The sequence below is a fragment of the Zingiber officinale genome, chromosome 2B (assembly GCF_018446385.1).
Source record: "Zingiber officinale cultivar Zhangliang chromosome 2B, Zo_v1.1, whole genome shotgun sequence".
In the NCBI taxonomy this organism is placed as follows: domain Eukaryota; kingdom Viridiplantae; phylum Streptophyta; class Magnoliopsida; order Zingiberales; family Zingiberaceae; genus Zingiber; species Zingiber officinale.
In genome coordinates this window covers 105,586,727-105,656,695 of record NC_055989.1, presented here as the reverse complement: position 1 = coordinate 105,656,695, position 69,969 = coordinate 105,586,727, and the positions used below count along the sequence as shown (strand labels likewise).

General features: G+C 42.7%; 6 protein-coding genes, 1 long non-coding RNA gene and 1 pseudogene across 10 annotated transcripts; 5 read left to right on the top strand and 3 right to left on the bottom strand.

Annotated features, from left to right (window-relative positions):
• Positions 1–9,529: 9,529 nt before the first annotated feature.
• On the top strand, positions 9,530–11,433 carry LOC122049384 (probable inactive poly [ADP-ribose] polymerase SRO3). Its single transcript, XM_042610770.1, has 3 exons — positions 9,530–10,473; positions 10,566–10,920; positions 11,001–11,433. Exons 1-3 carry the CDS (start codon positions 9,545–9,547, stop codon positions 11,100–11,102), a joined length of 1,386 nt encoding a protein of 461 aa, XP_042466704.1. The 5' UTR covers positions 9,530–9,544; the 3' UTR covers positions 11,103–11,433.
• A 2,510-nt stretch (positions 11,434–13,943) lies between these two features.
• Positions 13,944–17,112, bottom strand: LOC122048529 (putative FBD-associated F-box protein At5g56820). The gene is made up of 3 exons (XM_042610085.1): positions 16,207–17,112; positions 14,218–14,382; positions 13,944–14,132 (listed from the first exon to the last, which is right to left on the bottom strand). The coding sequence occupies exons 1-3, from the start codon at positions 17,110–17,112 to the stop codon at positions 13,944–13,946; spliced, it is 1,260 nt and encodes a 419-aa protein (XP_042466019.1).
• A 13,591-nt stretch (positions 17,113–30,703) lies between these two features.
• On the top strand, positions 30,704–34,048 carry LOC122046659. Its single transcript, XR_006130339.1, has 2 exons — positions 30,704–32,236; positions 32,570–34,048. It is a non-coding gene; the product is annotated as an uncharacterized LOC122046659 (long non-coding RNA).
• Positions 34,049–43,717: 9,669 nt separating this feature from the next.
• On the top strand, positions 43,718–46,658 carry LOC122046657 (growth-regulating factor 6-like). 4 transcript variants are annotated; one of them, XM_042607440.1, is made up of 4 exons: positions 43,718–44,333; positions 44,708–44,932; positions 45,017–45,368; positions 45,539–46,658. In XM_042607440.1, the coding sequence occupies exons 1-4, from the start codon at positions 43,934–43,936 to the stop codon at positions 46,308–46,310; spliced, it is 1,749 nt and encodes a 582-aa protein (XP_042463374.1). In that variant the 5' UTR covers positions 43,718–43,933; the 3' UTR covers positions 46,311–46,658. The 4 variants fall into 4 exon arrangements, with proteins under 4 accessions (XP_042463374.1, XP_042463375.1, XP_042463377.1 ...); XM_042607441.1 differs by having other exon boundaries at positions 43,719–44,333; positions 45,038–45,368; XM_042607443.1 differs by having other exon boundaries at positions 43,971–44,333; positions 44,475–44,932; positions 45,038–45,368.
• Positions 46,659–47,529: 871 nt separating this feature from the next.
• LOC122046656 (kinesin-like protein KIN-7L) lies at positions 47,530–52,119 on the bottom strand. The gene is made up of 15 exons (XM_042607439.1): positions 51,888–52,119; positions 51,706–51,795; positions 51,527–51,645; positions 51,327–51,440; positions 51,168–51,249; positions 51,021–51,088; positions 50,851–50,928; positions 50,632–50,774; positions 50,034–50,136; positions 49,880–49,960; positions 49,517–49,585; positions 49,388–49,447; positions 49,121–49,270; positions 48,747–49,025; positions 47,530–48,092 (listed from the first exon to the last, which is right to left on the bottom strand). The coding sequence occupies exons 1-15, from the start codon at positions 52,036–52,038 to the stop codon at positions 47,709–47,711; spliced, it is 1,971 nt and encodes a 656-aa protein (XP_042463373.1). The 5' UTR covers positions 52,039–52,119; the 3' UTR covers positions 47,530–47,708.
• A 1,330-nt stretch (positions 52,120–53,449) lies between these two features.
• LOC122049383 (protein PHLOEM PROTEIN 2-LIKE A10-like) lies at positions 53,450–54,682 on the bottom strand. Its single transcript, XM_042610769.1, has one exon. The coding sequence runs from the start codon at positions 54,679–54,681 to the stop codon at positions 53,584–53,586; it is 1,098 nt and encodes a 365-aa protein (XP_042466703.1). The 5' UTR covers position 54,682; the 3' UTR covers positions 53,450–53,583.
• Positions 54,683–55,129: 447 nt separating this feature from the next.
• Positions 55,130–57,331, top strand: LOC122046655. Its single transcript, XM_042607438.1, has 3 exons — positions 55,130–55,415; positions 56,918–56,978; positions 57,055–57,331. The coding sequence occupies exons 1-3, from the start codon at positions 55,242–55,244 to the stop codon at positions 57,237–57,239; spliced, it is 420 nt and encodes a 139-aa protein (XP_042463372.1). The 5' UTR covers positions 55,130–55,241; the 3' UTR covers positions 57,240–57,331.
• Positions 57,332–58,117: 786 nt separating this feature from the next.
• LOC122046654 lies at positions 58,118–62,962 on the top strand (annotated as a pseudogene).
• Positions 62,963–69,969: the final 7,007 nt, after the last annotated feature.

Here is a 69,969-nt window from a genome sequence, read left to right as displayed (position 1 = left end):
AATTACACCATTCACCGCATATTTGTTGACACAGGGAGCTCGGTCAACATCATATTCAAGAAGGCGTTCGATCAGCTGCAAATTGATCGAGCCGAGCTGCTGCCCATGACGACCCCGCTTTACGGGTTTACGGGCAACGAGGTTCAGCCGGTCGGACAAATCCGGCTGGCCACCTCGCTGGGAGAAGAACCGCTCAAGAGGACCAGGACAATAAACTTCGTGGTGGTCGACTCTCCCTCATCCTACAACGTCATTTTGGGACGACCGGCGAATTCCAGGCGGTTGTCTCAACCTTCCACCAGAAGATAAAGTTCCCGTGGAGGACAAAGTAGGAGAAGTGCGGGAAGATCGCTCGTCGGTGCTATATAGAGATGATCCGAGCGGAAGCTTGTTCCGGCGCCCCGAATTGAGGTACACGCCATAACCGCGAAACCTCCTGCTTAATTTATGATGAAAAGGAGGAAGTCCGGATCCATCCGACCCGATCGGAGGCCACGACTTTTATCGCCTCGATCCGGAGAAAGAAGAAGCTGATCCAATGCCTCCAACGAAATCATGATGTCTTCGTGGTCGACACATGAGTTACCCGGAATCACCCTAGCATGAATTGCATGTCCGACCGGACGCCGGCCGGAAGCGAAGAAATTTCAGTGTCGAGCAGAATGCCATTATCCGCGGAGGTGGAAAAACTTCTGAAGGCCGGCCACATACGCGAGGTGCAGTTCCCGAGCTGGCTGGCCAACGTAGTCTTGGTCTCCAAGCCGGGCGGCAAGTGGAGGGTCTGCATCGACTTTCGAGATTTAAACAAGGCATGCCCCAAGGATTTTTATCCTCTGCCCCGGATAGATCAGCTGGTGGACTCTACGGCCGGCTGCGAATTAATTTGCATGCTTGACGCCTACCAAGGATATCATCAAGTGCCGCTCGCCCGGGAAGATCAAGAAAAAGTAAGCTTCGTAACGGCCGACGGCACATATTGCTACAATGTGATGCCGTTCGGATTGAAGAATGCCGGGGCCACCTATCAACGCTTGATGAACAAGGTGTTCAAGGAGCAGATCGGGCGGAATCTGGAAGTTTATGTGGATGACATTCTTATCAAATCCGTCCGAGCGGCCGATCTTTTCAAGGATATGGAAGAAACCTTCCGAACGCTGCGCAAATATGGAGTCAAGCTAAATCCCCAAAAGTGCATGTTCGGAGCCAAAGGAGGGCATTTCTTGGGGTACATAGTGACCGAGCGGGGAATCGAAGCAAATCCCAGCAAGGTTAAAGCACTGCAAGACATGCCGCCCCCAAGAAATACAAGAGAAGTGCAACGGTTAACCGGTCGGATAACTGCTTTGTCCAGATTCATCTCCAAAACCGCCGACCGGAGCCTTCCATTCTTCAAGATCCTGCGCAAGGCTACTAAGTTCCAGTGGGATGAAGAATGTGACCGAGCGTTCGGAGAATTGAAGACATATCTTAATTCTCTGCCAGTGTTAGCCAAGCCGATCGGGGGTGAGTCACTTTATATTTATCTGTCGTCAACTGAGCATGCGGCGAGCGGCGAAGAGCAGCCGGTGTATTTTCTAAGCCACATTTTGAAATATGCTGAATCTCGTTACACCGGGCTCGAGAAGTTGGCCTTCGCTTTGGTTCTCGTCGCTCGACGCCTTCGACCATATTTCTTGGCTCACACCATCATCGTCCGGACGAATAGCTCACTAGGAAGAGTGCTGTTGAATCCAGAAGCGGCCGGACGGCTCATCAAGTGGACGACAGAACTAAGTGAATTTGACATCCAATATCAGCCCCGCTCGGTGATCAAAGCGCAATCCTTGGCTGATTTTGTGACCGAAGTACAGAGGCCAGAGCCGGAAGCTCTGTGGAGAATATATGTGGATGGGTTTTCCACTCGGCTCGGAAGTGGGATCGGAATATTGCTACTCTCACCTCAAGAAGAAAAGATGCACCTATCCGTCCGACTAGATTACAAGGCCACCAACAATGAAGCAGAGTATGAGGCCCTCATAGCCGGATTGCAGGCAGCCCAGCATGTGGGTGCCAGTCGGGTGACTCTCTATTCGGATTCACAGTTGGCCGCTCAGCAACTTTCTGGTACCTTTGAAATCAACAGCTTTCGGCTTAAGCTCTACGCTGAAGCCTTTGAAAAACTCAAAGCCACTTTCCGAGAGGTCCTTATTCAAAAAATTCCCCGAACGGAGAACCAGGCAGCAGATGACTTGGCCAAGCTAGCAAGTTCTATAGTGCCGGTCACCATTCAGCAACCTATTGAAAAAGTACTGCTGGTAGCGCACGTCGACCGGATGGAAAGCCTCACGTTTCCAAGCGACTGGAGGACACCCATCATAGAGTTCCTCCGCTCGGAAGCCACACCGGCCGATCGGGATGAAGCCCAGCTGCTCAGGAGGAGGGCCGGTCGGTTCACACTTATCGGCGATCAGCTCTACAAGAAGGCTTTCTCTCGCCCGTTGTTGAAGTGTGTGAGCTCGGAAGATTCGGCTTACATCCTCCAGGAGGTACATCAAGGATCATGCGGAGGACATCCGGGCGGACGATCACTAGCCAAGAAGATTCTGCTAGCGGGATACTTTTGGCCGACCTTACAAATGGACGCCGCCCGGACCGTCTCTACGTGCCTTTCATGCCAGAAGTATCACAACTTCTCTCACCGACCGGCAGAGGTGATGAAAGCATCAACCGTTTCATGTCCGTTCGATCAATGGGGAATGGATATTGTGGGTCCCTTTCCAATGGCGACCGGGCAGAGGAAATTTTTGCTGGTGGCGGTCGATTATTTCTCCAAATGGGTAGAAGCCGAGCCACTAGCCAGGATCACCGAACAGATGGTCAAAAAATTCATTTGGCAACACATCATCTGTAGATTCGGTATCCCTCGCCGATTGGTTTCCGACAATGGGCGGCAATTCACAGGGAATGTGCTGGAAGGTTGGTGCAAAAGCTACGGCATCGAGCAACACTTCACGTCCGTGGCTTACCCCCAAAGCAATGGTCAAGCCGAAGTAGCCAACCGGGAAATTCTCCGTATTCTGCGAGCTCGGCTCGACCACGTGGGAGGAAGTTGGCCGGATGAAGTGTCGGGCGTTTTATGGGCCATCCGGACGACTCCTAAGGAAGGAACGGGCGTTACACCTTTTCATCTGGTGTACGGCGGCGAAGCGGTCATTCCGGTTGAAGTCGGCATCGAGTCCGTCCGGGTCCAATGTTATGATGAAGGCAACGCCGAGCGGAGGCATATGGAGCTGGATTTGGTTGACGAAGAGCGTGCCAAAGCATCCGTTCGGCTAATGGCGTACCGTCAACGAATGAAGCAAAACTATAACCGGCGCGTCATTCCCCGATCATTCCAGGTCGGCGACCCTGTCTGGAAGAAAGTCAAGCCGGTCGGCGACGTCGGCAAGCTTGAAGCTCCCTGGGCAGGTCCCTTCAAAGTCATCGAAAAGCTCCGCTCGGGCGCGTATTATCTGGAGGATGAGGACGGTCGGCAGCTAGATAGGCCGTGGAGCTCGAACCACCTCCAGCCTTACCGGGCAGGGTGAAAGGTGTGCCTATGTAAATCATCCTGTGTACATTTTTCGACTGAATACTTGAAATGCAGAAATGAAAAGTCAAAGGAACAAATATAAGGCATCGTCATCAAGTATCGAGGGCCCCGTACCGTCCGGACGGGGGGAATTATCCGAGCCAAAGTACTCGACGAAGCAGATCCTTAACCGGTCGGCTAAGCGAAGTAGAAAGGTGGAAGCACATTGAGTATTCTCTGCGGAAAGGAAAGCCAAGGTCGCTCGACCTGGTAAGGAGTTAGCCTTCAAGCCCGACGAGCTCCGTCGTTAAATATCGAGAGCCGCGCCGTCCGGCGATAAATATCCGCGCCGACGAGCTCCGTCGTTAAAGATCGAGAGCCGCGCCATCCGGCGATAAATATCCGCGCCGACGAGCTCCGTCGTTAAATATCGAGAGCCGCGCCGTCCGGCTATAAATATCCGCGCCGACGAGCTCCGTCGTTAAAGATCGAGAGCCGCGCCGTCCGGCTATAAATATCCGCGCCGACGAGCTCCGTCGTTAAAGATCGAGAGCCGCGTCGTCCGGCTATAAATATCCGCGCCGACGAGCTCCGTCGTTAAAGATCGAGAGCCGCACCGTCCGGCTATAAATATCCGCGCCGACGAGCTCCGTCGTTAAAGATCGAGAGCCGTGCATTCCGGCTATAAATATCCGCGCCGACGAGCTCCGTCGTTAAAGATCGAGAGCCGCGCCGTCCGGCTATAAATATCCGCGCCGACGAGCTCCGTCATTAAAGATCGAGAGACGAGCCGGCGTCTATAAATAATCCGAGCGGACGAACCGACGAGCTCCGTCGTTAAAGATCGAGAGTCGTGCCGTCCGGCTATAAATATCCGCGCCGACGAGCTCCGTCGTTAAAAATCGAGAGACGAGCCGGCGTCTATAAATAATCCGAGCGAAATATCGTCGACACTGCAATTATCCGTATTCTCCGCCGATTGTCAGACCGAAGCTATTTTCCGCTCGGACTCGAGGCATAAAAGGTTCGGATCGGCTTATAACGAGCGATTCTGGCTAGCAGCCCAGATTGATATTCGGCCGGACGGAAGAGCTGGGGAAAACACTTGGAAGAATGCACCTCGAATGCCCAAGGTATGATGTGATAGAAGACGAGCGGACCGTACAAGTGTTAGCCAGGGAACAGTGTAAAAAGATAGAGTACCCGAAAGGAAAGCATTTCATTAAAATTAGAACCTTAGGCCGAGTGGCCTAAGTACAAAAAGGTTCATGTTCAGCCGAGCGGCGAAATTACAAGAATTACTCGATGTAGTCGTAGAGGTCCCTCGGAATGTTGCTCAGGAGCTCCACTTGATCGCCGGCCGGGATATTGGTGGACTCCGGAAGAAGGCCCTTCGACTTCAGATAGGTCATAGTGGCCGTAATGGCCAAGTCGAAAGCCGAGTACATCCGCTCGCAAATTTTCTCTGAGAACTCGGGCGATCGGATGTGACTTTGTCGGAGAGCGGCGACTCGGCTCGGCTCGGCATCCTGGTATTCTTTAAAGGTTGCCTGGGAGCTTGTCAGGGCCTCATTCAGACGTTCAATCTCCTCCGCATCAGCCGAGCGGCCTGCCTTCTCCCGGTCAAGCTTCTCCGTCAGCTCCTTTATCCTCAACTCCAAGCCCCGGGCCTCCACGTTTTTCTTCTCCAGATCGGAGATGGCTGTGTTCTTCCGAGTGGTGGCCAGAGTTATCTTTGTGTCAAGCGACTTGACTTGTCGCTCGGACTCGGCTAGGGCGTGGGCCTGGTCAGCTGTTTTCTTCTGCTCAGCAGCCAGCAGAGTTTGAGCTTTCTTTAGTTCTTTTTGCAGCTCGGAGTAGGAAGGGCCTTGGGAGCCGCTCAGACCGCCCGCCGCCCGCAGTTGCCTTATCTCCTCGTCCGCCATAGCCAGGCGACTGGCAACTGCTATCTCTTCCACCCATCTCTGAAACAAGGCGCAGTTGTTAAAAGCCGAGCGGAAATATTCAGGCAAAACTTCAAAAAAAAAAGAAAAAACAACAACAACAAACTTACCCCCGTAGCCGCTTGCATGTGGCTGTTGGCTAGGTTCTGTAGAGGGATCAGTGCTACTCGCGCCCGAGCGTCGGCCAACATCTCGGCGAGGGGCCCTTTCAAAGTAATGGTGTGCTCGGGCGCGGTGGGCCGGTCGGCTTCTGGTAGCAACTCTTCAGTTGGAAGATGAAGAGTAACTCGTACCGTGCGGCCGTGACCAGGGATAGCCCGATCGGGATCAGAAGCTGGCGCAGAAAATCGCGAATGGATGGTCGAGCGTTGGACTGAATGGCGAGCAGGGGGGAGAGTGTCGACCGGAGTGGCCTCAACCGGAGTAGTCAGCTCGTCCCAGTCAGAAGGTGTCCGATCGGACGAGATGGTCTCGGGCACTGGCGCCTTGCCTTTAGCAGTCGTAGCGGCCCGGTCGGAGGGTTGGACCGCGGAGGTAGCCGAGCGCAGCGGAGTCTCCACCCGGCGCCTCTTTTGCAGTGGTTGTTCCTCCTCCCGAACGGATCCTTCCTCGGGGGCCGTTAGTTCCCTGGAGGGGGCAGCTCCGCTGGCCGCCTACTGTTGAGAGGTCGGAGCGGCCGATTCAGCCTGGGTGCCGCTCTCTCCTTCGTGAGAACCGACCGGCTGAATGCCCAGCGCCTCCATTTCCTTGGCCGCCGCGGCCTCCAGCGCCGCTGCCCTTCTCTTTAGAACGCCGGCCATCACCGAGTCCATGACGATTTCAGCTGCATGAAAAGAAGAAGAAATCAGTTAGCAATTAAAGCAAGTGCCCAAGCAAAATTCTTACCGAAGCCGGGGTAGACTGACCTGCCACTGGGACGGGAAGTTTGGCTGACTGGGCATGCGGATGTAGAAATAATAGTCCTTAGATAATCCGGTCGGGTCTTGAATTTCTTCAACTCGGGAGTGGGAGGTAGACTGACCTGCCACTGGGTCGGAAAGTTTGGCTGACTGGGCATGCGGATGTAGAAATAATAGTCCTTCCAATGTTTATTGGAAGTGGGTAGTTTATTGAAGAAGACCAGACCGGGCCGAGCTTGGAACATAAAGGTGCCCGGCTCGGCTTGCTTAGGATAATAGAAATAAAAAAAGACCTCCGGGCGGAGGGGAATGTTGTGAATCTTAAACAACACGACAACGCCGCAGAGGAGACGGAAGGTATTTGGTACTAAACTTCCGAGCGGCACGCCAAAATAATTACAGACGTCTGCTATAAAGGGATGCACGGGGAACCGCAGACCGACGGTAAATTGGTCGTGAAAGACACAGAAACCACCACGCGGCGGTCTGTGTGGCCGAGCGGCGGGACCAGCTAGACGAACTTCGATATCCTCGGGGATTTCGAAATTGTCAGCCAGAATATCAAAATCCCGTTGTTCGAAACGGGATCGCATGGTAGTATACCATGGGCCTAAGGATTGTTCTTCGGGATGAGAGGAACTGGCCATGATCCGGATAGGGGAAATCAAAAAAGGAAGTTCCAAAGACGAAGAAAGGGAATTTCAAAGACTGAAGCTAGGGGAAGAAAGGCGAATTAGATACCGGAAAGGAAGGAGGAAAGACCTAAAACCTTACTGAGGGGAGATGGATCGGGGAAAGGCGCCGGAGAGCGTCAGGGGGCAGCAACCAGATCGCCGGAGCTCCAAAGCGCAGAGAGCAGCAGTAGAGGTAATGGGGGCGTGTGAAGGTGAGAAGGAAACGAAGAGTTTTTAGGGTGAGGGCCGGGCGGCCTCCACCGTCGGATCCAGGTCACGGGAATCAAAGCATACATCTAGCCGTTTATTTCGAATTGCTTCGATCACATCAAAATATCATGCAACCGCCTCCGTACTCTGGTGGCATTGCTCCACGTGGCAGTCAATCATTCGGAGCATTTAATGAAGGTATGATCGACCTTGATGTCGAAGATTGGCGCAACGAGGAGATCCGAGGAATGCTGACGTTCATTCAGGTCGTATTTACCCCCACACAAGTCGAGCGGAGAATATTAGCATAGAAGCGCCGCTCGGCACTACGGCTCCAGTCAGTCGGACTATTCGCCTCCTTCGACTAGACTTGAAAGGGAGGCAAGTGATCCGGTGGTAAGAACGGGCCCTCCCCCTCTCTCTTGCAATGTCAACGCCGAGTGGAAGTCACCGGAGTAGCCGCCCATCCGGGAGGAGTGTGGTCCGACCGGACGGATGGCCATAGACGGCCGGGCCGATGGAATCGAATACCCGGACGGGTCTGGCCGGCTCGCACTTATGGTTGGAAGGCACCCTGTCAAATCGGGGTTCCGACGCTCAGTTAAAAAGGCCATGGACCGAGCTGACCTTTTGACCGATCACAGTCATAAAGCACCCCTGTTCGTTAGTCTCCACAAAGCACAAGTGAACCACCAAGGATGTCCGATCGGATGTTTAGGCATCTGTCCACTCGGACTACAAGTTTGGAGCAAAGGAAAGGGCCAGAGGATTTCTTTCTCTGACAACCTGTAGGTTTCACGTGTGCGTCACGCTCCAAATCTTGCGACAGGGGATTCTGCTGTCCCATCGAGGGCATGCTGTGACTGTAGCGATATGAGTCAGGTAAACTTTCTGACAGCCGCGTACCTAGGAAAAGACAGGTAAGCTTTCTGACAGCCGCATACCTAGGATAAGACAGAGGACACTTAGGCACCTTGGTACGCGTGCCCAAACCTTTCACAGCTCTATATAAAGAACTTCATGTTTCACCGAGAAAGAGGGAGGTACGTACTCTGAGACTTCGGAAGCCACCTTATTCCTCGTGATTTACTTGACTGGAGCGTCGGAGGGTCGTCGCCGGGAACCCCCTTTCCGGCTCGACTTCTGTGCAGGTTAGTCGGAGCATCGCGCCACCAGTTGGAGGTCTACATCAGCGAGTCAGGGGGCGCCACGTGCCCAGCGTCTGTTGACTTCTGGTTCGGACAGGATCATGTTATATGTCAATGGTTGGAGGGAGGGATGATTTAAAGGGAGAGAAGATTATGATATGTGTTAATAGTTGGATGCAGGTAATTTAAGTGTCAAATTAGGAATGTAATTTAAAGGAAGAGAGTAATTTAAAAATTATATAAAATAAAAAAAATTAAAAAAATTGATAAAAAAATAATAAACAAAATTGATTAAAGAAATAAAATTAAATAAATATTTAAAAATTTAAAAAATAATAAATAAAATTAATTAAAAATAAAACTAAATAAAAATTAAAAAAAAATAAAAAAATTAAAGTATTAATGAAAAAATAATAAACAAAATTAATTAAAAAATAAAACTAAATAAAATTAAAAATATATATAAATATTAATGAAAAATAATAAATAAAATTGATTAAAAATTTAAACTAAATAAAAATTTTAAAATATATAAACTAAATAAAAATTTTAAAATATATAAGTATGAATGAAAAAAATTAAAAATAAAATTAATTTTAAAAATGAAATTAAAAAAAAATTTTAAAATATATAAGTATGAATAAAAAAAATTTAAAATAAAATTAATTAAAAATTAAAAATTAAAATTAATTAAAAATTTAAAATTAAAAATATATAAGTATGAATATATAAGTATGAGTTAAAAACAATTAAAAATAAAATCAAAAATAAAAAAAAACAAAAAAACAAAAAGGAGGGAGGTTACATGCGTCATTTTGGCGGGAGAGAGAGGGGGAAGTGGAGGGGTGCGCGTTGACCGGGGGGAAAAAGCAATTTGCAAAATTAACTCATCAAAAGGTCAAAATGGATGGAATAATAGTAGACTTGAGGATAGAAAAAACATCTGAACGTCTCGAAGTTAACAAATTGAATTCTAATAGGAATTTTAATTGAAAGAACGAAGTTTTCGTTTCAACGGCACTTCCCATGATGATTCATGAACGTTCTGCCTTGGTCGTAAAGGAAACAATTAATTAAAGGCGAAAGCGTGTGCTCCGAATAAGGCGAGATCATTCCATTAATGGCACGATCGGAATCCACTGGAACCGCCTTTTGGTGTCTTAGTTGGGCCGCTAGGGGGCTCCGACCCGAACCTATAAATGACTTTGCCGCCGCGGTTCTCCGCCCTCTCGAGCGGCCTTTACCGATGAACCGCCCGACCTCGCGCTTCTCTGACGATCGTCGGCGCTTGGCCATGTTGCACAGTGCTAGCGGTGGTCATTTGAGCCGAGAGTTCCATGATTTCAAGAAGAGCGCCGCTCCGTCGAGGATCCTGTTTTATAGGGATGGGGCGTGGACCAACTTCTCCCCGGCGGCCACCGTCGCCCTCCGAGCGCACTTCGTTGCGGGTAAGACTTCCTTCAAGCTCCCCATCGCCGGATCTTGCTACCTGTTCGACTTCCGCTCGATGTCGCAGACCGACACCGACACCAACGTGGCGAATTCCATCGCCTGGGTCGACGCGCACGGCCGGTGCGTCTTCCCGACCTCGGCGATCGGGAATCAGAATCTCCCGCCGCCGCCGCCTATCCCGTTGCGCGAATCGCCGGCTGAGTCGGCGGATGGCGATTCCGAGGGATCCACGGCGACGAGTTTGGGGCGAGCGGGGTGGAATGGGGCGGAGCCGTGCAGGGAGGGCGATAAGTATTTTACGCCGGTAGCGAGTTGGTTTCTAAAGGACTACCGGAGATATGCTCCGACCGTCGTCATCACCGCCATCCACAGGTGCACGATATCGGCTTCCCGGTCGAAGGCATTCCAGCTCCAGGAGCAGATGACGAAGGCCGCCCGCGGCGACGCCAACATCAAGGCCTCCTGGTACGGGGCGTCGGCGGAAGAAGTGGCCGCCGTCGTCTCCCACGGTTTCGGTAAGCCAGCAAATGCCCGCCCGGGCTCGCCGGTCGGCGGCTTCGGCCTTCATCTCTCTGCCCTGCCATTTTCGCACTCGAGGTGAGCAGAATCCCCGATTCCCCTCTCTCTCTCTCTTTCTTCTTCTACGCCGAACGAAGCGATTTCAAACGCATTTTTCTCATCATTCGCAGTGCTGTGGAGGCCAATTCCAGCGACGGCGAGCGGCACATGTTGCTTTGCAGAGTGATACTGGGGAGACCGGAGAAGGTGAACACTGCGTCGGAGGAGCAGCACCACCCCAGCAGCGACGAGTTCGATAGCGGCGTCGACGACACTGCAAATCCCAAGCACTACGTAGTCTGGAGCACTCACATGAACACGCACATAATCCCCGACTTCATCGTCAGCTACAAGATCCCCAACCGGCCGAGATCGGCGGCCAACTCTGCTCCGAGGCTCATGTTTCTTCTGCTACTTGCAGAGATGAGGAGATTGCTTCCTTCGTGGATGATGAGGATTGCAGAGGATTTCTACAAGCAGTATCAGGTAAAATCCAACTAACTGCATTACAATTACAAGTTTGTAAAGATTTTGTTCGTGATTCCCTTCCTCTATTAATGATACAGGAAAGAAAGATTAGCAAAGAGGTTTTTATCAGAAACATTAGGGGATTGGTGGGCGACAAGCTACTAGTTTTTATTGTAAAGATCATCAGAAGAAGACATTGAAGGAAGCTTCAATCAAGCATTGGCATGGAGTCTAAACATGATCCTTACTGTGTGATGTGTTATTCAACGTGAGAAAGTCCCATGTAGTCTTTCTAATACTTGTTAAGATCAAAGATTCCTGATTTATGAACTTGTTATAAATTTTGTATGAGTTCGATAAATATATTCTTCCAAACATATGATGAGGGTTCGGAAGAATTCTCCTTCTAAGTGGCCATGAGAGAAAGCAACTTACCAATACTTCAGAAGTGGCGACCGAAACATCTAGCGCCACTTGGTTAAACCACTTGATGTAAGTTCATAGGAATTCCTTGCCCCCATGCTTGAGTGTGAACAAACTCAAGTTGGTTTTCTGATACTCTTGTTGTTGGCAAAGCGATATAAGAAGGCTTTTTTGAATTCCTTAAAAGAAATAACAGATCCAATCGACAGTTGGTCGAACAATATATGCACCAAGCCAGAGAGTGGTAAGAAATACTCGGTTTGACGTCATCCGTTTATTGATGAAAGATGATTGTATTTTCAAATTTGAAGAGGTGGTCCTCTAGTGAGTTTCACCTTTGTTTCTCCTATCATCAAGGGTTGGAAGTGGCTTGACAATTTGTCCTCTCGTATTCCTTGGGAGAACGACATGTTGATCCATTCGGAAGAACCATTAGGGACCTGAACCTTTTCCTTTCTTGGATCTCGAACGGGGCATATCCAAAAGAGGATCCCTGGGGCATCTCCGCTCGGCCCATATCCTTAAAGGGTGTGAGGAATAATGCCTGGTGATAGATGACCAGCAAAGGCGGCATGAGCGGGAGGCTAATCAACTGAGCAGGTGGTTGCAAGAAGCCAGTCGGTGGAGGAACTAGTTGGAACCCAATCGGGCCTTCCATTTAGGTCCCTCGTGAGGGCTCGTCATCAACACAGTTGGGTCGTGCGGTAGAGGACCCCCGACTGTTACTTATTGCTGTTGCACTAACTTCTATGCTCGGGCATTTATTAGCAAATCTAAATCTTCTCGCGATAAGATAACTATGATGAATCATCCAATTTCATCCATTTCTGCATTTCAGATTCATGCGAAGTTCTCGCAGGCAGCGCCAAATTTGATTTTGTTTGAAATCGGAGGAGATGACACCTTGGACGAGTGACTCTGATATTGACCATACAAAGACTTTGAGGTGGAGGAAAATGACCTTGAATGCTCTTTTCTACGCACACTAGAGACAACAATCAGAAATGTTAGAACGAGAACCAAGGAGGGGGCCCCTAGCACAGACACTCCGATGCTCAAGTCAGAATAGTGGCTAAAAATGGGAGAAGAAGATGAACAGTGGCGTAGATGTGTGTGTGCGCGTAATGTAAATCTTCAAGTTATCTCTAGTTACAAGTTACAAGTTCAAGTTACTTAGCCAACAGAGAGGATCCCTTTTTATATTGACCCTCAGAAGTTCAGTAATAATGAGGAGTCAGAATATGTCGAGTAATGGAAGATATACAATCACCCTTCGAGGAAGGTTTTGTTACATGTATATGAACCATCTTTCATAACTTCCGCAATAATGAGGTGGCTAAGAATATGTCAAGTAACATCAAGTAACGGAAGATATACGACCACCCAAGAGAAAGGTTCCATTGCATGCATATGTTATGGTAGTAGGATATTACTTGACAAGTAGTTGTTATTCTCTGACAAGTTATTATATTTCTCTGACAATATTGTCTTCTTAAGGTAATTTAACTGGCCGTGTAACCGACTGATCGCATAATGGGAGACAGGCATATGAGGAGTGAGAAGCTTAGCCCCATAGGTCAAATCAGATCTTTAGCCGACCGGTTGTATACTGTGATACTTTCCTTTGAAGAGTGGAGAGGTAAGTCTCGGAAGGTCCGATTAGCCATATACTATAGGCCTCGCCTTTAAGGAGTAAGGAACTGAGCTCTGAATACCCGACCAACGCTAGATCTAACTGACTATATACTCTGAATGTCCGATTGACTCTAGGTTTGACTGACTGTATGTTGTGTGACTTGGCACTAAGAAATGAGGCTCTGGGCCCCGTAAGTCCGACCGACTCTGAGACTGATCGATTTTATGCTGAGAGTCATCTGATCAGCACTTTAGGCTGATCGATCATATGCTAAGAGCTTTGGCGATGAGAAGTGAGGCTCTGAGCCCCATATGTCCGATCGACATTAGGGTTGTCCGGGTTTATGCTTGGAGCCTTGCCTATGAGGCCCCCACTTGACTGTGTCTACCACATCATCTTGACTGTGTCTACCACATCATCTTGACTATCGGGACCACTCGCAACACACCGTATCAACACCCATTCCAAGTCCCGTGAATTTCTAAAGTGCAAGGAGTCCAAATATATTCTCCTTTACTATTTTTGGGCTTCCTCTAGTGGTGCCAAAGAGAAAAAAAAAAAATCTTCAATTAGAATGCTTAAGCTTAATCTTCTGGAGAGCAGGACTACATTAGATCTGATTTGAGAGCAGACCAAGACCAAATCAGGTATGATTTCTCCACACCAGTTCTAATATGGTCTTGGTATGCTCTTCGAGCAGGCCCAATGTGGTCCTGATCTCTAGGAGACCAGACCTAAACGCTATACCTATTTTAATGACTTAGTTCATTTTAGGTTCAATTTGATTTGATTACTTTATTAAATAAGTTTATATATCACAAAGTTTAACTCGACCTGACTCATTTATGACCCTACTCAAATTAAAGACTTAAGAAATACATAGCATCAAGCAATATCAATAAAGCATACATTTGCATCCAGTTGTCAGAGAAAAAGGTCATAAATATAAGAACATACATTTGTGTCAATATGCAATGAAAATTTATAAAGATTTGTACATCACTGCTACTTCATCCCATGCTCGAACTCTTTCTGATAACATCTTCAAAATGGTTGACCAAGAACTTTTAGAGTTGATACTAAGTGAAACCCTTTTAAGATGATCTAAACCTTTGAAGGGTACAATATCAAATGAATCACTCCCTTCGTCGAATAATTTAAGGTATGTATCCTGAAATTTAAATTATAAGGAATTAATCAAATCAAAATATTGTCATTCTTCAAAATCAATATATATAAAATGACTAATCTCAAACCTCTTGTCGATCAATTAAAGTGAGTGCATGAAGTTTCGGTGTGTGCTGAAGAAGAGAAAATAACATTTCCACTCTGTCGTCCTTGGGGCAAAGAACCAGATGGACCTCCAACTTTAACAATTTGTGAAAAATTGGAAAACTTTCTATGAGGGGCATAATCCTTAACTGAGAAAACAAAAGCTCAATTAACAGGTAAAAAGAAACTATAGTGTAAGTAGTACATATCAGTAACAATTTGAAGTCACTAGAGGGGTCTAACAAAACTTGTTTACTGAGAAAAAACAATGATATTAGCTTTTGTCTAACAAGTTGGTTTTTGATGGTGTAGTATGTAAATGGAAACCTGAGAACCCTAAGAATGATAGGAATGCGTCTTAAAAATACTACTCATGAGTAGTCTAACATTACCCCATTGCCCATACTCCCTAACTATGACTTTTCTATTTTTTATTCCCATGTTTTATGATCAAGAGAGGCTTCAACTTCAATAAGGAAACAATCTGAAGAAACCATAAAAAAAACAAGACAAGCAATCAAATTGACATCATGTAACAATAAAACTAGCATACAATAATACAAGTTTATTATCTCTTCTTGTTTCACTCCTTTTTTCTACTATTGCCTACAATATCCAATTCACAATAACATCATTTCTTTCAAGCGTAGAAGCCGTGCAGATTCTTCTCCCATAAAGACAAAAACACTACTCTATACACATTTCTTCCTTAATGAATATTGCACTTAATTTAATGTCCTATAAAATAAATACTACATGAACTAACAAGTTGGTTTTTGATGGTGTAGCATGTAAATGGAAACCTGAGAACGCTAAGAATGATAGGAATGTATCTTAAAAATAATATTAATGAGTAGTCTAACATTACCCCATTGTCCAACTCCCTAACTATGACTTTTCTATTTTTTTTATTCCCATGTTTTATGATCAAGAGAGGCTTCAACTTCAATAAGGAAACAATATGAAGAAACCAACAAAAAAACAAGACTAGCAATCAAATTTACATCATGTAATAAAAACTCGCATACAATAATACAAGTTTATTATCTCTTCTTGTTTCACATCTTTTTTCTACTATTGCCTACAATATCCAATTCACAATAACATCATTTCTTTCGAGCATAATATGAAGAAACCAACAAAAAACAAGACTAGCAATCAAATTGACATCATGTAATAAAAACTAGCATACAATAATACAAGTTTATTATCTCTTCTTGTTTCACATCTTTTTTCTACTATTGCCTACAATATCCAATTCACAATAACATCATTTCTTTCGAGCATAGAAGGTGTGTAGATTCTTCTTCCATAAATATAAAAACACTACTCTATAGGCATTTCTTCCTTAATGAATATTGCATTTAATTTAATGCCCTATAAAATAAATACTACATGAACTAACAAGTTGGTTTTTGATGGTGTAGCATGTAAATGAAAACCTGAGAACCCTAAGATGAAAGGAATGTATCTTAAAAATACTATTAATGAGCAGTCTAACATTACCCCATTGCCCATACTCTCTAACTATGACTTTTCCATCTTTTATGCCCATGTTTTATGATCAAGTGATGCTTCAACTTCAATAAGGCAACAAAGAAACAATCTCAACAAGGAAACAATCTGAAGAAACCAACAAAAAAAAACAAGACTAGAAATCAAATTGACATCATGCAATATAAAAATAGCATACAATTATACAAGTTTATAATCTCTTCTTGTTTCACTCCTTTTTCCTACTATTGCATAACATATCCCATTCACAATAACATCATCTCTTTCAAGCATAAATACAAATACACTACTCTATACAAATTTCTTCCTTAATGAGTATTGCACTTAATTTAATGTCCTATAAAATAAATACTACATGAATTAACATACATTTAGGATTCCAATTCCAATCTATTATGCATTCATGTTAAAAGATGAATGATTTATAACTTTTTGCCAATGAAAAGATGAAAACGTACCCTATGAGCAAACCAAAGGTATCGAAGATCAATAGTTAGTGCAGTTACATTGCATAATGTATGGAGTAGTGCTCCAACATACCAAAGATGAAAACACTGTCCCTGATTATGTAATCGAACAGAGGCCAAAGAGGGCGCCTCAATATTCAGATGTTGCACATGAAAATAAGGTTTTAGCGTTAGAGATTCTAGTTTCTGACAAGTAATTCGAATCTTGAATGGAGCATGTAGAAGATTTAATCTGAGAAGATTTGGTGCCGCTATTTCAATGAAGTCGTTCGTTTGATATCTCGAGGCTAATGTTAGTTCTTCCAAAGCAGGGCAGCAAGATAGCAGCAGCCTAGACAAGCTCTCCTGTGAAATTTCATTAAAAATTGAAAGGGAAAGCGTCTTGACATTGCTCAGGGTAACACATTCGGGAAGGTTGAAAGCCCGTCCAACACTGACAACACAGCCTTGCATTTTCAGATCCAGGGCCGTGAGTGATGGCCAATTGAACAGAGCGACGAGTAGGGAAGTATAGTCTCGTCTGGGATTGCTTATGCGGAGGGTCACGTCTTGAGCGTCATGGGATTTGGCGTAGTCGATCCATTCACACAAGCAGGTTTCATATGAGAACAATACATAGTCGAAGATGAGACGCAGACGAGAAATGGAGCAAGAGTTGTCGCGGGCGGCGACGAATCGGCCGACGGATGATAAGGCTCCCCAGTTGGTAGGGTCAGAGAAATGGAAGTCCATTGCTGGGACGGAGGACCATATGCGACGCCATCGGCGGGAGAGGACGGAGGTGCGGACGGAGTCGCAGGTGGGGAGGAAGGAGAGGATGTGGTGGAGAAGCGCATCGGGGAGATTGCTGAGGAAGTCTTCCGACGGCGTGTCCAGGTGGGGAAGGCGGTCGCCCATACCAGACGAGAGCATGACGGCGGCGGCGGATGGACAGTGCGGAGCCCTCCCTTTCTCTCCTCTCCAGGATTTATATGTTGCAACGGCATAATTTGACAAATTCTATGGATAAATAAATAAATTAATTAATTAATTAAAAATATTTATTAAAATAGAGATAAATTCGGAAATTGATTTGTTTTATTCGGATTTTTTTTTTAAAAAAAATGATTATTTCAATTAGACCGGGTTGATTTTTAATTCTAAATTTCAAAAATCTATTAAATCGTTTTTATTAAAAAAAAGTTAAATATATATATATACATATATATATTAAGATTTTTAAAATTTTTATTAAACTGATTAAATTTTTATTAAAAGTTTTAATATATTTATTTTTTAAAAAGTGTTAATTCGTTAATTGACTATATTAATTTGATTTGTTTAATTTTGATTAGTTTTGATGACAAGTTTAGTTTTGATAACAAAACTTTATCGATTAACTGTATTTTGTCCTTTCAAATTATTTAAGAATGATTCTAAAATTTTTATTCTTAAATTTATTAACCAAATACTTTATATTTCTATTAATTTTTTTTCCTTATTTCAAAACCTCTTAAATCAAACGCCAAGTAAGTTTATTTTTAAAAAATTGATTAGTTTGATTTAGAATAATTTGATTCGATCAATTATGTTTTAATTGATTCAGATAAACGTTCATACTAGGTCTCTCATAATTTATTTTTAAATTATATGAAGAGAAATAGATCATAAACTTAACTTATAATCTATCATCAAATTAAATAAGAAATCATATACCGTCAAATCAACTAAGAAATCAAATATGTATTTTTCTTTTTCCTAAAGACAGCTTCTAACCGACTCAACCCTATATGCACTTGACCTCTTACAAGACGTTGGTAGATCTCGAGACGAAACTAAAATTTTCATATTAGGAGGACTAAAGATGTGTGTTTGTGTTGGAGGACAATCGTTGTCCTTCATTCGTCCTTATTTTTCCATCCCGAGTAAATCAACCAATCTTATAGAGATGCACTAGTTGCCATAAGGACGAGCTGCTTAAGCTCTCTAATTTGAGCTCTTTAAATTTTCTACTTCCAAGCTCCTTAAACTCTTACCTCTAAGCATTTGGAGTTTTTTATGTCAAATTCATCCCCACATATTGACGCAATTGGCACTTACATATAGAATTGTTGCATTAGGTTATGGGGTTGATCCCCAACGTGTACATAAAGCCTCGCCGGTAGCCTGTACCCATACAAAGGATCACAGTACTATATAAAGTCTTACGTGATTCATCTTCTTTTTAAAATCACTTGGGACAATTTTGGAGGGACCCAGTAGGGATGTAAACGAGCTGAACTGAGCTGAACTGAGCTGAACAGTATTAAGCTCAAGTTCGGCTTGTTTAAGTTATATTCGGGCTCGAACTCGAATCAAACTTTTATCACAAGACTAAAGCTTAACTCGTTTTGGAATTATTAAGCTCGCGAACAATTCGAGTTTGGTTCGTTATTAGATTGATTATCATAGTTAACGAGTCTGGCTCGTTAATTAAGCGAGCTCGAGTTCATTTTAAGGCTCATTTTGCAGACTTGTTAAGAGCACTCAAAAACTCATTTGAATAAATATTCAACAAACCTAACAACTAAAATAATATAAACTCAACACATCATTGAACATCCCAAACTACTACATTAAACTTCCAAACTTAACACACCATTGAACATGTTCGCGAGCCCTTTAATCGAGTCGAGCTTGAGCCCGAGTTCATGAGCTTATAAACGAACATATACTTAAGCCCTTTAAACGAGCTGAGCTCGAGCCCGAGTTCACGAGCTTATAAATGAACATGTTCTCAAGCCCTTTAAATGAGTCAAGCTCGAGCCCAAGCTCGTGAGCCTATAAACAAACATGTTTGTAAGCTCACGAACCGAATATCCTTAAGCTCGAGCTCGGCTCAATAAAATCATCGAACTCGAAATCGAGCTCAAGCTCAGCTCAATAAGCTAAATGAACGAACTCGAATAAGTTTTTTACTAAATTGAGCTCTGAATAGCTCATGAACCGTTTGATTCATTTACATCCCTAGGGCTCGGATGAAAGTTATAACTTTACTATTGCACGTTCTCCATATACTCTAGGATAAAGGCTAACATTGCTGACGTCCTCCGGGAGAATTACACTTATGTTGCCCGCATCCTACGGGAGAAACGGCTACATTTCTCACGTTCTTCGGGAGATAACGACTACGTTATCCGTGCCTTTTATGGGCAATGGCTCAACAACCACATAGGGTATGAGTCCCACACAAGGGAACTCGGGTGAATAAACTGAGGGTTTGGGTGACTGAGCCGATGGATTTGGATGATTGAGCCGGTGGAATTGGGTGGCAGAGCTGGTTGAGTCGGGTGTTTGAGTCGATGGAATCGGGTGGTCGAGCTGATGGAGCCGGGTGACCGAATTGATGTAGTTGGGTGTGTCGCATTGACCATGGTTGACTCTTTGCTCGCCTCGACTTGCACCTGTGCTTGACTTTTGATCAAGGGCTTGACTAATACGTTGACCATGCCATGCAAAAACCTCCAATATCTGCCACATCACAAGTCTTCTCCCTAAGCCTAATTGAAGAAGATTCGAGTTCGACTGACTAGACTGAAGTGTGTTCTGCCCTTACTATCGACCGAACTATAGGGATGACGTGACTGAAGGACCTTACCACCACATTATTGGTTGTGTTTGCAGGTCCCTTGGCGGCTGACTAAATGGGGGTGAATAGCCCTGCATAATAAATTCAAACAAAATTTTTTTTTGAACTTTACAACTTGATTAAAACAAACACTTGCATAAAAGAATTAACAAAGTAATTAAACATCAGAAAGAAGCACGGAAAGAGTTACTTGGTTTACAATCAGGGGATTGCTACCCCAAGGCAAGTAAGCTCACTATGAAATCTCCTTCAGGCGGAGAAGACTCTTATAACAGTTAAAGCACTTGAATACAAAGCTAAACTCAAGGTAGAACGTTTATAAGTGTTCTTCTTTGTATTTTTCAGTGTTGTGTAGCTTCTAGGATTAGGGTTGTATTTAGAGCCCTGATTAGGGTGCCTGGAAGGGTTCCAGACACCTAAATATGGATAGAATTTTATCCACTTCGCAATGGATCATACCATGTTGCGTTTTGATAATATTTTTGGTCTGGGGGCTCGGAAGGGTTCCGGGCACCCGGATAGGTTTGATCCGACCCTCGCTGGGCGAGGTGCCTCGGGGGCGCCCAGGTGATCCGAACGCCCGGACCATGAGTCAACCTCATGTTGACTTTTTGGTCCGGGCTCTTGCTTTGATTATGCTCGTTTGGGTGATTTCGGTCATCTAGAATAGAGTTTCCCAAGCTCATTTTCTGGTCTTCTCGAGTAACATTCCACTTCGACTTCTCGTCCTTCGAAATCGCCACGAGCTTCCTTCTCATCTGCCTGCATACTCCGCTCATTTGGGTGATTTCGGCCATCAGAAATATGGCTCACTCAAACCCATTTTCCAGCCTTCTCGAGCAACCTTTCGCTCCTACGTCTCGTCCCTCAAAAATGTCGTGCGCCTCCTTCTCGGCTGCTAGCATACTCTTTCGCAGCATCTTGTCCCTCGGACGCACCGAGCCCGTCGACTCTCTCCTGTGTCGTCCTTCTCGTTAGTTGTGTCTTACGCTTGACTTCATGCGCTCCTAAGTTCTTGCACACTTAGACACAGGGTATCAAAACATAACAGAACCTAACTTGATTTGGTTTGATCATATCAAAACTACCACAGGATACTTATAGTCTTGGGAACCCGTGAGTCAGATGACATCAATGTAGGTGATACGCAAGATCACGTATCAGAGTCATGATTGGCGAGTCCCATTGACCATTAATTCAAACCTATCCAAGGTTGACGCATGGTGATGCCATGCCGAGGATATCAACTCGAGGTGTCTGTTGAGATATTGTGGATTCGGACGCTTGATCCAATGGCTCCACACAAGAGCCCACCTTTTGGCTTCAGAATCGGATGACTAAAATTTGTGTGTTCAGGCTTTATTAGGGTTGGTGAGGTGAGAATGCGGCTGCATTGTCCTTCGTTATCATCTTTGAGTTATATTAGAGCCACGGGCTCTAGAAGTCGAGCGGCGATTATAAACTCAGGTCTCCACCAACCGTCAAGCGGCGATGTTAAACTCAGGTCTCCACCAACCGTCAAGCGGCGACGTTAAACCCAGGTCTCAATGAACCGTCGAGCTGCGACGTTAAACCCAAGTCTCCACCGACGGTTGAGCGACGACCTTAAACCTCTATCTCTCCCGTTCGAGGTTTGAGCGGTCTTCACTAGTCATCGACCAGCATATCATATATCCTATCTCCCCCGTTCGAGGTCAAGCGGTCTTCACTGGTTACGGACCAACATATCATATCTCCTATCTCTCCCGTTCGAGGTCGAGCATTCTTCACTGGTTATAGACCAGCATATCATATATCCTATCTCCCCCGTTCGGGGTCGAGCATTCTTCACTGGTCACGAACCAGCATATCATATATCCTATCTCTCTCGTTTGGGGTTGAGCGGTCTTCACTGGTCGCAGACCAACATATTAGATCTCCTATCTCCCCCGTTCGGGGTCGAGCAGTTTTCACTGGTCTTGGACTAGCATATCGGATTCCTTATCTCCCCCGTTCGAGGTCGAGCGATCGTCATTGGTCTCGGACCAACATATCGGATTCCTTATCTCCCCCGTTCGGGGTCGAGCAGTCTTCACTGGTCACGAACCAGCATATCAGATCTCCTATCTCTCCCGTTCGAGGTCGAGCGGTCTTCATTGGTCACGGACCAGCATATCATATCTCTTATCTCCCCCGTTCGACGTCAAGCATTCTTCATTGGTCACGGGCCAACATATCATATATCCTATCTCTCCCGTTTGGGGTTGAACGGTCTTCATTGGTCATAGACCAACATATCATATCTCTTATCTCCCACGTTGGGGGTCGAGCGTTCTTCACTGGTCACGGGCCAGCATATCATATATCCTATCTTCCCCGTTTGAGGTCGAGAGATCTTCACTGGTCATGAACCAACATATCATATCTCCTATCTCCCCTGTTCAGGGTCGAGCGATCGTCACTAGTCTCAGACCAGCATATTGATTCCTTATCTCCCCCGTTCGGAGTCGACTGATCTTCACTAGTCACGGACCAACATATCAGATCTCCTATCTCCCCCCGTTCAGGGTCGAGCAGTCTTCACTAGTCACGGAGCATATCAGAGCAGCTTATCTCCCCCATTCGGGGTCGAGCTATCTCCAATGATCGCGGACAAGAGTATCTCCACTAGTTTCGGACCATAATATCTCATAGGCTCTACGCCTGCTCAGCTCATGACTTTCATTTTTGTGCGCATGCGATTTCACGGGCTATGCTCCCGCTCAGTTTTTGAACTCCGTTCCCGTTCGACATTGCCTTGTCGCTCATTCGGTATTCGCCCGGGTGCTCACTTGGCGTTCGCTCAATAGCTTGCTTGGCATCCGCCCGGCACTATTTCTCGCCGCTCGATCGACACGTTTTTCTCACCACTCTGTCAAGCGTGCGTCATTCTCAGCACTTGCGAAGTCGTCCGACCGATATCGCTCAGTCGTGAGCTCATCCACACGCTTGAACTATTCGATCGAACACTCGACATTCTCTAGATGGTCTGGTCAGCATTTTACGATTGACTGTCCGACACTTTCTCAGTCGCCCGCTCGATTGCTCGGTCTGCTCAGCATCCCGCGTGTCGCTCGGTCAACTATCATTTTACTCGTCGCTCACTTGACGTTTTGCTGTTCGCTCAGCATCGGTTCGGTTATTGACTTGGTATTATTTCTCATAGTTCACTCTACATCGCTACCATCTCTCGTACGACACAATTACTATAGCGACCGCTCGTGAGACATTATATAATGGGTTCAGCGATTTGACTCTGATATCGAGAGCGATTCACCCTTCACGACAGACTATCTAGTCAGTCAGACTTGCACCTCCTTCTACTAGACTTGAAGGGAAGGCTTGTGATACGAATATATGCTGGGGGCCCAGATGGAAATATGGGGGAAGAGGAAGGGCATTGAGGTCATTTCACGAGGTAGGGCTTTAAGGGGGAGGGAGCACTGTTCACTAGGGAGCGGGGTGTGTTTTTCTTGGCCGCCGCCGCCCAAGGATCAAAGCACGGATCAGTCGTCTTTGTCGCCTCCTCTCTTGTCACCAACAAGCCACCTCTTCCTCTTCCTCTCCCTCTCCTTTCGTCAGCAGACGTTAGTCGCTCCTCCTCCTCACAACGCCACCACCGGATCGACTCGCCGCCGCTATCCACTGGAGGAAGCATATGTAGGACCGTTGCGGCTGGCTAGAAGGGGGGTGATGAATAGCCCTGTAAAACAAAAACAAAAATACCCTTCTCGAACTCTTAACCTAACACTTGTAATTTAAAGTAAGCAGAAAGTAAATCAGAAAAACGAGGCACACTGGGATTGACTTGATTACAACCGAGGAGGTTGTTAATCCAAGGAAGATGATCATACTTAAAAAAACTCCTTCAGGCGGAGAAGCCTCGTACAATGATGAAGCACAAAAGAAAGAAACTAAACTACAACTGAGAGCGCACAAGTGTTGGAATTACAATTTCTGAGTTGTATTAAGCTTCTGGACCAAGGCTATATTTATAACCTTGGTCGGGGCGCCTGGAAGGGTTCCGGGCGCCCTGGGGGGATAAAATTTTATCCCCCAACGTTTAGATAACGTAAAAGGCGATCTAATCAAATATTGACTTCCGGGCGCCTGGACCCCTAAGTCAACTCCAGTTGACTTTTGGTCGACTTAGGGGTCCGGGTCTTCTGCTCCGGTTCAGCTTACCTCGGTCCGGGTCCTACTGCTCCGGCTCCGCTTGCTTGGATGATCTCGACCATCCGGAAAAGGGCTCACCCGAACCCAACTTCCGGTCTTTTCGAGTGGGCTTCCGCTTCGGCTTCTCGTCCCTCGGAATCGCCGCTTGTTTCCTTCTCGTCTGTCGGCGTACTCATCCGCAGTCTTCATCCCTCGGACGCACTGCATGTCATCCTTCTTGCTAGTTGCGTCTCTTGCTCCTCGAGCAGTCTTCCGCTCTGGCTTTCGTCCCTTGGAACCACCGCATGCTTCCTTCTCGTCCGCCGGTGTACTCTTCCGCAGCGCCTCGTCCCTCGGACGCACCGTGTGTCGTCCTTCTCGCTAGTTGCGTCTTCCACTCGACTACCTGTGCTCCTAAGCTCCTGCACACTTAAACACAAGGATAGAAACACACATGACCTAACTTAACTTGTTGATCACACCAAAATAACCTTGGGGTTCCAACAATCACCCCCTTTTTGGTGTGAGCAACCCAAGTTAAGCTAGGGAAAAAATAGACATAAAATAAACTTAACTAAATTTTGTAATTAAGTGCAAAAATAAAATAAGTAAAAATTTTGGTCTACCTCCCCCTACACTTATACTTTTCTTTCTCCCCTTTAATCACATAAAAATGAGGTTCTAAGAAAAAAATCTAAGGGTAAAAAAACTTAGAAAATTTTGAGATCTTTAAAAATTTTGTAATAATTTTACATAAACAGTCTCTGAAAAAAAAATTTGAAGTGAAATTTTAAGAAAAAGTTTCTTAATGAAATTATAAAAAAAATTCTAACTTAGACAGCTTTGCAAAAACATTTTTTGAAAATTTTTCAAAAAAAAATTTAAGCAAAATTTTCAACTTTTAACTTAGGCAAACAAATATCTTCTGAAAAATTTTCTAAGTATAAAAGAGAATTTTTTTAAGAAAAAAAAATACTCAAAAAATTTTTTTTTGTTAAAAAAAATATTTTCAAGAAAAATAATTTTTTAAATCTTTGCAAAAATATTTTTGAAAAAAATCCTAACTTAAGATTTTTCTAAAAAATTTCACATAAGTATTTTTCTAAGTATAAAACTATTTGAAAAAAATGTTTGAAAAACTTTTAAAGCATTAATTAATCCTAATTTTAATGCTTTGACAGAAAGTTAATTAAATATTTATTTCAATATTTTGACTTCCAGGTCGTGGCGAGGCACTAGACCTTCTTGGTTATTAGAGCAGCAACAACTTCCTTAGACAAAGCCTCATAGAGAATTTCAATGTTTAATTTTCTCGCCCAAAAAGCTCTAAGTCTAATCAATAGTTTAATTTAAACAGGACTTAGGAATCCAATATAGGTTCCAACTTACTGGATTGATTAAAAATTTCTTAAGGACATATTTTCTAGAATTAGATGAGCATGCATGGTTTTTCAAATTATCTATTTGAATTTTCAGATCTTTATTTTCTGATTTCAATTTCTCATTTTCTAATTTTGATTTGTCTAGTTCTTTTAAGGGACAGGACTTAGCTAGAATTACTTTTAAAATTTTATTTTCATTTTCTAATTTGCAACAATCTTTTGTTAAAAGTTTAACGAACTTAAACATTTTGTCGGGAGGAAGAGATCGTACCTGACTTACCTTGTCGATCTCGTTGTCCGTTTCTCCCCCTGAACTGTTGCTTTCTTCCAATGTGGCTCCCCCTTCATCGATGCTTTCGATGCTCATTTCAGAAGAGCTTGACTCGCAGTCGTCGTCTTGATGACTTGCCATTAGAGCAAGTCCGGAGAATGCCTCAACTTCCGACTCCGACGACGTATCATCCCACGTCGCCTTTAGGGCCTTTCGCTTTTGGATGGGCTTCTTACCCTTCTCATTGTCCTTGTTCTTCAGCTTGGGGCAGTTGTCCTTGACGTGTCCTTCTTCGTCGCAGTGGTAGCAGCGGATCGTCCTTTTCTTTTTCCCCTGTGGATGGTTAGTAGATCTAGATTTATAAAGTTTCTTGAATCTTCTTACTATCATTACCATTTTCTCGTCGTCGAGAGAAGATTCCGACTCAGGTTCGTCTCTCGAAGCTTTGAGGGCGACGTTGTTCATGGGCTCCTTCGAACCTGTACATCTTGATTCGTGCGTTTCAAAAGTCGAGAAAAATTCTTCTAATGAAATTTTTTCTAAATATTTTGAAATGTAAAAGTCATCTACTAGTGATGCCCACTTTGAATTTCTCGGAAACGAATTTAACGCGTACCTTAGCGAATCTCGGTTACTTACCTTTTCTCTGAGATTCGACAGTCCAGTGATGATCTCTTTGATTCTTGAGTGCAGAAGCGCGACTGTCTCGTCTTCCCCAAATCGCAGGCTGGTGAGCTGATTGCGAAGCAAATCTCGTCTGGCGAGCTTGGCTTCGGAAGTTCCTTCGTGCAACTCGAGGAATTTCTCCCAAAGTTCCTTCGCGGAGTTGTAGTTGTCGATTCGATTGACTTCTTGTGGCGGAAGAACGCTTAACAGATGGTATTCTGCTTTGCCGTTCGCCACGTAGTCAGCCTGCTCCTTTTTTATCCATTGATGTATTTCCTTGTCCTCTGGAGCTACAAATCCAAGTTTCATTGTTAAAACTAATTCAAACTCTGTTGTGGAAAATACCTGCATCAGTTTTTTCCAGGTGGCAAAATCCCCTTCGTATTTCGGCGAGTGAATGCTTGGTCCGGCCATCTCGTTGCTTTGTTCGGCGGTTAGTCCTCCTGAAGCGCCTTGGCTCTGATACCACTTTGTAGGACCATTGCGGCCGGATATAAGGGGGGTGATGAATAGCCCTGTAAAACAAAAACACTCTTCTCGAACTCTTAACCTAACACTTGTAAATTAAAGTAAGCAGAAAGTAAATCAGAAAAACGAGGCACACCGGGACTGATTTGGTTACAACCAGGGAGGTTGTTAATTCAAGGAAGATGATCGTACTTAAAGAAACTCCTTCAGGCGGAGAAGCCTCGTACAACGATGAAGCACAAAAGAAAGAAGCTAAACTACAATTGAGAGCGCACAGGTGTTGGAATTACAATTTCTGAGTTGTATTAAGCTTCTGGACCAAGGCTATATTTATAGCCTTGGTCGGGGCGCCTGGAAGGGTTCCGGGCGCCTGGAAGGGTTCCGAGCGCCCTGGGGGAATAAAAATTTATCCCCCAATATTTAGATCGCGTAAAAGGCGATCCAGTCAAATATTGACTTCCGAGCGCCCGGAGAGGTTCCGAGCGCTCGGACGTCCAGGCGCCTGGAATGAATCCGAGCACCCGGACCCCTAAGTCAACTCCATTTGACTTTTGGTCCGGGTCCTCTGCTCCAGTTCAGCTTGACTTGGTCTGGGTCCTTCTGCTCTGGCTCCGCTCGCTTGGGTGATCTCGACCATCCGGAAAAGGGCTCATCCAAACCCAACTTCCGGTCTTCTCGAGTGGGCTTCTGCTCTGGCTTCTCGTCCCTCGGAATAGCCGCGTGTTTCCTTCTCGTCTGCCGGTGTACTCATCCGCAGTCTTCATCCCTCGGACACACCGCATGCCGTCCTTCTCGCTAGCTGCGTCTCTTGCTCCTTGATAACCATGATTTTACTGCATTATTTTGATTCATATATGCATGATTTGATGTTGATTTCATAGTTTAAATCATGGTTACATCACATTTTGTGCATTGTGTATATTTTTGGACTTAATTACAAATTACTTTATTTTTATATTATTTGATGCTAATATTTGATTCTTATTTTGTAGGCATCAAAGGATCTTGGATTTGGATCTATTTGGACTAAAATTGGGCTCAAATCGGAGTTCAAACGAGAAGATCTAGTCATTGAGCATTATGGGCCGTTCATCAAGAATAGGACAGATCCGGACCATCCGTTGAAGATCTGGCCGATCGAATTTAATGGGGAGCAGATCTGAGCCATTGATGAAGATCCAGAAGTTTTGATGCAGATCTGAGTTCATCTAGCTATTGATCCAGCCCGACTTAATCTGGACCGTTTATTGAAGATCGGCAGATCTGGGCCATCTATTGATGATCTGATCGATCCGACCTACGGGAGGGTAGATCTAGACCCTAGATCAACATCAGTACCTTCGGATCAGAATTTGGATGACTTTTCACCGTTGATTTAGCTCGGAATCATCTCATCCGTCCGATTAGATCCAGATCTGATTTAAATAGAAGCTACAGTAGCTACAGTGCCTTCGTCGATCTCCTCACGCAGCTGCGCGTCCCGCGGCGAGCTTTTGCCGGGATTTCGATCCCTTTCCTTCTTCAATCCATTTCCCGAACTTCTACCTTGGTGGAAGACTTCTTAGAAGCTCATCCCGATCATCTGGAGCACCGGCGAGTGTTCTCTCCGGCGGAAAATCTGCTCACGGCGACTTCTCTGTTTTCGCCAGATTTGGAGGTGGTCTTCCAAATCTGCGCTCCGATTCCCATCAGTGACGCTTGGAGGTGGTTCGTCGGCGTTATTGAGCTTCATCCGATGCCCATCTGCAATCCACGACTTCCATCCAGATTCAGAGAGCTCCGGTTGCAGATTTCCAGTATTTTTGGCATTTTCTTGGGTTCGGGTTGTTTCCAGCGTGTCGGGGGTGGTCCGTCGGCACTTGTGAGCATTCCTCGAATTGATTTACAGCTTAGAATCTCCACTGAGGTCCGAAATTGGGTGGTTTCGATTTTGGTACTCTTGTGTGACGGCAAGAGTATGAAGTTTGTGAGTTGATTGTGAGAGATTGGTTTTTATTTCATTCTAGTTCTTTTTCTTACTGCTTTATAGCTTAGACAGATTTCTTTTAATGTTCGTTATATTTTTATGCAAGTAGTTAGCATTTCTTTCCTTGTTGAAGCTTAGTTTAAGTTTTATTTGTGCTTGGTTAATTGTTTAGTGTTTAAGTGCTAAATTAGGTTTACATCTTGCTTTAGATCAGATTTATTTGAGTCTCGTAATTTCATCCTTAGTTTGATGTGTGTTGATGGATTTATCACAACGTAGTGTGACAATGCGTAATGATTTGTTCATTGGCACATAGTTATGTTTCACTCTTGCTTTAGATTAATTTCTTAATTGCTGTGTTTTTCCTCTGTTAGATTTAGATTTAAAGCTTAAACCCTCAACTCCATTTTTATATCGAAAACCCCAAAAAAATAGGAATAAAAGACAATCCTAGATTATATCATACTGTTGATTCCTCGAGAGCGATCCTGGGCTCGTTACTACAGCATTATTGTGAAATTAAGGGGTTCAGTGAAAATATACATTTGTTAATTTGATAAAGCCTATTTGTGATATTTAATTTAGATTTTGTGCCTTATCAAATTTTGGCGCCGTTGCCGGGGAAATTGTAATATGCAATGTTTAGTAATTTTAGGATTGTTGTTTTGATTGCTTTCATGCTTATATATCCATGTGTTTGATTTTATTTGTTCCTGAGTCTTCTAATTTTATTTACTAGTGTTTCAGTGTAAGAACAGGAGATTTATTTGACCATGGATCCATATTATCTGTATTTTTGGAGATGGGATGGAGAATAACTAATATCAGCCTCAGACTCAGTTCTATCAGTGCTACCCACCTATGGAGCAACGGAATAGGTATGAGGATCCACAAGAACAAATTGAAGAATCAATGTGGAAATGCAATGAAGTTATGCAACAAATGAGAGAGCATCAAGAGCAACAATTTGCAAGGATACAGAATATACAGAGTCAGTTAGATCATATAGCATCATCTATTAATCAGTTACAAGCACAGAACTCCAGTGGAAAGATGGAGAGTAGTGATTTTGTCAGGCCTGACCCTATTCCCATTTATTCACAAGATTTATCTAATTTTATTTGTGGTGATGATGTAATTGTTCAGATTTCTGATTCTACTAATGCTGTTGCTTTAGATGTTGTTGAAGATGCAGGTATTGTTGCAGAAGATGATATAAGTGTAGGGGAATGCTTACTGGAAGCATTACCTCAAGAATCACCAAGAATAGTGGATTTAAGTGTAGGGACTTGTGCTATGGAGCCAAGCACCCAAGAATCATTACATGAAGTTGAACATTCACCTGAACTGGAGTCTGAGCATTTATTTGATGAAAAAGAGGTAACAATCACCACTCCAGGTACCTCTCAAGATGGCAAGGTGAGTATTTTGTGTAATTTTTCAGAGAATTTTATAGAGGTACCATTTGTTGATTTTATTAGTTGTGATTCATTTCTTGAAATATCTTTTACCCAAACTAATTTTCTCCTATTTTCTTTTTACCCCACATGTGTGTGGGAGGTGTTTTCTTTGATTGATGTTGTAGGAGAACATAAGCGTCTGGAGTGGATGCTTACACTGAACCGACTTAGACCTCCAGAGAGAATTTTGAAAGGAAAAATGAGTAATAAGAAGAATTTGAGTAGAACCATGATTACTCCACTTCCGGGGGGTGACTTCTTTTACTAGACTTTCTTCAACCACCGGGAATGAAAGGGGAGTTAGTTCCAAGTTTGCTTGCTTTTGCATTTTAATTCATGCTTTGTGTCTAATAAATTCTTTATACGTTTCTTTAGTTTTATACTTTGCATTTTGCACTTTACTTTCATACTTTGCATTTAATTTGATATACATAGCATTTTAATTTGAATAAAAGTCTCCATGAATTGTTTAGTGACACTTTTAAGATGGTAAAAGCTTCTTAAATTTGATCATCAATTTTAGGTCATTTAACATGATTGAATGCTCTACTTGCATGATATTGGTTAAAATGGTGGTGGATTTCATTTTGATTAATCAAGCTTGATTGCATAAAAATACCTAAAGAGGACCACTACAAGCCTATTCTCTATTATTTTCTTTGTGTGACATGTACTCATAGCAATTGAAACTCTAGAACTTGCTTAGTTTCTTTTCAAAGTCACAATAGCATATGTGTGCATGGAGATCAAGGAAATTTATCACTCTTGTTCCATCATGATTTCCCATTTCTTTCTCCACAATTTTCTTGAAACATTTTCATCTAGCATTCTAATTCCTAATTCTCTTTGCTTGTCATATTTCTTTTATTTCGTTGAGAGTTTTGGATTAATTGCTTGATGAGTTAGCTTGACCAAGATATGGACAAAGGTTAAGTGTGGGGGAAGATGCATATGCTTTGAGTACATAGAGGATCTCTTGTGTAAATTATTTGGGAAATTTTGGGATTATGAAATCAATCCGACTTAAGGGGGAAATAGATGTGGAGATTTGAGTTCAAGATTACGTGGTTGAACTTAGATAATGAGTTTTGGATGATGGCTGTGGAATTCTAGATAGGAACTTGTTATAGAAAATGACAGCTGTTGGAGTCAACGAACTTTGTTTTGAAGCTACAGATTAAAGCAACAATTCATAGATACTAGCTCCAATTCCAGGAAATCTGGACTTTTGTTTCTGCAGTGGATTGAATTTCTTGTGCCAACTGCCAATATTGTTTCTGATAAGAAATATTATCACTGATTCTTTGATCAGTAACAAAATCTGGATGCAGAAATGAATTTCAGATTTCAGATTATGCACTACAAATTCTATTTTGTGTCACCTTCTCTTGTGAACTTCCTGGACAGTGACTAATCCAAGTTAAATGTCAAATTTGAAATGTTATTTTGTTCATGCTATATTCGAATATGCAGAGAATGTATAAAAATCTGCAGCAGAAACGGAGGAAGGCAGTGATGAATTTCAATTTATGAAGTGATATTTTATTCAAGGATTATAATCTCAACTTTGAAATGGAACCAATGAGAATAAAAGGAGGCGTTTGCTGTAAAAACAGAAAATCTGATCAGGAAAGAGGAAATGTTGTAAACTGCAGCAATGAGAAGATGTGCCAGTTCGTGCCAATCTACAAGCTATTTTCTGATCAGTATTGTTTTGAATTTAAGCTCCATTCACTTTAATGCTAAGTGAGTCCTAGTTCTGATTTCTTGAAAGACATGCTCAATTCTGAACATTTCTGCTATGCAGGAATGAGAAGTTGGAATTTAATTGGATTTGATTACTAACCTGAATTCTTGATTGATACAATTGATTCTCTATTGTAATGTAAGAGCAAACAAGAGTGATGAACTCAAGTGAAGTCTTGTTTTATGCAGAAACTAAAACTGTAACAGAAATGAAAGGCTACTGGAACTAAGCTTCATATTGCTACTGCATGGGTTTCAGAAGCTAATTACATTTATTGAGAGGTTGCTAAACTTGAATCCTTTAATTTGTGAATTTATGTGCTGCAATTCCAGTAGTGTTCTTAAATTTCAGTCTAAGGAGAAATTTGATATGTGTTGCTGTTGGAAATTTGATTTTCTGATTTCTTGGATTCTGAATCCATGTGCCAACTAAAAGCTTTCCAAGTTGATAGTTGCTGAAATTCTGATTTCCAAGTTGCTGTAATGATCTGATTTCTTGCTGGATTTAAGAATAAGCTGAGTTGAAGTTATATTGAAGTTTCATTTCTGAAACTTAAAATCAAAGTTGCAGAATCTGCATATGCTAAAATTGTTTTCTGATTACTGAAAATGCAGCTAGCTATGGTATATCAAAATTCAGAAGCAATATCAAGTTGAGGAGAAGATCTTGTGAAATTCTAAAGTGTGAAGAAACAAATGGTAATCTCGCATCAAATTAATGAAAGAACATAAATGTGCAGGAAATCTAATCAGGCTGCAAGAAATGACAGTACTGATACTTGATGTGTCATTCCGTGTGCCAACTGAAATGCCATGTCTTGCTGTGACAGAATTGAAATCTGTTAATGCTGGAATTTCAGAAGTGGTTTCTCAAGTTCTGTTCATATTTAACAGATATCTGTTTCAATGTAAAGTGAAAACACATTTAAAGAAGTTGAGGAGACAAGTAGCTGATTCAGAAATAACTATCTATTCTGCTGGATCTAAATCTGATTTCAGAAATGGACATAATTGCAGAATTATTCCGAGTTTGTGAAACTGGCAGTGAGCATATTACAGTCCTATACTCTTGTAACAAATGCAACTTCCTTTCAAGCCGATCATTGCAGGAATTTGATTTTTGAAACTGTGTACTCAGTTTTCTGCATAAACAGAGTACAGAAATTGCAGGAATTTGAGATTACAAAAATTGATCATTGCAGGAATTTAGAGGTGGAGATTTAGTATTGGTGGAGGTCTATAGCATTTGGAAGTTGAGAATCCAAACTCAAAATTTCTACAGAAATGAAACCTACAAGGTGAGTGTAGCTGCTAGAAGTTGATCATGTTGTATCAAGTTTGTACCAAAATCCCATTAGCAGTACGCAAATCAGAGAGAGTTAAGTGAAGATTATATATTTTTAGGCAACAAATGGAGTTCATTCATTTCTTTCAGGAATTGTTCAGGTATGAAGGTTGATATTTAGAACTTATTGGAGATAAAAGTGCTTTGTTTGAATTCTACAAGAGTTGCTTATTGCTACTTGACCTTGTTGCTAGAAAGAGTTTCGGATGAATATGTAAAATTCAGGAATTGTTGAAAGCAAGATGTTGCTGAGCTTGCATCCTTAATTTTCTGAATCAATGTGTTGTATTTCCATAAGAGGGCTCTGAAATTCAGTATAGAACTGAAATCTGTTGCTGCTGAATACTTGCTTGCTGATTTCTGGAATTTGATAGCTGCACTTCAGTAGAATTCATTTTGAATGCTGCTGGAAGAAGTTTGTATTTCCCTGGTTCATTGAAAATGAGCTAAAGATTTCAATATCTAGTTTCATTGAATCTGAGTATTAGTCATTCTTTGCTGCTTAACTTCTGCAATTTTGAATTTTTTCTACTGCAATGGTGAGAAACTTGTAACTGTAAAGCACCACAGGAACAGAGGAAGAGAAAAATCAGAACCTGCAGCAGAAGAGAAAATCATAACAGTGTTCAAAGAGTGTTAAAAATTGGAAAGCTTGATATTGTCCGAGACGGCCAAATTTTAAGTGTAGGGGAGGAAGCTCTTCTCCATGAGATGATTTGAGATTATTTTTGAGTTTCAAAGTGCTGAAATTGAAGTGCAAAAACAGTGAAGAAGAAAGGAAGAAAAAAAAAGTGTCAAAACAAAAGAGTATCAAGTGTGGAGATAGAGTATCAAGATTCTAGGTTTGCCATCAAATTGAAGGAGAGGTTAGCTTGATTTTTTGAATTGGTGACAACAAATGGTATTCATCCCTTTTTACATCAAAATGGTCAACTCATCAAGTATACTCCTCCAATACTCTCATCTTCTCATTTTCTTCATTTAAGTCTTTTCCTTTGCCACTTCATTCACTTAAATTGTTTTTCTTGATTCCATTTCAATTCTTAATGATTAAATCCTTTTGATTCATGTATGCTATGTTTATAGTGGTGGAGAAGTAGAAAATAAGCAAGCTTATGGTAGTGAAATGTTGTGAGTTGCATTGAGTGAGCTCCACTTATACACATGATTGAGTGTGAGAGCTAGAATAGGTAAATACCTTGTGAGATTGCAACTTGCTTGATTTTTCATTTGGATTGAAACTACCATACCTACTGATTATTGTTTGGATTGTATTCATGATTGTTTGTGATCTTTAAGATGATCTTAGTTAAATTCTTTTTACTATCTTCTAGGTATTGCTAGAGAATTTTCTATGGAGATGATTTTTAGTTTTCTTTACTTGCACGGGACGTTCAAGACTAAGTGTGGGGGATTTGATAACCATGATTTTACTGCATTATTTTGATTCATATATGCATGGTTTGATGTTGATTTCATAGTTTAAATCATGGTTACATCACATTTTATGCATTGTGTGTATTTTTGGACTTAATTGCAAATTACTTTATTTTTATATTATTTGATGCTAATATTTGATTCTTATTTTGTAGGCATCAAAGGATCTTGGATTTGGATCTATTTGGACTAAAATTGGGCTCAAATCGGAGTTCAAACGAGAAGATCTAGCCATTGAGCATTATGAGTCGTTCATCAAGAATAGGACAGATCCGGACCATCCGTTGAAGATCTGACCGATCGAATTTAATGGGGAGCAGATCTGAGTCATTGATGAAGATCCAGAAGTTTTGATGCAGATCTGAGTTCATCTAGCTATTGATCCAGCCCGACTTAATCTGGACCGTTTATTGAAGATCGGCAGATCTGGGCCATCTAGTGATGATCTGATCGATCCGACCTACGGGAGGGTAGATCCAGACCCTAGATCAACATCAGTACCTTCGGATCAGAATTTGGATGACTTTTCACCGTTGATTTAGCTCGGAATCATCTCAGCCGTCCGATCAGATCCAGATCTGATTTAAATAGAAGCTACAGTAGCTATAGTGCCTTCGTCGATCTCCTCACGCAGCTGCGCGTCCCGCGGCGAGCTTTTGCCGGGATTTCGATCCCTTTCCTTCTTCAATCCATTTCCCGAACTTCTACCTTGGTGGAAGACTTCTTAGAAGCTCATCCCGATCATCTGGAGCACCGGCGAGTGTTCTCTCCGGCGGAAAATCTGCTCACGACGACTTCTCTGTTTTCGCCTGATTTGGAGGTGGTCTTCCAAATCTGCACTCCGATTCCCATTAGTGACGCTTGGAGGTGGTCCGCCGGCGTTATTGAGCTTCATCCGATGCACATCTGCAATCCACGACTTCCATCCAGATTCAGAGAGCTCCGGTAGCATATTTCCAGTATTTTCGGCATTTTCTTGGGTTCGGGTTGTTTCCAGCGTGTCGGGGGTGGTCCGTCGGCACTTGTGAGCATTCCTCGAATTGATTTACAGCTTAGAATCTCCACTGAGGTCCGAAATTGGGTGGTTTCGATTTTGGTACTCTTGTGTGACGGCAAGAGTATGAAGTTTGTGAGTTGATTGTGAGAGGATTGGTTTTTATTTCATTCTAGTTCTTTTTCTTACTGTTTTATAGCTTAGACAGATTTCTTTTAATGTTCGTTATATTTTTATGCAAGTAGTTAGCATTTCTTTCCTTGTTGAAGCTTAGTTTAAGTTTTATTTGTGCTTGGTTAATTGTTTAGTGTTTAAGTGCTAAATTAGGTTTACATCTTGCTTTAGATCAGATTTATTTGAGTCTCGTAATTTCATCCTCAGTTTGATGTGTGTTGATGGATTTATCACAACGTAGTGTGACAATGCGTAATGATTTGTTCATTGGCACATAGTTATGTTTCACTCTTGCTTTAGATTAATTTCTTAATTGCTGTGTTTTTCCTCTGTTAGATTTAGATTTAAAGCTTAAACCCCTAACTCCATTTTTATATCGAAAACCCCAAAAAAATAGGAATAAAAGACAATCCTAGATTATATCATACTGTTGATTCCTCGAGAGCGATCCTGGGCTCGTTACTACTCCTCGAGCAGTCTTCCGCTCTGGCTTTCGTCCCTCGGAACCACTGCACGCTTCCTTCTCGTCCGCCGGTGTACTCTTCCGCAGCGCCTTGTCCCTCGGACGCACCGCGTGCCGTCTTTCTCGCTAGCTGCGTCTTTCACTCGACTACCTGTGCTCCTAAGCTCCTGCATACTTAGACACAAGGTTAGAAATACACAGGACCTAACTTAACTTATTGATCACACCAAAACAACCTTGGGGTTCCAACAGCATACGCATGCTGCCAGCGCCAACTACCCCGACTACGTTGATGCCTTCACGTGAGGGCTCTTCCGCAGGTCACTGACACCCCCTTTTCTCTCCCGTGTGTGAGTCATCGGCGCTGCGAGCAATCACGGGCAGATCTCATCGCAGCCTAAGGCCTCCGGGTCGCTGCCGCCCTGTACTCCCTGTTATGCTTCGCGCCATCTTCGCCCTTTTAGGTCATTGCTTCCAACAGCAACTATTGGCCGACATACGACTTTTGCCGGCCTCGCAGCATCACCGTCGTGGCCCTTCTTCACCGTAGCCCGCCTTCTCTGACACCTCTATAGCGACTGACTCCGGCACCTCTACCGTCACTGTCGCTGCTTCCGGCGCCGATCTGACCATCACTGTGTTTCGCCCTTTGCGCTACTATTATTATGGGGAGCTGTTAGTATTATCCGGCCTACGAGCCGTTAGTGTGATCGGGCCTTTGAGCCGCTAGGACATTCCGGCCTGCGTGGCGTCGTCATATGCCGGTCGTGCCGCTGTTGTATTCCGATTGTGTGCTGCCTTTTGGATCCATGCTACATCGGATTCCATGTCGTCGCCCTCAGATCCGGCTCCTCGGCTAACTCACACTCATTTGCCCTTCAGGGCTACGACGACTCGATCAACATTGCGACTAGCTTACCGATCCATCTGAGAGCGCCCTCCGGGGCCAGGGTACGTCACTGTACTCATCCTATATTTATTTCATTGTTCTACCATTATCGACTACTTATATATTCGTGGGACCCGCCTCGAACATAGGGGTACCAGAGACCGGAGCAACTCGGTCGCTGGCTACAGGTATTGTTGACCAGAGGCCCTATGATAACTTGGTCAACACAGAAGACAGCTCACCATCCGGGTCATAAAGATGCAGTCAACATTCCAACCACGTCATTTCGGTAGTTCCGTCTTCTCAGATTCTCGACAGGATCAAGAACTATTTTAATCGATTACAAAACTTTTAATCGATTAGAAAACTCTTAATCATTAGAAACTAGTGAAATTGATTAATAAAGCTTTCAATCGATTAAAAAACAAACTTTATCAATTAAAAAATAATCTTAATCAATTAAAAACCAATCTTAATTGATTAAAACTTATTCTGTACCAGGTTTAGGCGGTTAATCGATTGTCCTAATCAATTAATTTTATCAATTGATTAAGATGATCGATTCTAATAGATTTATCGTGATTTTAGCTGTTAATTGATTGACACAATTGATTAGTAGCTTTGAATCGATTGACCTGATCGATTAAAATTGATCCTGCATTCGATTCGTCGTCCCAATCGATTACCAAACCAATGGAATCGATTAGGGCCAACTGATTGATTGAGTCAATCGATTAAAGATGATTTTGTTTGCAATTTTAGGCTTGGTAATCGATTGGCCGACCAAGACAATCGATTAAGCCATCGCGATTTGACCTAAAATCAGACCAAACATGGCGGTTTTCGGTGAAGAAGTGGCGGTTCACTCGTTGTTCTTCATGTTCTTCATGAAAATGCAAAAAATTTGAAAACCCAAGTCTTTCCTAGTTTTTTTTTCTTACAGCAAATTGATGATCAAATTGCTAAAACAAAAGATCTACGAAAAACCCTAACTTTAATCCATGAAATTCGAAGAAAGAGTCGTGGCTCTGATATTAATTGAAAGTTCTTGTAAAACCTAAGTCACATAAATTCTAAGAATCGTATAAGAATTCACATATAGAAAATACAAGAACTTATGAGCATAGATCTAGTTTTAACAATTAATCATGGCACAACAACATAAAGAATAACTAAAGACAAATGAACCTGATTGAAGAGACATCCTTGTCTTTTGCGTCGTCCATAAATAAACCTTGAGGAAGAAGAAGAAGCAGAAGCAAAAAAAAAAAGGTCTTCCAAGGGACTTAGGGTTGACGTCGCCTAAAAACTCTAGGTCTAATGGGGAACCATGAATTTTGTCAAGATAATTCCCTAAATCTTTGGGGGCCAACCCTATATATAGTGGATATCTATTATGAGCTCATAGATAATAATAAATGTGGAACTATAGATTCTACACATACAAGGTCTACATCTAACAATCGAAACTCAAAAAGTCTAAGTTAGATCACATTAATGAGTTCGATTTATACTCATGCACAACTTATAATTAAGTCCATCAACTAGAGATAATAACCAACAAATAAAGCTAGTTTTATTTTACATGATATCAATTTGATTGCTAGTTTTGTTTTTTTTGTTGGTTTCTCCATAATTCAGATTGTTTCCTTGATGAGATTGTTTCTTTGTTGCCTTATTGAAGTTGAAGTCTCTCTTGATCATAAAACATGGGCATAGAAAATTATATATTAAGTCAGGGTTAGGAAGTATGGGCAATGGGGTAATGTTAGACCACTCATTAGTAGTATTTTTAAGACACATTCCTATCATTCAAAGGGTTCTCAGGTTTCCATTTACATGCTACACCATCAAAAACCAACTTGTTAGGCAAAAGCTAATATCGTTTTTTTCCTCAGTAAACAAGTTTGTTAGACCCTCTAGTGACTTCAAATTGTTGTTGATATGTAGTACTTACGCACACTACAGTTGCTTTTTACCTGTTAATTGATTTTGTTTTCTCAGTTAGAGATTATGTCCATCATAGAAAGTTTTCCAATTCTTCGCAACCAAATTGTTAAAGTTGGAGGTCCATCTGGTTCTTATCCCCAAGGACGACAGCGTGGAAATGTTATTTTCTCTTCTTCAGCACGCACGGAAACTTTATGCACTCACTTAATTGATCGAGAAGAGGTTTGAGATTAGTCATTCTATATATATTGATTTGATTAATTCCTTATGATTTAAATTTCAGGATGCATATGATAGATTATTCAACGAGGGGAGTGATTGATTTGATATTGCACCCTTCCAAGGTTTAGATCATCTTAAAAGGGTTTCACTTAGTATCAACTCTAAGAGTGCTTGGTCAACCATTTTGGATATGTTATCTGGAAGAGTTCCAGCATGGGATGATGTACAAAGCTTTATAAATTTTTATTGCATATTTATGTTCTTATATTTATGACCTTTTTTTATGATAACTAGACACAAATGTATGTTCTTATTGATATTGCTTAATGAGTTGCAAGGATTAAAATACTAAGCATGTCGGTTCTGAACCAATTGTTCTGATTACTCATCCTTTGATAATAGCAAAAGTAGTAAGCATGTCGTGTTAACTTAAGGATGAATTAACGATGTAAAAAAAATGAAAAAACAAAAATCGTCAAATCATACCTAAGTATGTATAGGGTATAAGGATCTAAACTTTAATATCTGTTGTTGTCTCCTTAGCCGTAGTAGAGTTGCAAGGATTAGAAGTTGGGGTCTGTGGATCAAGGAGGCACGTGTCTAATTATAGCCTATGACTGTATGAGCCGCTACACATGAACAGCGAACGGAATAAGGAACTTGGCAATTGAATATGGCATAAGAGGTATAGCCCTATAAAAGGTTGTCTGCTCCGCAAGCGCAAATACATGCACACATATTCAAATTCTTCTACCCTAATTGTCTCTTCCTCCAGCATTTATACTAATTTAAGTGTCGGAGGTCATGCCAAATCCAACCTCGGCAAGTACATGCACACATATTCAAATTCTTCTACTCTAATTTACTCTTCCTCCAACACTTGTGCTAACTTGAGTGTCGGAATGATTATGTCAAATCCAACCTCGGTACTCATTCTAACTTCTTGTCGAGTATTTATAGGCGTCTTGTGATCTCTCTTTATCAACGTACAATCTTCTGAACGACAGTTCCTTTTCAATAACTCACCATGCCATAATCTCATACCGGAATAATTATGATTTATTTTCCTATATTGATAACTCAAGGCTGACACTGCTAGGCTTTCACCACACAAATCACTGCCCTGTGATTGCGTAGACATCGAAGGGTCCTCCTTAGATTTACTAAACAGTCTCATTTGGGACCTCCGAAGCAAGCTGCCAGGGTCCACAAATTATATAACACGGAGCTAGCGATCAACAGTGTTGGGCGTTCTCTGCTGTGCATGGTCTCCAACTCTCCATATAGACAAATGTGGATAAGGAGTGAGTTCCGAGGAAGAGAAATCAACAGCCTTGGTTCTTGTTCCCATCTCTTTTTTCATAAAGCAAATACACCCCCACATTCTCTTTTACTTCAAGTTTATAAGCAAACTGATCGAAATTGACGATGGAGTTCAGAGTCGTGCGCAATATTCGACTTTGTAGTAGTCCTCAGTAAAGCCCGTCTCTTAGTAACCACTTCCAAGCATCTTCCTTATAAGCAGAGCTGAGAGTCATCTCAGACTAGATGCAGAAAAGATGTTCCACTATGTTTGTCTAACGCAGCAAAAATGTCATGGCACATAGTCTGGTGGGTCTTGCTTGCTGCATCTCTCAGCCAGGTAAAGTTAAAGTCGAGTACTGATGACAGAGCCAGCTGCCAGGCTAAGCACAGTAGATGAAGAGATAGACATGCATTAAAAGATAAGTAGACAAACTACTATAGGTCTTTGAACTAACCATGGCGCATGATGAACTCTGCAAAATCTCCAAGGAGAAAAAGAAAAGCTATCAGAAACATACTAAAAAGGCGCTTAAGTTACAATCACATTTCACAAGGAAATGGATAAAGTTTAGGAGCTAGAAGAAGAGTCTTAAAGTTGGAGCATGCCTCCGGTCTCCCGTCGACCTGACCGGGGGCCATCCACCATGTGCTGAGCCTCCCCACGACAATCAACCTAACTGTGAGATGGCAGCTTATTAAAGTGGAGGTAGATTGGATTAGATAAGGTAGGTTTGATTGATGGATAGATAGAAAATCTGAAGGCATCGACTCTTTAGTAAAAGAATGATAACGCTCATTTTAAACGTTTTATTATCGGCCCCTATTAGATATAAATAGGTAAATAATAAAGGATATTTTTGTTCTAGCACAGTATCCTATTGTATGGGAAGATCAAATGTTTAATAAAATATTATACATCCGTTAAATCCATTAAAAATTAATCACAAAATCTATTAGATTAACTATTCATATAATTACTAATTTTGTCAATCCGTGGAACTTAAAACACATCGATTCTTGATGCACAAACGGATTGCTTGATTAGTTGCGGATGCATGGGTTGCTTCGAACGGGGGCACGTCTCCTCGTGACCGACATAATTGAGGGCGCGACAGGATTGATTTATTGATCCCTCGATATTCATTTCTTTCATAAATGGTGGAATATTATCTAGATAGAGTTATTAACTAGGCTCAATTCAATTGGGTTAATTTCGTTCCAGAGGGTAACTAGATTGCGTTGACCATCAAAGAGATTAATCAGTCAACAACTTGTTTGAGCTATTGAATGTTGTCAAATAATGTCTCCTGTACGAAGGAAAAAATAAGAGAATCTTTAGGTAAAAATTAAAAGCTATGATCTATAATGTATAGTAGTAAATTTTAATTTAATTTAATTTAATTTAAATTATTACTCATACAATATTTTTATTAATTTAATTAAAGTTATTTTAACTTCATTAAAAATATTTAAATATTATTATCTTATTATATTTTATTAAGAATATAAACTTTTATTAACTAATTTTCATGAAGGGCAAAATTAAATTATGTATTTTTTTTCTTTTTACATTGAACATTATTTTAAACCTTATTAATAATTTTTTAATTATTTTTTATAAAAAATTTGTACTACCCTAGTTGCTTTAGTCCCAAATTTTAAAATTAACAATATTATGAACGAACGAAGAAGTTTTAAGCCAGCGATATTAAAAAATATATCTGTCTCGACTTTTGACTAAGATCAAGTGTTATATTTATTTTTATCAGTTTAATATCTTAGATAAAAAATTAAATTAATTTTTTAAAAAAGAGTTTGTAATTATGATTACACATATAATTATGATATAATGTGTGTGGACGATGATCATCAATATGATTCATAATAAAGTAAGGAGATGGGAGCCGAATTTAATGAGCAGAGATATGGTTCCAAAGATGGCTACTGTTAGGTGCCTTCCAAAGTGGATGCAAGAGTTGTAGGGCAAGTTCCAGCAGTGAGAGTAATGGATGGCAGGGCTCTTCATGCATGTCTGTATCTCCCCGCCTTACTCGCGGCTCAATCATTAAATAAAAAGTATATATATATATATAATTTTCAAAATATTACTAAAGGTAAGAGGGCAAAAGGTAAATACGATTACCAGAGTAATACACCAGGAAGAAAGGATTGCCGCAGCTTCCATGTACAAGGATTGAATGCAAAAGTTGGACATGTAACTGTGCTACGAGGCAATACAAATAAATAAAATTACTCAGTCATATGTTTCAAGCATTCTTTTGAGGGAAAAACAAGGGTACACGATTCTAGTTTACCTGACTGATTATATTCGCGAAACACGTGGGATTAGTTTGAACGGAGGATCAAGCAGTGAAAGAAAAGGTTGCGATGACTCAGCTTGCCTAAAAATCAATTAAGGATCACATGAAAGGCACCAACTTGGTCTCTCTCATTCAGAGTCACCGAGTGAGTGCACGCAGCATCCACGCCCAGACTGCAAAACTTAAATAGTTTAATCACTTAATGCTTAGATTCTTTGAGTGTCTTCTTTTTTTAAAATAAAAAAACTTCACAAAACACACGGCGATCTGTGCTTACCTAAGTACCGTCTATAAACCATGGTTACTGACTGAATTTGAGCACATTCCACCTACCCTTTTACTATTTTTCTGCTTCTGATTGAAATTTGAATCCATCCAGTTGAGGAGTAGAAGAGCAATGTTTTTGGCTGTTCTAAGATTTAGGCCATGAACTCACGTGCTGCTTGCAGGAATTTGCTAGTAGCCAACGATCAAAGTGGCAGCACCGTTTTAATGCCAAGTGTTGGCAGTCTCATTTCCTGCTTTCGTTAAGCAAGGTAAGCATCCATTAATCCAGAATGAACAGTGAAGCTGATGTGGTGCATGTAGCCGATGCGTCCAAATAATGCTAGCAGAGAGCCACCAAAATCTTTTTATTGGCATGCCCAAATCTAATAATTCACTGTGACCACCACTCCGTCCCCTTAAAAGGAAAACCAGCCTGGTTTCTGAGCTCCATCCCAATCCAACAACTGCCCCCCCCTTCTCGCCGTGAGAATGAATGCTCCCCCTGCTGGTCTTGGCCCCACTCCCTCCTCCCTCCACCACCTCCCTCTCCCTTCCATTCCATGACCACCTCCCTTTTTCTGCAGTTGTTGCTACTTTGGTCACGCATTGGACATGGACCTTGGAGGTGTAGTGAGGATGGCTGGGTTAGGAGGAGGAGGAGGAGGAGGAGTAGGTGCTTCCTCAGAGGGTGGCAGCCTTCTGTCTTGTCTCCTGACCAACTCCAGCACGGAAGCCTGCAAGCCGAAGGGGTTGCTTGGGCGTGAAGCCTTTCACAGGCTGGGGAGGGCTGCTGAGACTCCTCATGAGCACTGTGATTGGAGAGCCCTCAAGATGGCCAGGACTGCGGCAACGGTGGCAGAACCCCATTTTCTTCTCCCTGACGGGGGGCAAATGCTCAGCTTCTCGTCGACTTCCAAGCAGGATAGTTTTGTGCTCAAATGCGATGGGTCAATGCCTTCTTACTACTCTACTCCAGCAACATCTTCTCCAAAACCTTTCCTTTGGAACCCAGGTAACTTGGACCATCAGATCTCTGACCTGCTGGCCTGTTCGATCCCAGTGTTGATATTCTTCTGCCTTGTTCAGTGAAAATAAAAATGGTGTTTTTTTTTTGGCTCCTTCCTGGTGAAATTTTGCATCCCATTTCACGAAGGAAACTGAAAGAGGGAATAGAATCAAAGTGATAAAAGGGCAGATGGAAAATAATCTCAAGATGGCAAATCTAAAGCGGGAGGGAGAGAGAAAAATATACATGATTGATTTGATGTTCTTGCAGCTTGCTTGGGGTTCTTCATGCCCTCTCTGGCTTGCCGCTTCTTCTCATGTCATATCCTCGGGCTTTGGCTTGCTTGAACCGTAACATGTTCCTTATTTTTGCTGTTACAGGTCCATATTCTGGGAGCCATGACGTGAATATGAATGGAGTTTTAGCAAGAGTAAGAAGGCCCTTCACTCCATCTCAGTGGTTGGAGCTAGAACACCAGGTCTTGGTTTACAAATACATTGATGCAAGAGTACCTATACCACCAAGTCTACTCACCCCTATCAGTAGAAGCCTCAGCTCCTCTGCATTCCCTCACTTCTCACCTGGATCTTTTGGTTCAAGTGCATGTAAGGATCTCGAACTTTTCATCATCATGTTGTATATCTTGGAAGCCTTGCTCATGCCAACGATAAAGGTAGTGATCCATTTAGTTTGTTCCTTAACTTTTGCAGTGGGGTGGGGATCATTCTACTCCGGATATGCTGGAAATGCTGATCCAGAGCCTGGTAGATGCCGGCGAACTGATGGGAAAAAATGGCGGTGCTCAAGGGATGCAGTTGCCGACCAAAAGTACTGTGAACGTCATATGAACCGCGGCCGCCACCGTTCAAGAAAGCATGTGGAAGGCCAATCTGGCCATGCCGCGGAAGCAAAGCCTGCTGTTACACCTTCACAGCTAGCTACAGCAGTCTCTGGTGGTGGTGGGTCGTCCAGGGTTGCACAAACACTGAGTAGATTCACCAAGTCCACTGTTGGTGAAGCTTGCCCTGCACCATTCAACATGTATGGACAACTACTAGCTCTTGTTTGCTCTTCTTACCAATTGATTTCTTCCAGGGAGATGCATTTCTCTGAGGCTGACAAGTAGTTTCAATTCCTTGCAAAATGAATTGATTGGATTGTCATCAGCGGCCTCTTTTTGTTTACTTAATTGCTGATCAAATTGTGTGCAGGATGTCGCTGAGCAAAGAAAATGCAATTGAGAAAGGACAAGATCTTGTGAGTCTTTCTACTAAGCCAAAGTCAGTGACATCAATGGATATCACGGAACAACTCAATGCAGATTTTCAACCTGTTTCCACATGTACTCGTTTCAATTCATGTAGTTCTTTCTCTGATAACAACCTTTGCCCCACTTTGAAGCTTGAAGCCCTACATCCCCAACCCTATTCTCTTCACCACTTTATTGATGACTGGCCCAAAACCCAATCTGATCAATCAACTGTTACATGGCCTGAGATCGAAGACTTGCAATCTGAAAGAACTAAACTCTCCATGTCAATACCCATGGCTTCCTCAAAATTCTCATCCTCTGCTTCACCGAACAACAAAAATGTTACATTCTCACCCCTTAAGCTGTCCCGGGAATATGATCTTCCTCGTGAGGATTCACAGATGTCCATGTTAACTGAAGTGAACCAAAGGAAAGCAAGTTGGATACCAATCCACTGGGAAGTCTCCATGGGTGGACCACTGGGCGAGGCCCTTACAAACACCAACAGCAAGCTGAAGGATCAAAGCAAGAATTCATCATCATCACTGAACCTCATGAATGAAGGCTGGGACTTGGGCACCCAGATGGATTCCTCTCCATCGGGTGTTCTGCAAAGAACCTCATTTGGCTCCCTTAGCAGCAGCACAGGGAGTAGCCCAAGGGCAGAGAACAAAAAGACTAACCGAAGCACCGGGAGTTTGTGTGATGAATTGTTGGCCCATCCGTTGTAGGTCCTTCCGACCGTCACTTGACGGATAAGATCTCAATCTGAGCTGCAATTCTGAAAAATGAGCAGTGGAGGTAGGAAATTACAAGTGTATGCAGTGTTTACTTAAATGCACCATGGAAGTTGACAAGCCTTGAAAAACTTGATTTGGTTATGTGGTACAATTTATGTTTCCTTTCCCTTTCTACTGTGATCCTTGTCAGTGAAGAGTATTTAGATGGCTCCAAGATTTGCATTTTATTAAACTGGAGCCGGGCTAATTAGCTTGTAATATTGGTGGATCTATAATTTGACAAGTAGTGCCGTGTGAAACTTAAACCTTTATTCAAGGGATTGCAGTATTTGTAGTGTATTCAAGGGAATGCATCTTCAAAGAGGAGAGAGCAGAATCCATATTTACTAGGAACACTAAATCATGCAAAACAGTATGCTATAGAACTTGAGTATGATGGTTGAACCCAGAACTTACTACCTGTACCATTAGTTGCAAGCAGTATTGAAAGGTTCATGCACGGTGAGAATTAGTGCAAACGATGTATTCATTTTCAGTGGGACGATGCAAAAACTTGAATGCATTTAGTGGCTACAAATAGATGTCTTGCTGTTCAAATTTGAAAATGCACCTCATCTGTTGTTCGTGATACGTCTCTGTATAGTGACAGGCTCTGGCGCAAATTTGTGTTGGAGCAGTGGAGAACAGGGTGCCAAGTGTGGAGGCAATTTATGGTCCATCTGTAGAATTAAACAGTGGGCTCACCATAATTGTAGCTTCTTCTCATGCTGCGCTTCAACTTAATTGAGTAACCACCAAGCTGCTCCATGTCCAGAGAGAAATAATTCTATTTGTACAAAAATTTAAAAAAAAAAATGGTCCCACGCCATGTGATGTAGGAATTTTTTATACCTACAGAAAAGAGTTTGAAACATTACATTGTGGTAAAGGCTGAAACATTACATGGTATTTACTAGAAGAGGGAGACATTCACTAATTGTTTAACTGGAAAGCATAGGTTGAAAGTTAAGAACTTACCTGAATGCAGAGATGTTTCCTGCCGTCTGCATAATGCTGAGTAGGGATCATTCAAGGGAACCATTCGATGATGGAACTCAAAAGTTGGCCGTTCAAAAAACAAAAAATTGAAGTGATGTGCTGAATTTGAATGAATGCAAGGATAAAGAGCAAAGTATCATGAGTAAAACAGACTTGTAAATGGTGAAGTGAGTTTGGAATAAATACACATCAATTTGTAATCAACGAAATCCAATATGATGTCCTAAACAAAGAGAACATGCACCAACATTAACATAGGGAATGTATGGAGAGAACTTAACAAGAATAGGGGAACACTTCATCCATAAGCCAAAAAACCATTTAGAATAAAGTAAAGGTGCCTCTTGCTACTTAGCCATCACACGGAACTTTAAGAGCTTTCATTTTCTCAGACACTTCCTTTAATTTGGTGTGGAGAGCTACTTGTAACCCTGTCTTTTTTACAAATTCCAAGCTAAACCGTTGAATGTCCTTTTTAAGTTCCTTCAGCTTCTGCTTTTCTTCATTCAATTTGTCAAGCAACTCCTCTTTTTCAGCTCTGATCTGCTCGTTCTCTTGTTTGGACAAGGAGAGAGCTCCAAATAGAGAAAAGTTTTCCTCATTCAATAGGGTGCATTCAGTTTCCATGATGTTGTACTTTTCCCTTAGTGCTTCTAGTTGTTGTCTAATGAAGTCACATTCAGTTGCCAAGCTATGACATCTTTTACTGCCTGCGTCTTCATTCAATACAGGTTCCTTCAGGAAAAAATTCAATTATTCAGGCTGCATATTCACTTCAAAAATTGAAACTTTCTGTTCTGTTTAAACAAAAAATAAAATTTTAAAAAAAACATACACCTAAGGATGATAGTTATACAAGGATGATTGATGAACATATATAGACAACTAATACATTTTCAGCAGTGAATTAATTGTCTCTATATGGATAATTTGGCAAAAAAAATATATAGCATTACATGTTATGAACTTTAAACTTTGAATATCTATTCCAAATTATAAATAATGCTGAAAATATTTCTATTTTATTTAGAACTGAATTTTTGTTAAAAATTCAAATATCTGAGCCTCATGATTAATTAACTGTTTAAAACCTTTTCTATATTTAGTTATCTTTGTATTTTTATTGAGAATTCAATTTCGAGCTTAAACACCAAAATATCTCCATTTTTAATTCATTGTTAATTTAAATTATGAAACACATTTAATACAATTTCAAAATTATCGAGAAAAATTTTATTTGTTTCTAAAAGTTGACCTTCAGACTCAGAAAGCCTTTGACTACCACAAATATAATTTTTTTTTACAACAGTTCAATTTTGACACAACACATTAAACATAGCTAGTTAGCCTAAATGTGAAAGACGAGAGTAAGGAAAAATGTTGACTTACATGTGGCATATCAAATAATGGCAATGGCTGGCATTTTATATCCGGTGTCAATTGAAGCATATCAAGATCAGTGATACAACCTTTGTTTAGTTGCATCCAGAGATCCTCATCGGCTGTGTTGCCAAAAGCTTCAAGGGTAGGGCTTGAATCAAGTTCCATGAAGCAGCTTGGCCGTTTCATGACAAAATCATCTCCCACTGCTTTAAAATTGGGAGTTCTGAGTACATTATGTTTTGACACGCTTGCGTCATCAAGCATGGTTCTTGAGCTTTTTTTGGGCTGCAGAAGTTCAAATGTGAAGTTGATCAGTGTCAATCTACTGAGTCATCAATTCACTAGGTGCTGAGCAATATTTAGTAGATTAATCTGATTACCTGAATTGAAACTGAAGCATAGTCTGAAGTACAGAGGCTGCTAAGATCTTCTAGCTTCTTTTGCTGATCCTTTATGCAAAGTTCTAATGCTGCACGTCTTTTTCTTTCTTCCTCTAGTTCCATTGCAAGTTTTTCACGTTCTAATTCAGACTGGTGGGAATGAATTAAGAAATAAGATTAAAAAAATAGCTAAAACAATGAAACTCACACTTCCAATAGAAATTTAAAGTTTTTAAACACATTTTGTGGCTGACGAAACCTTCATACCTTGTGCATATCATTCCGTTGCTTCAAGATGACTTGTTCCAATACTTCTGAATGAGAACCCTGAACATGGAATGTATGAACTATATGTTTGGAGCATTTTGATAATAACTAATATAAATGAAATAGGACCTGTAGTTTTTCCCGTAATTCTTCAATCTCTTGTTTTTGTCGTTTCAGTAGAGCAGCATCCGTTAAAATCTATAAGACCAAAAGTACTTAGCAACACAAACATCTAACAAGGACTACAAAGGTGTACAACATAATTCCTCAAATATGCTTCATATTGTGATTGGCCTACAAGTTTAACTTGATTCCACAAACATGTAGCTATCTAATGCTTTCCCATAAGAAAAAATCTATATGAAAAACATAAACTTTATTAGGCATCCTAATTCTTTCCCATACAATTAGCCCATTCAAACAGTTTGAACTGAAGTTGCTAGCTTCTAGCTATCAACAGGTAGTTGATCAAACCAAAACTGAAGGACCAACCTCATTCACTTGGACACAATTTGTGATTCGCTTGGCTCTGCTTGCAAATTGAAGTGTCCCTCTACTTTCCTCTATGTGAACCTACAAATTATCAATTATAAACCAATGATATAGAGGAAAATTAAGAACTTCATAAAGTTGTATTAGGAACTACCTCTTCTGGTGCAACTGTACAAATTATAGAAGTTTTTGAGTTGCCACCAAGAGCCGGTTGAAGAATGCGGGTCAACTTACTATCACGATATGGAATGTGCCCCCTATACAATTAAATAGTCATCTTAGACACATTTAAACTCATTAGTAACATTTGTATGTTCCATTAATTAGATTAGTTGATACTTGAAACCGAATCAATTTCATATTAGTAATATAATTTTGTATGATGAGTTACTAAATGAAAATAGTGAAACTATGAAGTTTTCAAAAAAAACATTGAGACATTAGTCTATGTTGCCTAGCAATGCTTATTCTTTTAGATATAGAGCTACTAACTTGATCAAGACAGTAAAGGTGGTTGCAAATGGATTTGAAACCTATCTTCATTGAAACAGGGCTTGCTATATTTAAATTTGTCTATATTTCTAGACAAATTTTGTAAAGATACTAAATATATTTTTTGTATTACGAGTATAAACTAGAGAGTCATGACATGCAATGTAGCATCATAAGAAATCAAAGACAACTCAAATTTCACAATCCAGTTTCCATTATGATGAAATAGGGAACAATCAACTAGTTAGAAGTTGGAGTACCTTTGTTTTCCACTCTCACTGAGTTTGTTGATCACATTACCAAGAATCATTAAGCTCTTATTAATGTGTTTCCCCTCCTTCAGTCTAGCTCCTCCTGCGCCTGTTTTAGCAATCCTCTCTGAGCCAGCTAAATCTACCAAGTTCTGTAAAAGCAAAGCATAAGGTTTGCTTTTGCAGTGATTGCATGATTTTGGACCTGAAATAAAAGAAGAAACACACCAGAACTGATACACGAATAGCTTCTGCATTTGATACATCTTCAGATTCCATGGAATCTCTTGCACTGCTCTCAATAACCTAACAGGATTTCATTTTTAATAAACTAACAACAGGGTGTAATATTGACCGACAAAAAGACATAATAGAAGTACAAACTTTAGGTTCCATACCATCCTAAATATAGTATGTGATCTGCTGCTCCGAGCGTTCATGTTAGTTTCACCAAAATGCCTATTTTCTGCAACCAAAATATGATATTCACACATCAAAGCCATATAAATTATTGATTTAATTTAGACACAACTCATTTTATAAACCTTCTCCAAGTTTGAGTAGTTCAATCACTTGTTCAGAACTGTTCACAATTTCCTCCCTTAGACCCGCCACATAGATTCCTCGCTGAACTCAGAATGGGAAAGGTTTTAGCAGACAAATAGGCATTTATATCCTGAATATCTCTTATGCATCAAGTCTACCTCCAGGCTTTCATGAATTGGGAGTTTCTGGTTTCCCAGCGTCAGTAGATCATTAATCTCTTCATTGTAAATCTCCATATATGAGACCCTAATCAAAAACTCACGGTCCGTAGTCTATTTTCCCAGCAAAAGCATCACTTTTACTTATTTTTCCTCAAAACTATACAAAACCTAACCAAGAAACAAATCGAATCACATACCATCTCGATTGTACTAAATACATCCTTGACAGCAAGAGGGATGATTCCGGGATCCTCTTCCGAGCCATTCATGGTGAAAGTTTTTCCGCTGCTCGTCTGCCCATAAGCGAAAGCAGTCCCTGCAAGCTAAAATGATGAATCTCCAGTACTGGCGGAAAAAGGAAGACAACTGAACTCACCGTTGAACCCATTGATGGCGGCTCGGATGATGGATTTGATGAGGGGATCATAAACCATCGTGTTGCTATAGCTCTGATCAAAGACATAATCTGATCGGAGAAAAAGAATAATAATCAGAAAGAAATATCAGGTGAAATCGGAGACGACGGGAGAAGAGGCGGTGGAGCAGAGAGAGATTCACCGAACGCAAAGGAGACGCCCGAGATCGGAGTTCCAAGGGGCCAGTGAAGCGAGATACGATTATCTTCGACCTTCCAAATCCGATCGGAGGACGGATCGACGGCGGTCGGGGTCGGGGGGCGGAAGCGGACGGCGACGGAGATCTTCTCCATCACTGGGTGTAGTGACGGAAGGCTCCAAGGGCATTTGAACGGGCGCTGCGCCTTCTGCGAGGAAAATAGGAAATCGTTTGAACTACTTCGAAGTGTATACGATCTAGATTGGGCCCATATATAGTTATATGGGCTTATGGCTTACGACAAAAGAAGCCCCAATTTAGCTGAAACATAACAAAAAATTAATTAATTAATTAATAAAAGTGGGCAATGGACCAAAGGCGCAGTTACAGATAGGGGTGTAATCAAGTCGAGTCGAGTCGAGTCGAACTTTTAAATGTTTGAGATTGGCTCGTTTATAATCGATCCGAACTCGAACTTTATTTAACGAATATATTCATGACTCACGAGCTTATTCGAGTTTTTATCGAGTCTAAACGAACTTAATAAGTATAAATTATAAATTTAAATATTCATTAAAAATTAAATTATATATTTACAGAAAATTATAATATTTTTATTAAAATTTATAATTTTATTCTAATAAATAAATTTAATATATTTATCTATATTTTTCATAAATAGAATGTTAAAATCTATAAATTTAATATTAAAATTATTATTTTTTTAATTTAAAAGTTTGTTCATGAACTTAATGAACATGTTCACGAGCTAACGAGCCGAGTATTGCGAAGCTTGAACTTGATTTGCTTATCTTAACGAACCTCGTTAAACGAGCTCAAACGAATTTTTATCGAATCGAACTTCGAATAGCTCACAAGCGACTTGATTCATTTATATCCCTAATTACAGACTTTTCATAGGAGGCATCTAATTGTCAGATTTTTTAAATGACGCATTTATTTTTTATTTTATCGGTCTCATCAATCACTATGCTACTAGGAATAGGAGCATGGAATACTGTATTTTAAAGAATTCATAGAACAACATTTCAAACTTGACTGTATCTTTATATTTTAAAGAACAAATACTGTATTTTAAAAATCAATATTATTGATTTTCAAAAAATTGCACTATAATAGTGCTGCATTTCGAAACATAATATTAATTTGATACTATATAAATCCTAAAATCAGCATTTCAACATCATTATTAATATTTGAATTGCAGCACCAAATTGCGTTCTTCTTTTAATTTGCAATATTATAGTGATGTTGTTCAGGGCTGAAGAGATAAATGAGAAATAAATACCCCAAATGAAATCTAAAAGTTAGGTGCGTCGTGTTGGAATTCGATAGCCCGCCTTTGATTAATGCCGAATTATCAAAATTATCAGTGGTCTTTTATAAAAAAACAATTATCAAAAGATCCCCCATATTTCCAAATTTCTGTCACCTACATCACCCTCCCAACCTGTCGCTGCGTTGACCTCAAAAAACCCACCAACGCCTGTAAACAGAGGCTCGAGCTCCGGTGAGAGGAGAAGGTTGCCGGATTTCATATTTTGTAAATATAATATGCTCTTTCGATAACAAGATCCAAAAAATGACACCTCGTTTCGTAGTTGATAATTAGTGCGCTCTTAATTTTGTTCGTGCTTTACAGTTTACTTCTTTCCTAAAAGCCCGTCGGGCTGTTTGATTATGCTGCTGGTGCTGGCATCGTGAGCTTTTTTGTCCCCATGGAGATCTCCATGCAGAGAGCAAGGCACACAGTCATGATCACCATGGTTTTGGCACTCGCACACCTCACAACTTGCTGTCCTCTCTCCATTACCTCCTCACGAATCACATGAAGGCCTCTGCTCGCTGCTTCAAACACTTTCCATGGCAGCAAGGACCTCGTGGCCTCCATGGCTACCCGCTGAAGTGATCTCCTGCTGTCCTCTAATGGCGTTGTTCCGTGATCAGACCTCGCAGTGTGCCATGTCCTCACCAGGGTCTCCACGGCTCCATTGCCCACGGCGACCAAGACGCCCTTCATCTTAGCCTCGTGCATGGGGTTCGTAAGGCCGGTGAACAAGTCGTCGACGGCGTTTGTCTTCGTTCGCCTATCGAGGTAAGCTGCGGCCGCGGCGCCCACGATCCGCTCGATGAAATGCTCCGCGAGCTCCTTGCAGGTCTTGTCGTCGCGGAGCATGGTAACCCACCTCGGAGCACTACCCTCGTCTGATCTCCGGCATAAATCAGTAGAAGTGATCAAGCCCGATGACAACTCCCTCGCGAAGCTCCCGGTGACCTCCGCTGCGAAGCCTGACCCAGCGCTAGAGAAGAACTTGTCTAGAAAGCATTCGAGGTAGGTAGCAGAGTGAATTCGCGATTCCGACTCCAAAGATTCGGGTTTTCCGGCGGTTAGCTCGGCTGACCGGAGCCCCCGAACGATCCCGGCGGTGAGAGCCTCCGAAGCGCTAGAGATCGCGGCGGAGAAGTCAGACGAACCCGCGAGCTTGGCGATTTGCCGCAAACTGGAGGGGACTTCTGCGGAACCAGACCAAAGGAAGCGGTTCAAGTCGGAGGAGACGATGCTGATGGCCTCAGCGGAGGAAGAGGCGGCGTCGGCGACGGATATCAACCCTCCGGCGATCCTCGCGAACTCTCTCCGCCTGCGCGCGACGGAGGGGAGGTGGTAGAACTTGTAGGCGCCGTAGGCGGAGACTCCGGCTGCGGCGGCGAGGAGGAGGAGGCGCGACCCCCGTCCTCGCCGGGAGGAACCGAGCCGTGGCGCGGCGAGTGACGGCATGAGAACCGAGGAGGTTGCAGTGCTGACTTGGCTGTTGGTGCAGTAAAATAGTTAGAAAGCGAATCTTTCTGAAATGTGAATCACGACATACTTGACTTTGACGTTGACTAAAGTCAAGTTTGAAATGGAATTGCATTGCGTTTGCGATGCGAGAGACGAGCAATTACGTTGAAAAATCCTCACTTATTCACTAACAAAAAAACAAGATCTATTGAATTATGAAGTCACTTCCGTTGTATTCGATTGATTGGAAACTTGTTTCGACTGACATTAAAGGAATTGAAGTTTTGCGCGCGCACAGTTGGTGTGATATTAAGACAGAAGAGTCAATGCAATTAAATGCTGAGTGGGACCATAGGAGGGGCTGCTTGCTCATCTTGCTACGTCATTTATGTCCTCTTCGAATAACTTTCTCTAAAGGCCCATTTCGTTGTATATAAAAAGGCCCGCTTCAGAAAACGAACTAGGGCTCAGTCGACCACTATTTTGAGGCCCGGATCCATTTCCTGTCGCCGGCCGCCGGAGCTCCTTCTCTTTTAACTGAGGATTGAGCGGATCCAATGGAGGGGGAGGCTTTGGGTGGGGATGGAGGCTCTGGGGACCTCGAAGAATCCGCCGCCTCGATCGAGAAGAAGGATTTCAGGAAAGGGAAGAGGAAGAGGTTTCACCAAGCGCTCCTCAATCTCTACCTTCCTCCTTCGCCCCCGCGGTCGCCGCCACCTCGACTGCCTCAAGTAATCTCTTTGGCCACCTCTTCGCCCTTCCATTTTTTCCCCCCTACGTCAGCGAATTTTTTTCTGATCTTTTTGATGTCGTATTACTATCCAAGCAAGAGTAGCTTTAGTTCTTTTAGATTTGTTATCACTAATCAGAGAAGTCAATGCAAATTGGGTATTGCACCGCACCCATTTCTCGCTCTCCATTTTATAGCATGATTTGGTTTTGTATTTGCTTTAAGTATATACACGTTGAATTATGTTTAAGTTAATCTTCTGTATGAAATTTCAGTGATTCAGATATATTTGGATTGAAAATTTACTTTCCTGAAGTTAAGATTTATTATTTACTTTTCTCTTTTACTTTATGAAGTATTGATATATGCAATCAATCTTGTGTGTAAAGAATTAGTTGATGCAAATGCAAATAAGTACAGAGTTGAATCAGGATTTTATAATAGTGATGAAGTACGTTCCCGTAATTAGTGATATGGCCACAAAATTTGTTCGATGATGGGATAAGTTTCATCTGATTGACCTCAAATAGTAGAAACTCATGATCTGCTTGTTTTTGTTATATTATTATGAATCTGTCTTTCGAGAAGTTACCATTTGGCACACAATGAGTTCATAATTAGTGTTCTACTTGTCATTTATCTTAAATAACTTTCTTTAATTTCGAGAGAATAAAGGAAATGGTATGCCAGGCTCAATGTGAAGATGGCTCAGAGCTCATGGTTTTCTTTTGAAGGAGTCAAACTAGAGCTTATACTTTCATTGTTATCAACTGGGGTTATCGAAGGAAGATTAGTTGAGTTTGTTTTCAATGGCCATTGTATTACATGTGTTTGGATGTATCGTGTTGCTCTAGCATATCATATTGCTCTAGAAGTCTAGACCATATTGTCTTAAGGGCGGGTGAGTTAATTGAGTTTAGATCAAAGGGAGAAGCAATTGACACCGTCAGGTTTGATTGACTTAAACAATACCAGGATAGATTTTTCAAGCTTTTTGTCATGTAGATTTGAATTTATTCCTTTATTTCTCTCTTGGAACTTGATTTGGATACCATTTCAAGTCTGTTTCCAGTTCTTAATCATGGATTCTTAAGCTGATCCTGTTCACTATTAGCCAAATGGCTGACTTTTGGTGGATTGACAGTCTTCAACCTTCACGTTTGACCAAAGTAACCTGTCAATTGCTTGTTGCTGAAGGGTGCAAATAGAAGAATTTGAAGAAGATAGGATACAACTTGTAACTGTAACTTCTTCATTCTACCATGTCCTACAACCAACTTGTACAAGTCGTCACAAAAATAATTGATTAACTACTCCAAGGCAACAAATTGATACAATCTTGAAATACAAATAGCACATGTCAAATTTTCTTCTTTAGTCTTTTCATATAGTCTTTCAGAGTTCCTTAGCCCTCTTGATGTTATCTCTGCTGCTAAATAACACCAATATTTGAGCTGCGTTTGCCTTCATTACTAAAATTACACCCTTGATAATCTATGACAGATACCTATGGAAGAGCTAGTGCCTCTTGTTTGTGGGGATTTGGATTCAAATTTTGACCAAGGTAACTGGGTGTACTACAATTTACAAGCTATTTGATGGCGTTCTGGTTATCACTTCTAGCTCATTTGTTTTTGCAGATGTAGATAATAACGGAAGTGAAAGCTCTCAGGCTCTTGCAGATGACCTTGAACCCAAGAAACTCACAAGGGCTCAGAGAAAGAGGCTTAGGAAAAGGAAGTTGAAGGAAGCTGCTTCAATTGGAAGAAAAATCATTGGACCTTTGTTGCCATCCAATGTCCAATATGTGAACGAACCTGAATGACTAACATACTAAAGAGTTCCTTTATGTTATGTACAGCTTGTTATATTAACTGATTTTCTTCTAATTACAAGCTTAGATGACTTTTGTTTGCAGAATTTGTAGGATCTCAGGCTATTTTATTTGTCTCATGCACAGTCTGATTCCCATGATAAATAAATCTGTAATGAACTGAAGCTCTGATATTATTTGCCCATTAATTGCGCTCTGTGAAATTATTGTAGTAAAAAAAAGTTTGTGGAATCCGCAAATAGAGCGCTCCCACTTAGTTAGTCTCATGGTGGCAAAAGACGAATACGTTCGCTCCCGGCGCTCCAGTCAATCCGTTTCAGGATCAACACAAAGAAGGTAAATCACGGATGGTTATTAGTCTTTGGAATAGTGATTAGCACATAAGGGAGGTATTTACTTCGATTTTGTCCACATAGTTAGTCTCATGACCATATATAGGAGGTAAATCAAGAAACTATGATTGACCATTAGAGCATTCATATTGGTATTAGTGCTTGAAGTGTTAATGTCAATGTGGATACTTTTAGCAGTACTATAACATTAACGCATTCAATTTCTTGAACGCGTTAATGCCTACATATATAAAAAAAAAAAATAAACATATTGGCATTAACATGTTTGTATTAATGCCAATGTGGGTATTTTACATGGTAGTGGACTCATACTTTTAATGAGGTGCTGGATATTATAATAAAAATGGGTTATAGTAATATCTATCCTACAGTAATCAATTCAATTATGACCCGGACTCAAATTCAATTATGGATCTACATGATTTGTTTTAATCCATCCAATTCAAATGATCCTGTCCAATCAAATTGGCACATTCAAAGATATGAGCAGATCTCGTGCAACAAGTCTTTGCTTTGCCTCCCTAATAATTCCACCACAGATGGTCGTTTTCCTCCACCGCAACCAAATTTCCTGCAAGATGCTCTGCAGTGGCCTGACCTGATCCTTTACCGCCGCCGGGTCCGCCGATCAATTGCCGTCAAAGAGAGAGCGCAAAGTGTCGACTTCACCTGAGCGTCCTGTGGCAGCGAGAGAAGAAAGCTACGTGACGGCGACAGAGTGAATGCTCCGTTCGTGGCTGGCTTCATCCTTTATTTCTCGATGAGTTTGCGGATTGGAGCTTCAGCAGAGGACGAGTTGACAAAAGGGACGGCACGGGAAGAAGATGACAAGGAGCAGAACAGGACCAGGAGTGGTGGGTAATGGCGCCGGAGCAGGACAGCTGCCACCGGCGGTGTGGGAGCTCCTCGCGGACCTCCGCCCTGTGGACCACGGCCAGACCACACAAGCGGCGCCCCCGCTGCCGATGATTCCGCCACCGGATTCTTAAATTAATCGCGTTTTTAAAAACACTCTTTCGCTACTGGATTCATGCAAACTGACGATCAGACGATATCAACAGTCCGGATTTGCTCTCAAAAGAATAAAATGGGGACCCATAAGAGCAGAAAAGCCTTGCTGTGTAGCTCGAGTTGCACTTGCGCAGCTGTAGGAAAGTGACGAACTGGGGAGGATGACATTGGCAACAGTAGAAAATAAAGGGTATGAAAAGATGTGAATATTCCAATTGAGTTGATCCAATCATGCAAAAACAGTTCGCGCGATAGGAAACGAGCTGCTGCAGTGACAGGCCGAAGTGTCACAATTAAAGAATTCAGGGGATCCACTTCAGAGAGCAATGATTAGGTGTGTTCTTCAATACAACCTACTGTATAGCCATTTCATCACCGTCTTTGGTGAGTTCGTCAGCCTCGCAGAGCAAATGCATGTACTACGATGACGAGAATGCTCCTCGAGACCGTCTGCCATTGGTGAGTTCGTTCGTTTACTAATGCAAACCACAATGCAACAATTTGGGAGCAAGCAAATGAATTTGAAGACTTGGATTTCGGAGGGTGATTCGAGAAAACCTCCAGAGTAAAGTGAAAGTTTTCTCTAAATTAACATGAAAATGTCGAGGAGAAAACTTTGAGACCGAGGGAAGAGAGAGGAAAAGGAAGAGCGACCGGTTCTCCTTCCTCTGTCTTTTTCTAGTGGCCATCCTTTAATAATTTCTCCCTTCTTTTCCCTTTCAGCAGCGGAGGAATCAAATAAAAAGAGAGAGGAGAAAGGAGACAAGTCAGACAGAGATGGAATCGCCATGGCTGCTGCTACTGATGAGGATCCACGACGAAGATCGCGGTGATCATCAACAAATTTAATCCACTAAAATCGCTCTCCTCTGTTCAATCTCGTCTTCAAGCTCCATTTTTTTCCCCTTAATTAAGGACCAGAGCAAGGGCGTGGCGCCGGAATTATGTAATCAAGAAGCATTTTTTGTTTGTTTCATGAGTTTTAATTAATTTCTTGTTTGGATCGATGGATGTTTTGGTTGATTTGGCGGTTGCAGATCTGAAAGTTGGCTTGCCCGTGATCTATGATGGTGAAGAGTAGAGCAGAAATATGGGAGCGGCCACGAAGCTGATGAGGAGCTCGACCAAGACCCGCCTAGACATCGTCCCCCTACATCGCCGGAGCCGCACCATGTTTCATGGCTTCCATCAAGGCCTCTTAAGCTTCCCCGACGGCCTGGATAGCGGCAACCGCGACCACGTCGCTGAGCAGAACAGGCGAGACAATGGTAGCGCCGCTGGGGTACACCCCGCGCTCGTCCTTCCAATAGAAGACGAGACCACTATCTACGATTCCGCTTCTGAAGAAGCCGCCGCCACCGCCGCTGCTGTCGGAGGTCACATGCTCTCTGACTTGTTCAATTGTCCGCAGCCGTCAGGGCTGGCGGCACCGATGGACTTCCATATCATCCCTTCGAGATCCGTAGCCATGGGCGCAGCCGTGGACTGGTACGGCGCCGACCGGCATCACCACTATCAGCAGCAGCATTCAGCGGCTGGTTTGAGCACCGACTCCTCCTCCGCGATGCAGCTTTTCCTCATGAACCCGACGGCAATGCAACAATCACCTCAACAGATTGGATCTTCATCTTTGCCACCACAAATTGCCACCTTTCATCATCATCCCTTTACGGAGTCATCTCCCTTCGGCGCCGGCCGGATGGTAGAAAGCCAAGGACTGTCACTCTCGCTCTCCTCCTCCCTGCAACACCTGGAGATGAAGGCCAAGGCCACCGACGAACTCCGAATGAGGGAAGGGATCCTATACTTCAATAACAATCAACACCTGCAGGACCAGCAGTCGCACGTCGCCGCCTTTGGGGGCGGCGGAGCCGGCATAGTCAACCTGTTGAGAAGCTCCAAGTACGCCAAGGCAACGCAAGAGCTCCTTGAGGAATTCTGCAGCGTGGGAAGAGGACCAACAAAACAGGCCAATAAACTTGCAAAGCGCGGTAGCACATCCAATTCTAACCGTAACTCGCAGCATTGGCAACTCCGGCGGCGCATCAAAGGGCTCTCCGGCTTTGTCTCCTGCCGAACGATTGGACCTCCAGAGGAAGAAGACCAAGCTCATCTCCATGCTCGACAAGGCACGTATAATTTATCGATACAATTTTCAATTTCCGGCAATTTATTCATTACATATAGAATTCCGGTAAATTGGTGGGCGCCGACGGCCACACACATAGGTGATCGAGATGATTCTCGGGTCATTTTTAACAAGATTTCTCGATAGTGGTTGTTGGGTGGGGTTGCTTTCCATTATGGGCATTTTCAATAACAAAAACCTTGGTTAAATAGATCTCTAATAAATCTTTGCAATACCAATTCTGTATGCTTCGACAGACATAGAAACCACAAAGGAAGAAGAAGAATTTTACCGTAGAATACTTTTCTGCAGCTGCAACAACAGCACTGATTCGATTAGTTGATCTGTTTCTTTCATCAAATCCTGCGTAGAGTGCAGTGTCCTACATCAACCGCGGGCTCTTGTTATCTTCCCACAGAACTGAAATGATGATGTATGATATTTGTCGCTCTTTATCTCCACGATTGCATCATGATTCTAGGCACCAAAGGCATGATAGACGCCAGATAACAGAGGGGAATTGTTTTTTTTTACTCTCTTCCATAGTCTTTTCGATGTAATAGTGATTAGTGAAGAAAAGCTAATCAACAATAAATTACTGCGATTTCGTCGATTGTGATAGCAGGTAGACAGGAGATACAACCGCTACTGCGAGCAGATGCAGATGGTGGTGAACTCGTTCGATTCGGCGATGCAGTTCGGGGCGGCGACGCCGTACACGGCGTTGGCGCAGAGGGCCGTGTCGCGCCACTTCCGGTGCCTCAGGGACGCGATCGCGGCGCAGCTGAAGCAGACGCGCGACGCACTCGGGGATAATAATAATAATAATAATAATAAAGACGGCGGCGCAGATAGGAGTTCTGGTGGCTCCGCCATCATCACCAAGGGCGCCACGCCGCGGCTCCGCCTGCTGGACCAGATCCTCCGCCAGCAGTCCACTTTCAGCCAGTTGGGCATGATGGAGCCGGAGTCGTGGCGGCTGCAGCGCGGGCTTCCGGATCGCTCCGTCAACATTCTCCGAGGATGGCTGTTTGAGCACTTCCTTCACCCGTACGCCTTCTCGTCAAAGCTAATTTACAAATTAATTTGCACGTTTAAACATCTGCGATATAATACTCCTCTTCATATCAGTTTCCAATTTTAAGAGCCCAATTTACTACTTGATGAAAAATTTCATAGAATCGTTATCCATTTGACTAATCATTTTGTTTACTCCATCTGCAATTTCAAATTCCCTCTAGATGGTCGTTCTAAAGCTTGTCGTACAGTGAGTAGGGTTACACTGTACATCGAAGATCTGACACCGAGCATTTATTACAATATTATTCCACTGCCGTGAAGGATTTGTCCTTTCCTCAACTGCTTTTCATTTCTATGAGCAGAGCAGAGCAGAGCATAGCATAGCATGCATCCCGTGTCCCATGAACAGGCTTTACTTTTAATGTTGTTTAGACCTTGTCGTCCATGTGCTTAGTCGCCCTTGCACCAGAAAAGCTGCAAGAGGAATTGGTGACTGAATTCATAGAAGAAATCGATGGTTTGGTCGTGTGGTTTGTTCTCAGGTACCCTAATGATTCAGATAAGCATTTGTTGGCGAGACAGACAGGTTTATCCAGGAACCAGGTTATCCCATGAATCTCTTCCTGCCTTTGTCTTCAGTGATTTTTCGATTAACCTCGTAAACGGCGTTGATCATGGTTGATGTAGGTGGCCAACTGGTTCATCAACGCGAGGGTGAGACTGTGGAAACCGATGGTGGAGGAGATGTACCTACAAGAATCCAAAGTGGAGGAGGAGGAGGCGCCTCCGCCGGAGGAAGAGATGCATCAAGGAACGCACTCACCTACGATGAGACCCGAATCCGTTAACCCTGCAGCAGTTGCCTTCGCCGAAGAGGCATTCGATCAAGTGCACCGGTTGGCCACGGCGGCGAGGTCTGGCGGTGCCGGAGACGTGTCGCTCACGCTCGGAGTACGGCATGCAGGAGCCGCATCGGAGAGGAGCAGGTCCTCGGTTAGGGACTTCTCCGAATGTTGAATTTTAAACAATGCTAGAAATCGAACCACCTTTGACGCAACGAAATTAACTGAGATAGACACAGCAAGAACATAGACATTAATCTATAAAATCATTTGCAGGTTTCTTTTCATTATTATTAAATTTTGTCACCGGAGAACACTAACGGAATTGTGAATGATGAATCGCAAACTGATGATGATTAATTTTAGCTTATTTCTAACAAATGGAAGAAATGACAATTTCAACTCTAATTTTATATCCTCGACCATAATCTGTAAGGATCACGATCTTATCCGGTATCAATTTAGGGATAAAATCAGATTAGCAAGGATCGGATTGGATGTAGAATCGTATTATCCTATTAGAAATCCGTTAAATTTAATTTAGTATTTAATAGCACGATTAAATTAATAAATCAATTTAATATTTAATTAATTTTTAAAAATAAATTAATAATATTAATTGATCCAGTGCGAAAATCGAAAAGATGGAAAGCTGGAGATGTGACACTCATGCTGACTTCATGTGGATTTCGCTCGGACCTATAACACAAATTACGTCAATGCCGACCCAGGGAAGAGATCCTAGGCATTGGCCCTCTGACGCTCAAGTCAGTCACCGACGATGAAGTGGAAAGAGGAGCAACAAGAAGACTCTAGTACAAACAGTGAATATCGCATACTTCCGTCGATACTTGAACCCCCTTTATATAGAGCTCCAGTAGCGCGTGTGCATGCTTCCCAAGACGAGCACGCTTCTCAAATCTTTCCCTGAAAAGACTTGTCAGGAAAGTGTCCCTGACATAGTACCTTAACAGACCGAGCATATATCTGAAGTGACAGTGGAAGCTTCCGCCGTACGATCTTCTAACAGTCCATGTCTGGTGTAGATGGCATTAACTCCCAAAAGGATATCACTAGATATCATCAAAGGTGTACTACTAGACCGAGTGGGTTGGTCGCTCAGCCGGAATTTCGTCGTCCTGGTGCCCCATCTGCCCGGTAAGAACCTTGTTGTTCCTTAGTGTGTGTTTGCTCGACCGTAGGTTCACTTTGTTATTGTCAAAGCCTGTTGTCAGGCCGAGCGGGGTAGTCGCTCGGCCGAAGCCTGTTGTCAGGCCAAGTGAAATAGCCACTTGACCAAAGTTGAACTCTACATATCAATCTCTGTTGTCTGGCCGAGTGGGGTAGGCGCTCGGCTCGGCTTCTGCATATTATCTCCCTTGAGTATCGGTTGTTCGATTGCTCCCCGTGTCGAAGGTGACGGTGGGTCTAAGCCTTCTCCCCGGTCGGGCCATACTTCGCATGACCGGTTGATGTCATCTACGCATTGACCACTTTAACTTTTACCTCCTTTGACCTCCACCATGGCAACAAGGTGTGACCCTTCATCATCACCGCATCACAAGCCTCCCCCTCAAGTCTAGTCGAAGGAGGCTGTAAGTCCGACTGTCTGGACAATTGTCTGAGCAGATTTCCTCGTGATCGGCACAACGAAATCGTGCAAATCCCTGCGTATTAAGGCTGAGTGTGTTCCCATGCCGTCATTAAAATGCCGACCCATGGCGATGCGCCATGTGTCCTGCCCACTGCCGCCGCACGCCTGATGTGACAGGCGGATATCCACTGTGATGTGATGTTTGGCGGTTCAAATTCAACGGCCTGATCTTGGCCTAGGTTTCCGCAACCTAGATCGGACGGCTTCGGTTGGTCGACCCCGAGGCTTATAACCCCGTGCGTGTCTCCACTTCTTCCTTTGCATCCTCGTCTTCGTGATCTTCGACGATAGCTTCTTTGTGCTTCAACGACATCTCTCCTCCACTGCTGCACCGTCGACCTATTTTCTTGTAAGCTTCCCTCTGATCGCGTCTGTCCTCTAGTTTCTTGGTTTTTCTTTGCGTTCCGGCGATAGCTAATGTGCGCAAATATTATGATCTTCTACGCATGTTTTAGCGTACATTCACGTGACTTACGCACATATATTCTTCACATGATCGCATCTTTTATCTTGTATTCATCATATCTATTGTTTTGTTCGAATATCTACTCTTTGTTTGGTTTTATGTTGGCAGGAAAGATTTTCGGAGCTTGAACGGAGGGTATTGATGCACCGGAACCAACCAGACAACACGGTCGTGCAACCCTACACGGCCGTGTGGCCAAACAGGAGAGGAAGAGCACACGGCCGTGCAACCCTGCACGACCGTGCGACCACAACAGCAGCCAGTCAGCACACGACCGTGCAACCTTGCACGGTCGTGCCACCCCAGACAGAGAAGGAGATTTGCACGGTCGTGCACCCCTGCACAACCGTGCCCTAGGAGACAGAGCCCAAGGGCTACACGGGCGTGCAACCCTGCATGGTCATGCAGCCATGCACTAAACCGAAGAAGGGCATGGTCGTGCCGCCCTTACACGGTCGTGCCGCCCTTACACGGTCGTGCCGCCCTTACACGGCCGTGCGTGCCGCCGCGGCCAAACCCTAAGGCTATATAAGGGTTTTAACCCTTTTTGCCAAGGGGGAGGCGAGCCGTCAAGGAGAAAAGGATCTTGGAGCAATTCTACGCCGCTTTGGATCGCCGTTTAGCGAACTTCCACCACCACATCGACTCCAGAAGCTGAGAGTTGGATCCGAAGGCCACTCTTCGACACCCGATAAGCATATTCCTTCTTACTTGATGAGAATTGTATGTTTGTCTATACTATGTTTTCGGATATTTCTCTAACATTCATGGAGTAGATTCCCTTGTTCTGGGATTAGGGAGTAGTCGTGGTATGGATTGATATAAGACTCGAATTGTATTTGTACTTGCTGGATGAACCTTCATGCTTTGTTTCAATTGTTAATTGCTTACTTTTGATTGTGAAGAACTTGTCAGCCTCGTAGAGGATTACCACTAGATCGTACACTCGAGGGGTCATAGTGACAGGGGTAACCCGTTCACAGACATCTATGATAGCTCCTTGAGAGGAAGGCAAATTCTCCCCAAGGGAGCGAGAGACCAGGCTTAGCTCTACTCACTATTCTTAATTTACCAGTTAGAGTTATGCCCTCAAGATTTGCCGAGGTGCCCTAGTGACAGGGGTAAACCGTGACAGGACTTCTTAGGGCATTACCCTATTCTGGCTCTTGAGAATACCCACTTAGCTTCCGGCAATAGCAGGAATAAGGACAGCGAGAATAAGACAAACCGAGACACATCAATACTACCACGACGAAATCGACCCCTAGAACTCCTCATCACCAAGTAATATTTCGACCTTGCGACTCTCGACTCTTTCCCTCGACCTTTCTTTTCCCTTAGCCTGATCAAGACCGTTGTTAGTCTAGCTAACCATAAGTGAGCGATTGCTAGTGCTTATAGCTAGTCCCTATGGGATCGATATTTTTATTACTGACGATGAATCCGTGCACTTGCGAAAGCGTAATAAGTTTTTGGCACCGTTGTCGAAGACTGCATCCATAACACTAGCTAGGTCATATTGGATTAGACTAGGCTTTGTTTTCTTTATTCTCTGCATATATATATATATATATATATAATATTTTCACTCTTCTTCCTTACTGCATTCATTCTTTTTCATTTCTTGTTGTCATATTTTCTATCTTGTTCTCTTTTCTTCTGCATGTGTAGAGCTAACCTTTCAAGACAGCTGCTACCATTTGATCCAGAGATTGACAGGACCTTTCTGAGGAGAAGGAACTTACAGAAAGCTTTCCAAGCAGCAAAAGAACCCTCAGAAATGACCGAAAAACTGCTGAAAGATTATGCGGCATCATATGCACTAGGGGTCCAATCCAGTATCACTCGACCACCCATCAATGCTGACAACTTTGAGATCAAGCCCGCAATAATCCACATGGTCGAGCGAAATCAATTCGGAGGGGGGGTCACACGAAGACCCGAATAATCATCTAGAGCTGTTTTATGAAATTTGTGGCACGATGAAGGTGAATGAGGTTCCTCTATAATCGGTGAGACTGCTTCTTTTCGGATTCTCTCTAAAAGACAGGACCAAGCAGTGGCTAAATTCTCTACCAGCAGATAACATATCGTCTTGGAAACAATGTGAGCAGAAATTCTTAGACAAGTTCTACCCCCCCAAGCAAGACTGCCCACATGAGGAACCTAATTGCCAGTTTCAAGCAGATAGACTCAGAATCCCTATTTGAAGTCTGGGACCAGTTCAAGAGCATGTAGAGACAGTGCCCCCATCATGGCCTTGAGAAGTAGCTGGTTCTACACACCTTCTATAATGGAATAAATTATCACACGAAGGTATCATTGGATTCTGCGGCAGGAGGAGCACTGATGAACAAAAGCCTTGATGAAGCTGAAGAGATAATAGAAAATGTGGCACTAAACCACCATCAGTGGCCATCTGAAAGAGCTAGCGGTGCTTTCTCAGGAAATCAGATGAAGGCGTCAGGAAAATTTAAGGAGAATGCATTCACACTCATGTCTGCGAAGCTGGACGCCCTGACTAAGAAATTTGAAGCCATGAGTAGCAACACAGCTAATGCAATAGTCTGTGCTTGCGACATCTGCGGAAGTGCGAACCGCGCTCAAGATACTTGCCCCCTTGGGCCAATGCAGGCACAGATAAACCAGCTTGAGCAATGTGATGCAATAACAGGCTACAATCAGAGGCAAAATAATCCGTACTCCAACACATATAATCCTGGATGGAGGAACCACCCCAACTTTTCATACCGAAATAATCAAGTCCAGTGGCCGACACATCAGACCTACCAACATGGACAGCAGACTCATCAACAGCAGCAACCTACACAGCTGTCTAGGATTGAAAAGATGCTTGAGGAAGCTCTCTCGGAGCAAAAGAAGATGAGGAGCGAGATCAAGCAACTGACTCAGAGGCTGGAGAACTCAGAAAAATACCAGAAGATGCAAGACAGCCAGATAACCCAGATAGCTCAGCCCATCTCAAGAACACAAGGTACATTCCCAGGGAAACCAGATTTAAATCCGGTGGAACATTGCAATCGCATTGAGCTGCGGAGCGGACGTATTTTGGGAAACCCTCAAATCATCACTCAAATGGAGGTTGACTCAGAAAAGGAACCCACCTCCTAATGCCCAATCGGACTCAAAGCAGGGATGGAGAAGAGGGTACTAAAAAGATTGGAGAAGCTTGTCGACTATCCCATGTAATCGATGATCCCGTTTCCTCGAAGCTTATAGCATTCCAAAAGGATGAAGAGTTTCACCGGTTACGAAAAGGTTAAAGAGATTTGCGTTGAGGTACCATGTTAGATGCGCTGCACCAGATGCCGAAGTTCACAAAATTTTTAAAGGGAATCTTATCCAATAGAAGGCAAAAAGGTGACTTCGAGACCATAGCATTGACAGAGGGTTGCAGTGCTCTTTTTATGGCGAATTCCCAACCAAAACTTCAAGATCCAGGAAGTTTCTCCATACCGTGCAAAATTAGCTCTGAACTCATACCGAGAGCCTTCTGCAACTTGGGAGCTAGTGTCAACCTACTCCCGTACTCTCTGTGCAAGAAGTTGGGACTCCAGAGCATTAAACTGACTATTATGACACTGCAATTGGCTGATCATTCATGTAGATACCCAATGGGTATAGTGGAAGACGTGCCAGTAGAAGTGGGGGGGTTGTGTCATCCCCACGAACTTCATCATTATGGATATGAAAGAGGACCCCAAAATCCCAATCATTCTTGGAAGACCATTCCTCGTCACGGCAGGAGCCCTCATTGATGTGAAGAATCACAAGCTATCATTGGAGATCGGTAAAGAAAGAATTGAATTTGATTTGTCCACCCCTTCTAACTGCATCTCCTTTTCCCAGGGAAATCCTAGCAGGATAGATGCACGTGAGGTCGAGGAGCGCACATTTCGAGAAAGTTCCCCTCCCGTGGACGACAAGAAGTATATATGTCCTGCACGAGCAAAGCTAAAGGCGCAGACTGGAACACTAACCCTAGGAGGAGAGCCGTGCTTCCATGGGTTTAGCCCGCACTAACCGGAACGGGGTCGAGCTAAAGACCTAAAACAAGCGCTTCTTGGGAGGCAACCCAAGGGTTTTCCCTTTTCATTTTAGTTGATCATTCTCTTATGTGTTTTGTTTCTTTGATAAGTTTAGTCAAGTGTTTTATTTGGTTGTTCCTTTTCAGGATGTGCATGGCCTCCACGAGTTGGTCGTGCGCAGTTCATAGGCGTGGAGGCGTCGGAGGGGCTGAAACAAAGAAAGATGAGTCATCCCAAGTTAAAAGGAGGCTGTAACCTTGCACGGTTGTGCGTAGCTGACGAGGAGCAAAGCCACGCCGTGCCACCGGGCACGACTGTGTGGCTTGAGCCGAGAAGAAAAGGGCTGCGTGCCATCAGCCACGGCTGTGCGGAGAAACCAGAGGCGAAGGAGATCTGGGCGTGCCACTCGGCACCGTGCCCACAGGAGAGGAGAAAGGAGGAGGTCGTGCTATCCGGCACGGCCGTCAGAACCCGGTCTAACCCGACAGTGTCCCACCCCGTGCGGCGCCGCCTACCTCCTCCAAGAAACCCTAGCCTCTACCTTTCTCTCTCCCAAAAACTTCCCCTCCCAATACACCTCATCTAACCCTAATTTCTCCTTCTAGAGTCCACTTTTTCTTAAATCTACATCTAGATCTAATAGATTTCCAAGCCAAGACTTTGGAAAAGGAAGCTAATCCCCTACACCTCCTCTCCCCTGCTCCTATCCTCTCACAATGTCGCAAATCTTGAAGAGACTTCGTCGAAGAAGTGGTGGATCTGGAGAAGAAGATACACCGGGAGGTGACAAAAGAAAAAGGAAAGCTTCATCATCAAGAGGCAAAGGGAAGAGGGTAACACACGACGAAGGTAACAAGAATACATTTAATATTGTTTTTAGAAATCAAGATAAAAAAGCTAGATATGATAACCTAGTCGCTAGGAAAATTGTATGCACGAAATATATGGATCCCGCCACTATAGATATATTAGGAATTAGGGATGATATTGATTGTATGATTAGCTCTTTAGATTGGAATGATATAATGTACTTTCCCCCCGGGGCCACATCAAGGACCTCCTTATCCCCCACCCCCGCCACCATATTGATTTCATCGAGGCGATGAAAAGTCTAAGTCTGGGGAGGGGTGTTGTTGCACAACCTGAGTCTGGTTGAGAGTCTTTCTTTTGTTTTTGCATATGTTATTTGCTTTCTTTT

Excerpts from the sequence above, each read along its gene's own strand:
- LOC122049384 (XM_042610770.1), top strand. The coding sequence starts at position 9,545 with ATGGCACGATCGGAATCCACTGGAACCGCCTTTTGGTGTCTTAGTTGG. Across the intron at positions 10,474-10,565 it reads CTGCCATTTTCGCACTCGAG|TGCTGTGGAGGCCAATTCCA; the intron begins GTGAGCAGAATC and ends CATCATTCGCAG. Across the intron at positions 10,921-11,000 it reads ATTTCTACAAGCAGTATCAG|GAAAGAAAGATTAGCAAAGA; the intron begins GTAAAATCCAAC and ends TTAATGATACAG.
- LOC122048529 (XM_042610085.1), bottom strand. The coding sequence starts at position 17,112 with ATGGGCGACCGCCTTCCCCACCTGGACACGCCGTCGGAAGACTTCCTC. Across the intron at positions 14,383-16,206 it reads ACCTTTGGTTTGCTCATAGG|TTAAGGATTATGCCCCTCAT; the intron begins GTACGTTTTCAT and ends TTGTTTTCTCAG. Across the intron at positions 14,133-14,217 it reads CTTTAATTGATCGACAAGAG|GATACATACCTTAAATTATT; the intron begins GTTTGAGATTAG and ends TTTAAATTTCAG.
- LOC122046657 (XM_042607440.1), top strand. The coding sequence starts at position 43,934 with ATGGACCTTGGAGGTGTAGTGAGGATGGCTGGGTTAGGAGGAGGAGGA. Across the intron at positions 44,933-45,016 it reads ATCTTTTGGTTCAAGTGCAT|TTTGTTCCTTAACTTTTGCA; the intron begins GTAAGGATCTCG and ends TGATCCATTTAG. Across the intron at positions 45,369-45,538 it reads TGCCCTGCACCATTCAACAT|GATGTCGCTGAGCAAAGAAA; the intron begins GTATGGACAACT and ends AATTGTGTGCAG.
- LOC122046656 (XM_042607439.1), bottom strand. The coding sequence starts at position 52,038 with ATGGAGAAGATCTCCGTCGCCGTCCGCTTCCGCCCCCCGACCCCGACC. Across the intron at positions 51,796-51,887 it reads GGGCGTCTCCTTTGCGTTCG|ATTATGTCTTTGATCAGAGC; the intron begins GTGAATCTCTCT and ends TTCTCCGATCAG. Across the intron at positions 50,137-50,631 it reads AGTGAGAGTGGAAAACAAAG|GGGGCACATTCCATATCGTG; the intron begins GTACTCCAACTT and ends TTAATTGTATAG.
- LOC122049383 (XM_042610769.1), bottom strand. The coding sequence starts at position 54,681 with ATGCCGTCACTCGCCGCGCCACGGCTCGGTTCCTCCCGGCGAGGACGG.
- LOC122046655 (XM_042607438.1), top strand. The coding sequence starts at position 55,242 with ATGGAGGGGGAGGCTTTGGGTGGGGATGGAGGCTCTGGGGACCTCGAA. Across the intron at positions 55,416-56,917 it reads CGCCACCTCGACTGCCTCAA|ATACCTATGGAAGAGCTAGT; the intron begins GTAATCTCTTTG and ends AATCTATGACAG. Across the intron at positions 56,979-57,054 it reads GGATTCAAATTTTGACCAAG|ATGTAGATAATAACGGAAGT; the intron begins GTAACTGGGTGT and ends TTGTTTTTGCAG.